Here is a 72,089-nt window from a genome sequence, read left to right as displayed (position 1 = left end):
TGCTTCTTTACTCATTTGCCTCCCCTGTAGGTGTTTGTAGCTATAAAGGGTGTGTGAATTAATATTGTGCCCGCTGCCAACATCTCATGATTGTACAAGAGGCCCAGATGACCTGTATCACTCACCTGGTTATTCAAGAAATTGCATTTTAAATGATTTAAATCAAAATTTACCTAAAGTGCATATTATCTGTGCATCTAGACCTATATTTTTGTAAGTATATTACTAAATGGACCCATTTTGGCACTGCCCTTCGGGCCCTTGGGTTGTCGACCCCATTAAATTGAATCACTCACGTAGGGATGTTATCTTTGTAACATGAGCAATTATATATGATAATCTCCATTGTCAGGAAAGTGGTATGAAATTCCTTTCCGATGAAAACACACAATCTGAAATTTACTGAAAATATCGCTATTGAGATCTTGTCGTGAGTGCTATTCCTTTAATATGATGACACAATCTAATTCAGATCCTTATTATCACTCCGTTTCCGAGTCATAAAGTTGTCTTCCTTATATACATGTATATATATATTTCTTGTGATTTCGACTTCAAATTCAAAATTCCTGCAGAGACATATTGGGAAACATATTCCAGTGATTAGTATTTCAAATGTATGATTTCTTCTTAATATAACCTGTCCATTCTGATCCCTTATTTTACTTGGCAAACAACAATAAAAATGAAAATTTCGTAGGCTTCCATTCATTTAATAATTTCGCGAATGTGAAACAGATATATCCACCTCACCAACTGATCATGATTGTCTTTTTAGTTATTTGTTGTAAATAATTAATTGTTATGTATATATCATCTCATTTTCGTCATGTATATTATGAGAGTGACGAAGTACAGATTTGGAATTAATTAGTTTTTAAGCCATATTGTTTTATCTGATAACAAACCAAACAAGTACAGCTCCAGTATCCTGGCTAGTATGTGTCTGTCAACGCTGGGGCAGAGTAAGGGGAGAGTTTGGGTCACTAGAGGTCAATTTAAACAGCCCTGGTGTGATTAAGACCCAGAGTAATCTGGCAGTTGATTTAGTTAATTTTAGATTAATAGGTTTTTAGGTGGCATGAGAGTGGGAGACAATGATGTTTTGGTCAGCTGGTGTTTCTATGTTAAGGTGTACATACATGTTATGGAGTACGAATTTTGTATGTTCTGATGTTCTGATTAGAACTTGTTGATGTACGCACTCCGGTGAATGTGGATATGACTTAATGTCTGTAAATAAACTGTTAATAGTGTATTAACAATTGTTTGTGGTTTGAACCCCGTTACGATATTTTGATGCAAATACCAACCATGTCTATCTGGTTTCGACAGATTATACTTTACATTATTGCATGATATCTGTTGATTTACACATTTAACTGATATTTCCCTTGACAACAATACTAGGAGTTGAGTAATAATTAAAGATATATATCTCCTGTTATATTTCACTAAGAACTTGTAGTAAACACGTATTATAATACAAAAATTGTATACAAATTATACTATGTTATGCTCTAAGTGTGATACAATTATTCTGATGCAAATTATATGGAATATTCGTAGTATGGAATTAAATAATGTATTGTGTGATACTGATTATATGTGAACTACATACAATAAATTTGCTATTTAAAACTTTGTGTCACATATATTATAAATTTGCTATATATAACTTTATGTCAGATATATTATATAAATTTGCTATATATAACTTTATGTATTTTATTTTCATTAATTCTTCAATTAAATCTTATCATTTGATGATATAAAGCAATGCATTTGTATGTACCAAGACAGGTATTTGTCCACAAACACATTCAGGACTTGTCCCTTCACTACACTGTAGACCACAGACACACGTTTGTGTTTCCCCTTTTGTGTAAACTATATCTTACGGAGTTAGTGGTTAAAGCCCTGCCAGGACAAAATCAGTTGATACTGTCAATGGTCCAGATAGTGTGACTACAGCTCATATTTCACCGTTGTTACTAAAAATAGACATTAAAACTCAATTTTTCTTAAATTAACAGAATTCCAGTTGATATCGAATATTGTAATTGTTTTCAACACAGCAGCTATATAATACCTATAATTTGGCATAACAACATACAGTCATGAACGCATAGTTCGGCTAAAAATCTGATTACAAGGTGCAAAGCAGCAAAATTTCGGAACCGCTGGCTATAGTTCTCGGGGCTATAAATAGCCCCAGAGAACTAAAAAAAGACATTAAAACTTAGATTTTCTTAAATTAAAAGAATTCCTGTTGATATCCAATATTGTGATTGTTATCAACACGACAACTACACAATACCTATAATAAATAGCCCCAGAGAACTAAAAATAACCCCGGTTCCATATTCAACGTTGAAAATGGACCCCACGACATACTTACCCATTTCCATATTATTTACTGAAAATGACCCCGGTTCCATATTCAACGTTAAAAATGGACCCCACGACATACTGACCCATTTCAATAGATATATTTTTAAAAATGACCCCGGTTCCATATTCAACGTTGAAAATGGACCCCACAACATACTGACCCATTTCCATATTATTTACTGAAAATGACCCCGGTTCCATATTCAACGTTGAAAATGGACCCCACAATATACTGACCCATTTCAATATCATTAGTTTAAAATGACCTCGGTTCCATATTCAACGTTGAAAATGGACCCCACGACATACTGACACATTTCCATATTATTTGCTGAAAATGACCCCGGTTCCATATTCAACGTTGAAAATGGACCCCACGACATACTGACCCATTTCAATATATATATTTTTAAAAATGAACCCGGTTCCATATTCAACGTTGAAAATGGACCCCACAACATACTGACCCATTTCCATATTATTTACTGAAAATGACCCCGGTTCCATATTCAACGTTGAAAATGGACCCCACAATATACTGACCCATTTCCATATCATTAGTTTAAAATGACCTCGGTTCCATATTCAACGTTGAAAATGGACCCCACAACATACTGGCCCATTTCCATATTATTTACTGAAAATGACCCCGGTTCCATGTTCAACGTTGAAAATGGACCCCACGACATACTGACCCATTTCAATATATATATTTTCAAAAATGACCCCGGTTCCATATTCAACGTTGAAAATGGACCCCACAATATACTGACCCATTTCCATATTATTTACTGAAAATGACCCCGGTTCCATATTCAACGTTGAAAATGGACCCCACGACATACTGACCCATTTCAATATATTTTTTTCTTAAATGACGCGGTTCCATATTCAACGTTGAAAATGGACCCCACGACATACTGACCAACTTCCAAAATATTTAAGGATAATGACCCCGGTGCCATATTCAACGTTGAAAATGGACCCCACGATATACTGACCCATTTCGATATTATTTGCTGAAAATTACCCCGGTTATGAGATTTTCAAAGTGACACCAGTTCCATATTCAAACGTTAAAGTGGATCTTGGTTAGTTAATAAATTACCGAAAACATAATTGGACAAATCTATGCCGATCAATATCGTACAATATGTCATTATATGTGTCACCAAACTTCAAAGGTCATTGTCGATTAACATCGTATACGTAAGAGTATGCATATCAAATAACAGTTTGAAGTTTATACCAAATGTCATTAAAATTGACACCAAAGGTCACAAGTCAGATTCTTCAAAAATATGGACCAACGTCGTGAACATGCCATATGCGTATATAGTTGAAAGTTACACAAAAGGTCATTATATGGGTTACCAAAGATCATAGGTCAAAATGTTTATCAATGTTGATCTATATCGTTTTCATGCTATGTGAGTGATAAGTTATACCAAAGATTATTATATGGCTTACCGAAGGTCAAAGGTCAAATTGTGTTTCAATGTTGATCAATATCATATACATTTCATATGTATAACCTATTACAGATTGAATATATACCAAAGGTCATTTTATGGGTCACCAAGGGTCAAAGGTCAAATTATTAATCAATGTCGATCAATGTCGTATGCATCCCATATACATATTATATTTCAGTTTGAATATATACCAAAGGTCATTATATGGGTCACCAAAGGTCAAAGGTCAAATTATTAATTAATGTGGACTAATGTCGTATACATTTTATATGCATAACTTATAACGGTGATGAGTTATACGAAAGGTCATTATCTGGGTCACCAAAGGTCAAAGGTTGAATTGTGTACCAATGTCGATCAATATCGTGTACATGTTAAATGAATATCTTATAACAGTAATGAGTTATAGCAAAGGTCATTATATGGGTCACAAGAGGTCACAGGTCAAATTGTTAATCAATGTCGATCAATATCGTGTTCATGTTACATGAATATCTTGTTACAGTCTTAAGTTATTTCAAAGGTCATTTTATGGGTCACCAAGGGTCAAAGGTCAAATTATTAATCAATGTCGATCAATATCGTAAAAATCGTTTCATCAGAAGCATCAGATAATATAACTGTTATTAATCAATGTTATGAACGGAACAAAATAGGGACAATATTAGAAACGGAAATTTCATGTACATGCAGATGACGAGTTTCGAACTGGGCAAAACACTTAAAAAATTATGTAAGATCTATTAATAGGATACATTGTCACGTGATACTATAGATAAATTTAAAGGGATGTGTTTGTCCTGTATAGGAGTGATAAAAACATAAAGGTACACCAGAGCTACCAGATTAACAAAAACATTCGAAAACATACGACAAGGCACGTGAGTATAACATCCAGTTAAGCTAATACTCTTGTCGCCAGTGTCTTATTAAATAGTTTTTTTCTTTTTACAGAAAGGGAATTATATTGATAATGTCTTTTAACATTTTGACCACTCTGGCAAAGTCATTATCAAATTACGTCAAAGCGAGAAGTCTGTAAAGTGTTTTGACGATGAAAATTACGATACATCCTGATCTACCGGAAATAGAAGGGACTCATTTCCCCCTTTTCATGAACACCTACAGGCCATATTCATATTGAACGACAAATAGGAAAGTACTTGATAAATCTTAAGTTCCTTTATTTTCCGTAAAAACAACCCTGTTACTTAGCATCCGTTTCTATCACTGCGTCTCAACCCTGGTTATGTATTATCGTAACCAGGAAGTTCATAAATACTAACGGATATTTCTCTTATATACATATACCATGTTACACATCAGTATATAAATTTTGTTCTTTTATCCCCTATCCACGTCACACTCAGGGAATATACATATATTTTTCTGTGTGATTTCAGAAGGCGTCTTATAGTTTATCTGCTTTTCAATCATTTTTGATAGTACCTATTCTATTAGTGGATAGTATGATGACACAGAAGTCAGATATTCAGGGACCTACTATAACGATTTCGAGGATAATTATCGCCTTTTGACGTATGTGTAAACTATTAACGTCTGTTAATGAGAAGAAGTGATGCTGACCGTAGAAAATACATTTTTGTTGTTATTTTGGTATTCAGGTTGATAGATATTCTGTGAAACACCTTCAGCTCAAGGTCATGATTAAATTACTACACTGCGGTATAACGTTAGGTAGTTCCTTGCTCATCTTGCCTTCGTTCTTACAGGTTTTCAGTGACGTCGCTACACGCATTCTTCTTTAGTAAGAAAAGCAAGTTAAAATATATTTCATTTCCAGTAAGTACATCAGTCATGAAAATAATCATTTGTTAAAAGGGCATCTTGCCCTTTATCAGATATCCCAATATGGTCTCATATTGTCCGGATTACATATAGTACTCGTCTTAAACCTGCATCACTAATGATATACGAATGTATATTCTTGATGTAGCCGATTTAGGTATCTGATAATTACATGTTTAGGACAAATCTTAAAGAAATAAAAATACGCTGTCTGATCTGACTTGATATCCCTCAACCAATTATAAACGCTGTAAAATATTGCTGTATATTCATGGCTTGTCGAAAATGTACTACACGAATTGTCACAAATGTGTCCCTCTCGACCAACCTGAATACTTTACTTTTCTTTCAAGGTTGATCCTTTGATTTGATAACCATGAAAGGCACAGACATCATGAACGAGGTAAGTACGATACGAGTTCATGAGACAATATTACAACCCTAAAACCTATATAACTAATATCATTTGTAATGTTTGAATCTTAAAATAGCATCTGCAATTTTAGATAGAGCTTTTTAAATTTGAAATTAATGTTTGCTTTTATTTTCCATATTCTATACTTTCTCTAAAGAAGTATTGGACGTAATTTTCCAACCTTCCCTTTAGTCCTTCATTTTACCAATTTAGTTTTGAGTCTGATTGGCAAAACAAAATGGGCGACAGTTAGAATTTGTTATAGCTATAACATGAGAAGTGCAAAAAGAATATTTCTATTGTTGTGTAGGTTCCACTTCATGTTATTCCAATTTAATTCTGAGTTTGCAAAATTGCTTACAGGAAACTATCTTTGATTTTGAAACTTGATTTATGTGGTCGCTATTTTTCAAAAAGCTCTTCTGGTATCTTTCCTATATTTCAAAATACACTATTACCTTTTGTCAAACTATAGACAAAGATAAATTCGAACCGATAAAGATCTTCAAAGGTGTATGCCAGTATCCCCCTTGGATATCTTGTTTGGTAGGGTATTATTGTTGGCCAAAACACGTACAAGGGATGATTGATATCTTGTTAGCCTGTATTAAGGAAATATTCTAGGATGTTCTTTTAAAATCCTATTATTTCCTGACTATATAGGGCCGTGTAACAGGGTACTGGTGTCATATGGTTAGTTTATATCGACGAGGTAGCACTCTAAAGTAAACAAGACAAGTGGCTTTTTTTCCAAATGGACAACGAGTAGTGATCCAATAGTTTCATAACAAAAAGGTTAAACACATAAAGATATCCATAATGATATGGTAACAACAATAGGGAAAGATGCACAATGATATGCTACAGTGAAAAGGTGCGGGGCGGAATTTAAGCGCGGCCAGCAGAGCCTTAAGAATGACCCCCGTCCTGGAAGGCCTGTTAATGTTGCAATTCTAGAAATAATTCTAAATAATGTTAATGATATTGTTATGACTGACAGAGGAGTCACAGACAGATATATAGGCAGTAGAGTTGGCATTTCAAAGGAAAGAGTACATTTCATTCTGACCGAAGATATTGCACTGAGAAAGCTTTCGGCCCGATTGGTACCAAGACTTCTGACAGTTGATCAGAATCACACCAGGCGCACATTATCGCGTGCTAATCCTAACTTTTTTGAGGAAGAACCTGCCAACTTTCCTCATAAATGTGTCACTATGAATATGAAACATTGGTCCATCATTTTACCCGGGGCAAAACAACAATGGGAGCACGTTGGCTCTACCCCGTCAAAGAAGGCAAAGACTGTTCCATCAACTAGGAAAGTTATGGCCTCGGTTTTCCTGGATGCAGATGGTATTCTGCTGATCGGTTACCTCCAAAAGGGAGAAACAATCAATAACACATACTATGCTTCACTTCTGAGGTTAAGCGCCGCAGAAATCTCATTCAGGTGTGTTATTCCATAAGGGCAATGCTCCTGTTCACTAGTCTGTCATTGCCATGACTGCCATTCACGACTGAGGCTTTAAATTAATTGAGTATCCGCATTATTCACCGGATCACGCTCAATCAGACTTTCATTTATTTATAAAGCCCAAAAGATATTTTTCATGCACCCTTTTTCAGACGACGATGGTGACGTCATATATGCAGTTCTATAAAAGTGGCACTGAGGCCCTTAAACACTGCTGGCAAATGAACATGGATACTGAAGGAAACTAATAAAAATAATACAATATGTCCGGCAAAATTCAAATCCTTCAATATGAGGCTCACACCATATCAATCAGCCCTCGTATTACATAGCATGGCTAAAAACTCGGCAATGAATTCCTTCACAATGAGGTCCTTTTGTAATCTTTTTAAACTTAAATACACGTCCCACTAAATATTTGCTAAAATCAAAATGCTGACAAAAACGCATATTTCTGTTGGAAGTGTGGATTGTTTTTGTTCACAGCATTCTTAGCATTGATTTAACAGGTTGTTATTTTTTCACCTCCGTTTTGAAAATCATAATTAAATCATGACAAACTATAATGAAATACCATCAGAGAAATTATTCATATTGCTAAATGAGGAAACGTGTAAATTGCTACAGTGTTAAACACGAATAGATAAGAATTGAACGATTGATTAGTTTTGGCAATTTCATATTTCTTTTCAGGCTAAATCAATAAGTAACAAGCAAACTGTCGAACGTAAGTATAGTAGCATTGAAATTACATTTTGTAAATGTCTCATCGTTGTCTCGCATACGAGTGTCACTGCTATCACTTTGAAGGTAAAATACAACATACGAAATAAGTTTCGATAATTCTTATTCGTTCTATGCCAATTTGAATTACTTGTAAGATCTTTTTGGGTGCAATGTTACGTGTGCAGTATTCTCGAAAGTCAAATCTGTTGAAATCTAGCCACACACAACCCAATATTTTGGTCATGAATATATATTTACATCTCTCCCTTCTTCAGCTTAGTAAACTCTGACTGTGTTAACTTTAACGTAAACGCAGAGGAAAAAAGGCTTAGCGCAGTAATACGTTGATATGAACGCAATGTGATACAGTCATATTCAATATATAGCGCTATGGCGCTATAAAGAAATTTGTGTATCCCTTTCCGTGCACACCACCGTAAACGCAATAAAAACCCGTTCAATCACTATATATATGTTTTGATTTTTTTTTTGAAACGTATAATTTCTTAAACTGACTACATACATTGGCTTATACATACAAATAAGTATCTATTGTTTTCAGAATTGAGAAAAGAAAATGCTGAACTACGACAGAAGCTAAATTGTTGCATTTGCCATATCCGATCCAAAGCAGTACTGTATCTGAGATGCAAGCATTTTGTTCTTTGCGAATTGTGTGATAAAGGAAAAAAGACATGTTTAACTTGCGGAAAAAAAATACGTGCTTCGTTCACGGTTGAGATATAGTGTAAAGACTTTTCAAGTGAAAATAATTCTGAACAAAAGTTCTACTTTTCAAATACAAATCCGATATAAGCATATTGGCAAAACATCCTTCACACACATTTACCTGACATATATACGTGTAATACTCCAATTTACTGTGTTATTCTTTAATCATTATATGATATAATAAAATAATATTAAATTTAAAACAAACAGGAAAGTCATTATTTCTTCTATGTGAAAAGGAAAACAAACAATTGTAACATATCGGAAAATACCTCCTTTTTTTTTTTTGATTATTGTCTAAAAAGAAAACAAGTAATATATATATATACGGCAAAGGGATTTTCTATATATATATCATTGATATCTAACACTAACGTTGCATCGATGATACATGATGTATACTTGATAAAATCATCGGTGTGATGTCATTGTATTGTTGCCAACATGTTCTTTTTGTCACACCCTAGGTGGTGACTAAAAATCATAATGCGTATTTACACATCCTTTCTAGCGTCGGCCTAATGCCGTTGCTCATTTAATGTCAAGCACGTTTTCCGGTATGTCTTTGAGTTATACATGTAACTATGTCTTGCCCGGTTCAACAAACATTTCTGATATTAGTCATATTTGATAAGTCATTTACGTTTATAAATAAATAAATTCATATAACTACGCACATACACAGGGGCTTGGCACGATTTTCCAAATGATAGTCTATATATATATGTATATAGTATCAAGGGTAGTAACTACAAAGAGGGGGAAGACCAACGTATTTAAAAAAAAAAAATTTGTCGTATTCTGCGGGTCAAAAATCTTAGTGACACATACATTACCTTAAAGAGAAATGTTTTATCTTTCCAATGAGTGTTCGATGAACAAAATTGGCCAAGTATTATCCAAGTTATGACCTGACGAATTCGGAAATAGATGCTGAAATGGCTAGGTCGGAATCTCCCTGTCCGGTTGAATAGTCGCCTCGCCTCTAATGGGTACCTCAATAACCATTCAGAAATCGAAAAATCGACGCTTGCAGCGGTATACAGTAACCATAACTATGTCAATATAGGATGTCGGTTGGTTATGTTATCCGTCATGTGCCGTAGCCAATTCCATATTACATCACCGAGCTTACCGTCTTCAAAAAGAACGGCCATCTTTCCCTTCATTCGGAACGCGTCTTGGCTGTACGACCACTGTAACGACATAAACAAAGTCACGAAAGGTTAGGGAAAGATGGCCGTTCTTTTTGAAGATGTAATCAAGTTCCTGTGACAAGATGAAGTTCCAATTTCACAATTTTGGTGTCAGTTATTGTTTCGTTATTTTTGCAGATATATTAAATTTGGTTTATATTTTGGTTTTGAAATGTTCATATCAAAAGAAAGGCGCTTGTTTTCGAACGGTTCAGAAAATAGACACACACCTTTAAATACATATTTAGATGTACACAGTACCTTGAGTTTAATATAATAATATGTAAAGGACTAAATGGTGAATATGATAAAAATTAAAATGACTGACGACTCCTGTCTTTGTGTTATGTATTAGGGGAACAAAGAGCCACATTGTTGATACTGAGATGCTGAATAAGTGTTTCTTCCAGTAGTGAAGATATATATCCCAAAATAGTTTCTTTTACTTCCGGAATAACCGCCTGTCCTTACGTGATGCGGATTTCCATTCATAACATGTACAACCACCTTACTGGCTGATTATGTGTATCTTATCTGCAGTGTTTGTCTGATTTACACCCATCAGCTTATTGAACCAATTAACAATATCGGGTGAGTATTGTTTATAATATATATACATTTTACTGCATACTATTAAATGTAACACGATTTGGATAACAGTTCAAAAATTTTAAATGACTGTAGTTTTGGTAAAGGTAACGATAAGTGTTTTATTTCTGCTCTTTACGTCTCTTGAAAATCTTCATGTCTTCCCCAAAATAGATAGCCGGCATTATTAGAGATGATATCTGCATGTAAAATTGTTTCATTCAGAAGCATCAGTTAGTGTAACTGTGATTAATCAATGATATAAACGGAACACAATAAGGATAATATTAGACACGGATATTCCATGTACATGGAGATCACGAGTTTCGTACTGGCCAAAACACAACAAAATTGCGTAAGATCTATGAATAGGGTACATTGTCACGTGATACTGTGGATGAATTCAAAGAGATGTGCTTGTCTTGTATAGGAGTGATTATCACATAAAGGTACACCAGAGCTGGTTTGGTTTATTTTGTTTAACGTCCTGTTATCAGCCAGGGTCATTTAAGGACGTGCCAGGTTTTCGAGGTGGAGGAAATCCGGAATACTAGGAGAAAAACCACCGGCCTAAAGTCAGTGCCTGGCAACTGCCTCACGTAGCTTTCGAACTCGCGACCCAGAGGTGGAGGGCTAGTGGTAGTGTCGGGACACCTTGACCACAGCAACCGCGGCCCCATACACCAGAGCTAACAGATTAATAAAAACATTCGGAAACATACGACACGTGGCACGTGAGTATAACATCATGTCAAGTAAATATTCTTGTCGCCATTGCCTCATTTAATATTTTTTTCCTTTTACAGAAAGGGAATTATATTGATCATGTCTTTTAATATTTTGACCACTCTGGCAAGGTGATTGACAAATTACGTCAGAGCAAGAAGTCTGTAAAGTGTTTTGACGATAAAACATCCTGATCAACCGGAAATAGAAGGGACTCATTTTCCTCTTTCCATGTCCACCTACAGGCCATATTCATATTGAACCACAAATAGCAAAGTACTTGATAAATCTTAAGTTCCTTTATTTTCCGTAAAAACAACCCTGTTACTTAGCATCCGTTTCTATCACTGCGTCTCAACCCTGGGCATGTACTGTAATATCGTTACCAGGAAGTTCATAAATACTAACGGATATTTCTCTTATATACATATACCATGTTATACATTAGTTTACAAATTTTGTTCTTTTATCCCCTATCCACGTTACACTCGGCGGATATACATATATTTACTGTCAGTCCTTGTTTTATTGATTGTGTTAGTTGTGTTTTCCAGTCAGCATTGTTACTGTATATTGATAAATAATGTGTCTTTAAACATATTAAGTTGGATCTGTGTGATTTCAGAAGGCATCTTACAATTTATCTGCTTGTCTAGTATTTTTGATAGTAGCATGGAGTTTTACCTATTCTATTAGTGGATAGTATGATGACAAAGAAGTCAGATATTAAGGGACCTACCCTAACGATTTCGAGGATAAGTATCGCCTTTTGACGTATGTGTCTATTTACGTCTGTTAATGAGAAGAAGTGATGCTCACCGTAGACAATACATTTTAGTTGCTTTTTTGGTATTCAGGTTGATAGATGTTCTGTGAAAAACCTTCAACTCAGGGTCATGATGAAATTACTACACTGCGGTATAACGTTCGGTAGTTCCTTGCTCATCTTGCCTTCGTTCTTACAGGTTTTTAGTGACGTCGTCACACGCATTCTTCTTGTATTCTTATTTAGTAAGAAAATAAAGTTAAAATATATTTCATTTCCAGTAAGTACATCAGTCATGAAAATTAGTATCTTTTAAAAGGGCACCTGCCCTTTATCAGATATCCCAATATGGTCTCATATTGTCCGGATTACATATTGTTCTGGCCATAAACCTGCATTACTAATGATATACGAATATATGTTCTTGATTTAGCCAATTTAGGTATCTGATAATTACATGTTTAGGACAAATCTAAAAGAAATAGAAATATGCTATCTGATCTAATTAGATATCCCTCAACCAACTAAAAACGCCGTAGTTGATTCATGATATGGCTTGTCGAAAATGTACTACACGAATTGTCACAAATGTGTCCCTCTCGACCAATCTGAATACTTTACTTTTCTTTCAAGGTTGATCCTTTGATTTGATAACCATGGAAGGCACAGACATCATGAACGAGGTAAGTACGATACGATTTCATGAGACAATATTACAGCCCTAAAACCTATATAACTAATATCATTTGTAATGTTTGAATCTTAAAATAGCATCTGCAATTTTAGATAGTGCTTTTTAAATTTGAAATTGATGTTTGCTTTTATTTTCCATATTCTATACTTTCTCCAAAGGAGTATTGGAAGTAAGTTTCCAAACTTCCCTTTCGTTTTTAATTTTACCAATTTAGTTTTGAGTCTGATTGGCAAAACAAAATGGGCGACAGTTAGAATTTATTATAGCTATTACTTGAGAAATGCAGAAAGAATATTTCTATTGTTGTGTAGATTCCACTTCATGTTGTTCCAATTTGATTAAATAATGAGTTTGCTTATGAAAACAAAATTGCTTACAGGAAGCTATCTTTGATTTTGAAACTTGATTTATGTGGTCGCTATTTTTCCAAAAGCTCTTCTTGGATCTTTCCTATATTTCAAAATGCACTATTACTTTTTGTCAAATTATAGACCAAGAGAAATGAGAGAAGGTGTATGCCAGTATCCCCTTCGTTATCTTGTTTGGTAGGGCATTATTGTTGGCCAAAACACGTACAATGATGATTGATATATCGTGAGCCTCGTATTAAAGGAAATACTCAAGGATATTCTTTTGTCTCTATTCCCTGACTATATAGGACCGTGTAACAGGCTACTGGTCTCATATGGTTTGTTTATATCGACGAGGAAGCACTCAAAATGGACAACGAGCAGTGATCCATTTGTTTCATAGCAAAAATGTTTAACACATAAAGATATCCATAATGATATGGTAACAACAGTAGGGAAAGATATGCACATTGATATGCTACAGTGAAAAGGTGCGTGGCGGAATTTAAGCGCGCCCAGCAGAGCCTTTAGAATGACCCCGGTCCTGGATGGCCTGTCAATGTTGCAATTCCAGAAATGGTCAATAATGTTTATGATATTGTTTTGACTGACAGATGAGTCACAGAAATATATGCATGTATAGGCAGTAGAGTTGGCATTTCTAAGGAAAGAGTACATTCCATTCTGACCGAAGATATTGCACTGAGAAAGCTTTCGGCCCGATGGGTACCAAGACTTCTGACAGTTGATCAGAATCACACCAGGCGAACATCATCGAGTGCTAATCCTAACCTTTTTGAGGAAGAACCTGCCAACTTTCCTCAGAAATGTGTCACTATGAATGAGACACGGGTCCATCATTTTACCCCAGAGGTATTCTGCTGATCGATTACCTCCAAAAGGGAGAAACAATCAATAACATATACTATGCTTCACTTCTGAGGCAGCTACAGGAAAATATTTAACTTAAGCGCCGCGCAAATCTCATTTAGGTGTGTTATTCCATAAGGGCAACGCTCCTGTTCACAGGACTGTCATTGCCATGTCCGGCAAAATTCAAATATTTCAATATGAGGCTCACACCATATCAATCAGCCCTCGTATTACATAGCATGGCTAAAAACTCGGCATTAAATTTCTTCACCATGAGGTCCTTTTGTAATCTTTGTTAACTTAAATACACATCCCACTAAATATTTGCTAAAATCAAAATGCTGACAAAAACGCATATTTCTGCTTAAAGTGTGGATTGTTTTTTTTACAGCATTCTTAGCATTTATTTTACATGTTGTAATTTTTTTCACCTCCGTTTTAAAAACCATAAATAAATCATGACAAAATATAATGAAATACCATCAAGGACATTTTTCATATTGCTACATGAGGAAACATGCAAATTGCTACAGTGTTAAACACCAATTGAATTAAACGATTGATTAGTTTTGGCAATTTCATATTTCTTTTCAGGCTATATCAATAAGTAGCAAGCAAACTGTCGAACGTAAGTATAGTAACATTAGAATTACATTTTGTGAGTGTCTCATCGTTATCTCGAATACGAGTGTCACTGCTATCACTTTGAAGGTAAAATACAATATACGAAATAAGTTTCGACAATTCTTATTCATTCTATGCCAGTTGGAATTACTTGTAGGATCTTTTTGGGTGCAATGTTACGTGTGCAGTATTTTGGAAACTCAAATCTGTTGAAATCTAGCCAAACACACCAATATTTTGGTCATGAATATATATTTACATCTCTCTCTTCTTCAGCTTAGTAAACTCTGACTGCGTTGACTTTAATGTAAACGCAATGGAAAAAAAAGCTAAGCGCAGTAATACGTTGATATGCACGCAATATGATACAGACATATTCAATATATAGCGCTATGACGCTATAAAGAAATTTGTGTATCCCTTTCCGTTCATACCACCGTAAACGCAATAAAAACCCGTTCAATCTCTATATACATGTTTTGATATTTTTTGAAACGTATAATTTCTTAAACTGACTACATACATTGGCTTATACATACAAATAATTTTCTATTGTTTTCAGAATTGAGAAAAGAAAATGCTGAACTACGACTGAAGCTAAATTGTTGCATTTGCCATATCCGATCCAAAGCAGTACTGTATCTGGGATGCACGCATTTTGTACTTTGCGAATTGTGTGATGAAGATAAAAAGACATGTTTAATTTGCGAAAAAAAAATACGTGCTTCTCTCACGGTTAAGATATAGTGCTAAGACTTTTCAAGTGAAAATGATTCTGAACAAAAGTTCTGCTTTTCAAATGCAAATCCGATATATGCATATTGGCAAAACATCATACGTGAAATACTCCAATTTACTGTTTTATTTTTTAATCATAATATGATATAATAAAATAATATGAAATTTAAAACAAACGTGAAATTCATTTTTTCTTCTATGTGAAAAGGAAAACAAACAATTGTAACATATCGGAAAATACCCCCTTTGCTTTGGATTATTGTCTGAAAAGAAAACAAGTAATATATCTACGACCAAGGGATTCCCTATATACGTATCATTGATATCTAGCACTAACGTTGCATCGATGATACACGATGTAGACTTGATGAAATCATCGGTGTGATGTCATTATATTGTTGCCGACATGTGCTTTCTGTCACACCCTAGGTGGTGATTTAAAATCATGATGCGCATTTACACATCCTTTCTAGCGTTGGTCCAATACCGTTGTGCATTTAATGTCAAGCACGTTTTTGCCGGTACGTCTTTGAGTTATATCTATTTCTTGCCCGGTTCAACAGACCTTTTCTGATATCAGTCATATTTGATAAGTCATTTACGATTATAAAAAATGCATTCATACAACTACGCACATATGCATAATTAAGTATAAATTTTCCATTGGGGACGAAACTGCCCATGATATCTGATGTCTCGTCATGTAAAGGAGAACTATGGTAGCGGCAATAAAGAGAAACGAAACGTGATGATCTCGCGTTTGTCTGCCATACTGCTTAAAACACAAATATTAAGCATTTCCCTTGATTCCATGCTAATATATATTTCATTTTTCCTGTAAGTATGTCTTTACTGAAACAGACAGCTAAAATTAGCATAAATGTTTAGAATGAAGCAGCATTGGGATCGGTCATAATTTGTGATTTTTTATAAGAACGATACTGTACAATGTATGTATTGTGTTCGGTTTATAATATTCAAAAAGAAAGTTGTGTGTTGTCAGTGCTATAGTTCATGTCGCAGATGATATGATTCGTACAGGACAATATACAATGATATTAGAAATATGTATTGTGCGTAATTAGAAAAAAAAAATGAGTAAGAGTATCTTTATGATAAATTTACTGGTGATACTGTAGTTGTGTGCCGATAGATCTGGTATGTCATATTATGGAAATTAACCACTGTTCTATGTCCTGGTACAGAAATGTTAATCTTACATAAGGGTTACATAGGAGTTTTAACCTTTTATACCATTAATACCTATTGTACTGTCCATAAATAGTACGCAAATTGACGACATATGATAAGTTGATACGAAGTTATGAACATAAACATCACCGACCAGCTCGAACTTTGTGTATGATATTATTAGCTTAAATCAAACATGATCATATAATAATAATGTTCACAAATTGTTACAGATATTTTTAGGAATCACTAAAATGTAACCTAGTACATAGAAATACTTCCGTCATCACCAAACATAATGCTCATTCTAAGAATGTAAAATACTTGTATTTGACCTATTTTTTTTTACACGTTGGGCTATGATGCAGTAAAACACGGTCTTATTTAACTTGTTTTTGTTAAGGCGCATCTAAACAGCAAATCCAGTCCAGACGGTGATCTTTTACAAGCCATAAATTCAAACTATGGTGGAATTTAAGAGAAATAACTTGATGAACTATTAGTATGTACATGTAGCATGGCAAACAGTGGGACTTGCTGTTGACATGCAATTTGTTAAGCTGCTTGTCAGTTTCAACAAAACATACTCAAAATGCATACTTCAGGGGACATAATTAGCTAATTTGTATCGCATATGTTGCACAAACCTGCCTGGTCATTTTGCTCACAAGTGTCTAAAGCACATTGGTTTGACCATATTTGACTTGATTATATGTTATTTTGACCTTGAAAAAGAAATGGCGGTCGTGAATGATATCAATCACACAAATAAGGCATATAAGGAGGCATTCGAAACATCAAATATGGTCTAATTAGACACTACAAATAACTCTAACTTAGAAAAAAAAATTTTCAACAGTTGAGTTTGGTGTAAAATATGCCAATTTCTGAAAAAGGCCACAAACTCACTAGTTTACCAATTTGACTTTAAAAAGTGCTTTTAACTATAAGCAGATGTCTAAAAATATGATATAGGTGATCTTTTATTGATTGAAATTGCCTCCCTATATGCCATATTTGTGTAATATTAACATCCGCAAAAAGATAAAAAGAAAATAAGCGCTTATACGTACAGAACGTCAAATCTGGTCCAACAAATGCACTGTGCTACATACACCTGTAAGCATAACAGCTTGGTTTTTTTTCAAGTTTTGTCATTTGCGTGACTTACATGTATTCCAATGCTATATTTTACCACAACCTTACTCTATAAAATAACCCCACAGCATCTACAGAAAATTATTTGTGATTGTAAGAAAGTACTTTCCCAATCAAACATTTTTGTATCGTACATGACTTTTGTTTTGTGGAAATCTTCAGATACTTGTTCGTATTTGAAATTCAACAGTATGTTGCTATATAGATGACTCCTAAGGAAGCAAATTAAAATTGGACAGAGCTGACTCTTAAAGAAGCAAAGTAAAATTGGACAGTTTTTCTTTATTCAGAATAACAAGTAGCTTTCTAACCTTTTTTATTACGGATCTAAATGTAAAAATCCAAACTTTGACACTAACTGACTCCTGTTATGGAATGAGTTGGACTTCTTGTTTTATATACAAGTCGGTATTCTCATGTTATCCTATTTCATAGCTAGTTTGGTACTTTCTTTTTTTGATAAGGAGACTGGTTGGTTCGTAATTGAATGTTTGTTAAGATAACAAATAATCAACGACTAATATCCTCAAATCAACTACATGAACTAGAAATTACAGAGAACACTATAGGTTCTCCATCTTGTCGTCCAACATCGAACGCAACAGCTTAAATTTTGTGTTAAAATAAGAGTGAGATTCTCAATTAAAGCTTCCACTGTACTCAGCTATGGCATGCCAGAGGCACGGTGGTCTAGTGGTATGACGAGTCCCAGCAGCGCCATTGTGTTGTATCCTTGGACAACTTGGATACTTTACCCCGTTGTATTCCAGTCGACTCAGCTGTAAATGATTATGTGGTAGGGTAGCAGTGCAAGAAATCCATGTATACGCTGTTAGCACCGAAATGGCAGCTCCGGCTGTACGCTACACAGTAAGTTGAGAAAGCCATAGACTGGTTGCTTTAGACCCAATAACCACGGTAAATAGATTGTGAACCGCTTTGAAGACGGCTATGTTGCTGTGATAAAAAACTTCTTTATTAATCCTCTTCCTTTCACAGTATCTTTATGATCCTCCTGTAATTTCACTCTTTTTATTCACTTATTTTAACGAATTAGACTAATCATTTCGTTATTGTGATTATCTTGTCAGTATTTACACACTTCCACGAAAAAATTGCGGAGACAAAAGAAAAATGAGTACGTCGTGTCACAAACCTTTTTGTAGTTACCATTAAAATCATAATTACATGAGGATTTTTTTCATCTGAAAATTGCGTTTTAGTTCCTGAATAATTCGTTATCTGTGTAAAATGCACCTTTAACTCTACATCTTCATCTTAGATAAAGGCACATGGATGACACATCAGCCGTTTAAGTATATGTATAGGTTTACTTCTCAGATTTTAAACGTCGTTATAAATACATCACTCGTAATCAAACTCAATGTTGACACCCACATCAGTCATCTTTTCTTTATAGACAGCATCAAACTGTTCATTCTGTGTCACTGTGAACATGTTCTTCCAGTCACCGATGATACCTTAAATGACATGAAAACATATTCAAAATGTATACAAAATGGCTCAGAGGAAAGGCCACGAATAAAGGGTTTGTAGAAATTTTGGTGTAAAGGTCACTAGCTCCGTCTTGAATAGATATAATAAAATGTGTATTCTGTACCGGTGTCAATATTTGTTTTAAAGCATTTAGCTGTGGCATTTATTGAGTAACGGCAAACAGGACGGGGCTAAAATAAGCATAATCAATATACTTTGCATAACCAAAAGACATACCACAAAAGTATGATTTTTTTAACAGAATGCACATTTTTCATATATTGATTTGGCATATAATAATAAATAATTCAGTTATAGAGATAAGTTATGTCGAACGAGGAAACATCTGTTAGATTCATTATTCAAGATAAAATGTATAAAACCAATATTTTAAAAGATAAATGATTGGTATTTACAAGTTGAATATACTAATGAAAAAAGCTGAAATAAGAATCAAGGCTACTAGAAAAATAAAGGTACGAAAATGGAGATGATAAATAACCAGAACGTATATTTGAGAATAATATATCAACAATAAAAATGAGAAATACCTTTATTTAAGTTACCGGAAAAGATAAAAACATATTTATATATATATTTGTGGCGAGTTTCAAAACAAGAAGGGTTAAAACGCCCATTCAATCAATTAAATATGATCGGATGCATTGAGGAAATAAGGAAAACAATATTTAATAAAAACTGATTACTGAAATCTAAAATATTGCTTTACTTTATTACTTGTTCTACAATATAATCCACAGAACAGAAACATATACATTTGAAATTTACACTTAAATATGACAGTGTCCTAAACTGATAACTTGATAATCAGACATTACAACCAAACATAGGATCTATATGTTGTTTCGGGACGCAATAAATTATACATTCAATTTAAAATCGAATTCAAAACCTTCAAACTATTAGAAGGTGGTAATAGCATGAACTATGTTACTTTTGCTTTTCTTTATATATATTGTATAAAACAGCCTTTTTTTTTGTTTTCAGTTGATCTTTATAACATGTATATATCCTTTTGCAGTAGATGTACCCTCTACAAAGCTATATATATATCATAAAGATATATTGTGCTGGCATCTTGTATATGGCCAAAAATTTCATTAAGTCATTGATCAACATATTCAAAATATTGTTTTAACATTACCTTTCCTGTAAATTGGAAGTCTTCCATTATCACCTTTATGCTTCCATAATTCACGTTCACCGAGAACTGTTGCATGTTCATTCTTCAAGTGTTCAAATGATACGGCCTCTTCCACCTTCTTCAAAAATGAAACCTCGTGGTCAACTTCCATAAACTCGGCTATTCGCACAATATTCTGATATATGTCCTGAAAAAATGGTCTTAGTATCATTATCGTTCTTAAAGAGAAACTTAGCATAACAGACAAAAATGACTTATTGTATATAGTATTGGTTGCTAATTGTATTATTGGTATCAAACATGTAAATCAAATTAACGCCACTAAGGCTCTCACTGGTATACACATATAATTTAATGATTGTTTTCAGCTACTCGTGGTTAAGGCGTATACAAATGTTTTATATTTATATATGTCCCCTCAAAACATTGTGTCTAATAACAACGCTGTTATTTCTACCTTTTTCAAATTCTCATATCGGAGACACAGTATTTTTAAATCTGGATTCGTCAGCATCGCAGTGTTCCATTCCCTAGTGTGAGTAAACCACGACCCTCCAGATCCTATGACTTAAAAACAATGGTACAAGATGTTAAATCCTGAACAGTACATACCTTACAAAGATATAAGTTGGTATTTTTTGGGGATTGAATGAAGTTAATTTACATATGTAACATTGGATATATACCTGATGGTATATTTACGCTTTATGAAAACCTTGTTGATGTTCTCTATGTTTTTTAAATAAGAAAATTCCCATTTTAATTATTATACGGAACATGTTTAGTTTATAAATGTTTGATGTGGTATGTTGGGGTGTACCTATATTGTCTTTTAAAAAAAAATAGTAAAATATTTACATTCTTCACTAAGGAAGTGCTGAAGAAATCCATCAAAGCTTCCATCATATTCTTTTGTTTTTACGTTACACAAAAACTTGTAGTACGAGCAAGCAACATCTTTTGGGTTCCGCAGAACGTAGATCACCTTCATTTTGCCCTCTGCTGCCGCCTTAGGTATAAATGGATAGGTCATATGTGTATGGAACAGCCTAGGAGAGGCCATCTTATTAAATGTACCAATATCCAGATAATCCAGCATCTTTGGCGTGCCAGAGTATTGAAGGCTCTTGGTTTGTATCATTTTGGCCATGTTGAAAACCCAGTGTGTGCCTATCAAACCACCACATGTTAGTATAGAAAAAAGTTCACCATCAGATTGATAAGATTATCAATTATACTTTTTTGAATATTAGGTTCATATTATTTTTCGTTAATTGATATTACAGACAATCAAATAACCATTGATAGAGGTGGACGCCTGTTTTGATTACTGAAAGTTCATATTTACATGAAATTACATTCAAAAAGATATATTAACGAATTCCGGAATGACTATCAATATTATTACTAGTTACATATTCACTCTGTATCTCACAAGCCGGAATATCAAAACAACAGAGAATTTCTTCATTAAGATATAAAAATAATAGGCCAATATTTTATTTTGCAGAATCTGCGATGCTCGATTTCAGTTATATTCATTTAAAAAAAAAGATAAAGATCAAGATAAAGATGAAATAGTTTACGATGAAACACAGTACATTTTCATTATTCTGTATAAAGTTCTGTTATCCAGATTTCTATAAAGCACCACTAAAATCAGCAATTTTCTTATCTCCAATTTGACATGATCAGAATATTAAAATATCAAATATTTTTTGCATTGGTTCAACTTCCTATGCATGTTATACCACATACCAGATTTTGCAAATGTGCACAGCAAGACATCCTCTGGCCTACTTGGCAGAGAGGTTATGTCATCCAAATGTTCACCGACATTACCAGGTGTATCTGGATGGAATGTCCGTCCCCTGTATCTCTTGAATGTAATGGCGTTTCCAGAATAATTCGTCTTGGTAATGCATTCCATTTTTAAAAAAATCGTTCGGGTAGGTCTTTCAAAAAATTTAGAAAGAAGCATTGAGAGATGGCACTGTTGCAGAACCAGTGCTCAATGAATATAAATAAATATACCTTATTCACATACTGTTACGTTTATGGTTATATTTCAGGAAGGATAGGACAATAAAGTATACATGGTATACTAATTTAAATATATTCCTACGAACTATCTCGTCATATTCTACCTTTAAAAATATTTCTTCTATCAAATTAAGTAAATAAAAACAGCAATATTAGTATTATATCAGAAACGCCTTATTTTATTTTAAGTCCATTGTATACATGTAAGGATGTGATATAAACGTAAGTCGTCTAAATTGATATAATGCAAACAAATGTTTTAAATAATGTTGTGCTAAGTTTACATATAAAGTATCACAATAATTGAAACATGTCTTAAAAGTAGCTATTCTGACACATAAAGCATCTTCATGACTCCAGCATCGTTACCGCCTATTGACACAGATATTAGAAAAAATAACTGATACAGATGACAGGCAAACTAACAAAAAAGTTCGTACACTTAGGTGCACACCTAAACGCTCGATGTGAGATGTTTACTATGAAAGTTTTTCTGTAAAAATAATACATTTCTTCATTTACGACCTACCTGGCGATATATCAACACTGGTAGGTATCCTGCTAGCTTTAGGAACCGGCCAAGCTTCTCTCTCTTGATGTCACTAAACACTCCTACCGCCGACCACCATCACTCGGTAATATATATATGTATGCAGCAAAACGCTTACACAGTTTCCTGTGAATCCCAGCTTTCGTATTTATCATAGATAAGTTGTTAATCATTAAAACGCCAGATGTACATTTATGAGTTATTAATTCAAAGTTGTGAGTAATGTTATATGTTTTTTTAAGTACTTGTCGTATCAATCACTTCACTAACAGCATTGTGTGCTTACAGTACTTTGCCATGTATGAAATACAATATATCGATATATGCATGCACGAAATCACGAATTGATAACATGTATAAGGACATAACTTGCCTGTTCAACAATGCCATATACAAAAAGAAATCATAAGACATGTACAATAACACTATATATGACCATACGAAGAACATATCGTCCGAGTCGAAATCTTTTTTATTCTCAGAAATATCAGTTACGTGAAGAACAAGAACTTACATTTGCGTCTATGGCATTTGGCATATAATGGACTCGTTACATAATTGTATATCCACTCGTAGAGTATGAATGTGTTTATGAATGCCTGAGCCTCTCGTGTACAATCATCGATTATCAGTCAGGACTTCTTTAAGTTTCAGGAGCAAATTAAACCATTAACTACTTAATACTGTGTGGATCTATATGTGGCAGCATCATTACATATTATGTAATCGATATGATATATATATTAGTTTTATCACTTGTTCTGTTCTATTATGTAATACAGCAATGTCATAAATATCGTGTACATGTGTATCGTATATTGCGTGAATGGAATATTCATACAGAACGTAATTAATTAGACATACTTAATTGTCCTTCAGAAGGGGGAATGGCGATAACCATTCAATTGTTTTCTCTGCAGGATCGTTCTCATATGATTCTATAACATATATTACAAAGTCGCGTGTAATATCATCTTTATATATACGCAATGTACGACATATCCATTTTTAAACAGAAATGCAAATGATATATGTTGTATCACTAAGAAAGTATTAAACAATGTGAATGTATACACACATATATCAAGTTTATATAGACTTTTTTCTGTCTGGATTTTCGCAGTTATACATATATGTATATATTAAATGTATGAAAATTCAGACAGAAGAGGCAGGCAACATTCAAGGAAAAAGGCATACAAAATAGTGATGGTTAAATTATCACTGACGTCCATAGGATATAATTTTGATCACAGGGGATCTTACTATCAACTCCATATAATATAATATCAATATGTACTCGTTAATTAGGCGTGATATGCTTTAGCTAGGTACCTGAACGTATTTATAGTTTTACTCAACTAAGCATGGGCGCAGCTGGAGTACTGCAAGCTGTCAACATCATGAGTCCTGATGACCTGGTGGTGTGATAAAAAAGGTTTTGTTTCAGGAATACCCGGTTAATGATTACAACGCACATCGATTATTCGTATATTCCTTTCCTAACACTAATGTTCCAAGCAAAATTGGTGTCTTTCCCTACGAGTAATGTAAAATTTTCAAATTTATTTATTAGTTTAAAAAAAAGATTTTATTGATTTAGCTATTTACCGACTGCAGAGATCTAAAGCCAAAACTTATCCGAAAAATGAATATATTGTCCTTTTCTTGAAATGATTGTATCAATCAACACAAATCGTGCTAAATATATATGTCATGATTGTACATTTCTGGTCCAGAGAAATCAACATGAGTAATACGTGGTGTCACCGAATAAATAAAATGTGTTTTGTCACTTACTCTGTCGGATATTATCTATATCAACAAGAATCGGAAGTAGGCTGTTAAATACCATCAAGGTCCTCGACATCAACTTATGAATAGATATAACTCTTCCTGTTGTACGGTGACACATTGACAAGTTATACCAACAGTCAGGTGTGAGGTCAGCTGTGTCATGTAGGATAGCTTAAGGTGTCGAGTACTTTATGACAACCAATAGGTAGTTCACGTACTACCATAAAACCAAACAAGATTATAGTTATTCATAGTATACAAATATGTTTATATTTAATATATAACGTACCTTTAATGCATGTTGTTTATGAGCTACCTTGAGTCAACGTAAAGGTATTATGGGATAATTCTGGACCCCATCTCTCCGTACAAGTGTGGTTATCATATAACGCCATAGAAACAGCAAAAATACCAGTAAAATTGAATCGAGATGACAATATATATATAGACATGCTTAGATCACACACACATATATTGATATATTTTGTATGATCATGACAGGCATACAGTTACATATTTTGATTCGTGAATAATCAACCATAATTCCTATTTGGAGGAAATCAAGGATTCACTTTAAACTGAGGTTTTTAACCAGCACTATGTACACTACTACTTTTACCTTAGATGGCACCCAGAGGGGAAACACTATACTGTTCAAAAACACGCCTTATTTAAGGATTAAAACTTAACTTAAAGGTTATCGAGAGAAAACTACAATTGAACTCCAGTAAATCGAACACAAACAGGCTATTATTTCATTCTGTCTGATATCATAGTAACAAAACGAACAACAAACTTTGAAATAGTTAATATATCTTAAATATCTTTGATTAAACACATAATTCGAAACTTCAGTAATTGAGATGTATTGAAATAAATAAATCAATATTTTGGTGAATCAAGATATCGAATGACTTTAACAAGGACATCAGATAGCTTTGTATATTCTGAATAAGTGTCACTCTTCTTAAAAATAAAGCGTGACATTCCTTGTTTTACCATGATAATACAATGTCATTTAAGATAAAGTTAATCAAGAACCAGCCATTTCTAAGAGTAATATCTTACATTGTATAATTACTTTTAAATAACATAAAATGTTTATAATAAAGTAGAATATGTATGTTCTTAACATCTATAAGTCTGTTACAAAGTAGCTAAATGTGAGGTTAAATAATAACTGGAATTGATAGATATATATAGTTACCTATGTTCAATATGTAAACTTTGTGAATGGGGTATTGTAGTGTGATGTCGGAGGCCAGCTACATGTACTTGTTGTCAAATACACAATCATCAGTCATCTGTATTAAATATCCTGATAAATATAATTTATAATGTTAATACGTGGTATGGTGTACATTTTGAGTAGATGAGTAGATTTTCCTTTACTGTTCTGTTAAGACTATTAATAAAAGAACATGCATGTGTAGCATCAATTGTAACACTGCTCACTACAAGGAACACCTTACCAAAACAGGTACAGAATTCAGTGTAGTGATATAAAGCGTAGCAACGAATTTTAAATCTCAGCTGAAATAAGCTCTTTTTCTAAGTTTTACATTCTAACAATAATATAACGGGTACAGTAAGTGACTTGGTTAGACCGTCATATAACTAAGGTAGGGATTGTTTGAATTAAAGTGGCCAATTACTCCTTTTTACTAATTTACTTAGAGTTTAGAGTTAAGTAGGGTTTACTAATAAGTCGCTACTTTAACGAAAGAGTGGGCATGTAGTTATACTAATTTATGAGTAGCAGACCTTGAGCAGCAATACAAACACTTAAATACTTTATACAAAGTGAACGTTATCACTTCAACTATCTTCAAACACCTTATATTTTAGTAGATTAAGTTGAAGATAGAATGAACTTTATCTACTTCGATATGAACATGTTTAAGTACGTAGAGCAAGGGTACGTATTTTTGCGCAGTACGTAAATTCGCACACCTGACGATTTTTTGCGTTTTCCCTCCAAGTGGTCGAGGACTGTGCTTTTTTGTTTATATGTTGACTAATGCCAAACTTTTGTGGAACTTTTGCCGTTTTAAATACTTCTTTTCAGATTAGGTTCGTTTTGAAAACAAAATTTAACTGATACGATTCTCCTCCGATAAAATGGATACCAGATCATTAAATATCTTATTAAAAACAATCCCAGTTGTTGATTGGGATGTGAATATGCAAATATTTACGGAAAATATCATTTGATCAGATAATAGTCAAAACTGAAAACAAACCCACTCAAGTTTAACTAATAACAGCGTTGACCTGCAGACACCCCGTCATTTTCGCCGCCTTGTTTACATTACCTCCGTAGGGAGCGGTCATTATTCAAAGCAAAAATGGTAGTAAACTGACACTTCCCAATTTTACATTATTTTGAATTTAAAGATGATCTTAATCACGGCATTGGGCTTAATCTTAGTTAGGAGGTTGTTTGTTTACAAAATGGCTGAAAACTATTTTTATCAACAAAATTAAAGAAGTTAGATGGGTGTGCCAAATTACGTTCCCGATCGTCTTCAAACCCAGCAATAAACACAAGTTAACAACAGCTCCCATGCGCAGTGATACATGTGTGCACATCAGGTTACACACTTGTATGTTTCGAAGCATTTTTACATCTAAACATGTCAGGTATTCTTTCTCGATTTGAAATTAATTTGATGCAAATGTATTTAGATACATACCGAAAGTGTTCGAAATTACGTACCCCACTCTATATGTCTTGTAGGTATCATCCTTATTTGTTTGTATCAGATTATTTTTTTCCATTTAAAACCGCACAGCTGAAATGCTTGCATTTACATTAGTAATCACTCATTAAAATAATATAAGTTGAATCAAATCAGAAAAAAAGACTTCTGCAAGTCTACCCGTAGTCAATCGGAGAAAGGACAGATACGATGGCGGGTAAGGCTACCACCAGGTGATACAGGAAGTTACGAATCCGCCATCCAAACGAATCGTTGATTACTAATAGTTTATTGTAGTCAATGTTTAATGCCAAAACTCTGTCCATCGTGTTTTAATCGCGATTATTGGGTATTTTTGACAAAAATCATAGCAAATTCGTCTTTTGACAGTAGGGCAGCCGGATAATATTGAGCATCAATCAAACACGGCAAGTTTATAAGATTAACGAATTACTGATATGTATAAAGGAAATAGCGTAGAATTCCGTGGGTATCATCATATTTCCAATAGTATGTTAAAATGCCATGTATCACTATAAAACATATCCCAGCCATGTCCTTACGCCCTTCGGGTAGATACTCCCTGTCGGTTTGTATATACTCCCGTCGGATTCGTAACTTCCGGTATCACCCCGTGGTAGGCTTCGTCCACGTTGGCTTCATGTTGCAGCCTGTTGTACGGTAAACCGAACATTTTTACTACGGTTATGGGATTGTTTATACGTAAATGCATAAAATAATCAAATGGAAATGTGTTTAAATGTACAGGTAGATGAAATATTCGGGATATCCTATCTGTATTCAATGTCCTATATAGTCTATTTCTAGGTACGGTTATTTCCGTGTTACTATGTATGAAAACATGAGGCTATTTATAGATATATGGTGTACTTGGATTCCCGCGTTAGTATTTATAAATGTCGACATCCGTTTTATTGAGACATATGATTATATAGCGCAAAGTAATATTTCTTTAGGAAATATTTATTTGAAAAGAAAATTTTACCTTGAGTGGCTGCCAGCATTTCATTTTTTTGTCGTGTACGATACTACAACTAACTTGCACACTTGCATGTTCACTGAAAAAGTAAATTTTGTTGATCTTCTATCGTTTGGATAGTATGATTGACTTGTCGACTGTGTAGAGATTTAATGTCATTTCCATCGGAAAATACGCTTTTTTTTTTTTGCAAAAACAGCCGAGAAAATTGACTGTGTTGCACGACTGACTACTATAGCTACTCAGCACTTATCTATTGAAACCTATTTAAAATTAAATATCTCTATCCCAAAGACAGAATTAATCTTGTTTGGACATATGTTGTAAATTAAGTTTTTCCGCTATCTTACCTTTTCTGTGGGCTTCCATTTTGCGCTGTAGGCCAAACTAAATTTCCTGTGTAAACACACGTTCGGAAAATCCGGATATTTAAAATCCGGAACCAATTTATTGATTTTTGTTTTAATAAATGTGAAGCCTGTATGTACTACTTCATACTGGATATACCAATTATAGTGTACATTTATTTTTTCATTTTTTATACATATCATAATACAGGAGTTATTTGCTTAACAAAAAAATTGCCCATGGCCAGGCTGTCTTACTGTGGTGTGCTACCTTATACATCACTTTTGTTAATTCTAATTTTACTAAAAAGCCCATGAATGTCTAGAATATGTTCCGACGAACAAAATGACATATCGGGTTACTGTGTATCTTTAATAGTCACCGAGCATTGCTGATTTCCCTGAGAGGTGTATTTTGACAACTTTTTCTCCCAATCCAGTAATAAGGGGAGGTAATTTTAAAGATGAAAACTCCCATAATTCTGTATATCTCTTGAATAAAGTTGTGTTTTGAGTTGAATGTGGTACTTTGAGTCTCTGTGCATGTAATCAAGCAAAAAATACTATACAACTATCAAATTTAGCCTTGTAATATGACGTCATAGTTACCATGACGTCATCAGTAACTATGATGTCATCAGATGGTATCCATGACGTCATAAATACTCAATGGTGTCATAATAAATAACCAAATTCCTTTCCAAACCTCAGCTTAGCAACACATGCAATATTCTAACTGATAAATCATGACATGACATCCAAGATTTCAAAATGTCATGCCTATGACATCACAGTCATCTGTTTCCACCCCGGTAATTCAGATATGTACCAATGATCATATGAAAGTGTCCGCTGATCCCATTTTATGCGGAAAATGCTATTTTTTCTGCTTTACCGAAGGAAGTGACAATAATTGACAATATTGTATCAACCGTACACTCCATCAATTGAAATTACATGCTTACCAATGTATAAATAAATTGAAAATAATGGTTTCACCAAATATTTAAAAAAATAACACTTACTGTAATAGTTTCCATGGATACGGGGTAATAAATCAGGTAAAACAAACCAGAATTCAGTCTATATGGTTTGTTAGATACCCAATAAGTTATTTTGGGTTTGTTATAAAACATAGAATATCTTTTCAATTTACACTGACTCATTAACATTATGCTTAATTAACCCACCCTTAAAATGGGTAAATATGCGAGTTACCTCCCTTGATTCCTCTAATATGACAAGCCTGATAATAAACAAGTTTTAAATTGTTTTTATGCATTTTTGAGCAATAATGAACTAAAATGAAGCTTAATCAAGCATAATTAAGCATAATTTCCAAAAAATAACATTTTTCAGCCCCTATAAGGTAGCAGTGTACAGTAAAAATGCCAAATTCTGAAAAATATGGCACATGCTTTAGATATGTAAACATTGCCAGTTAACCTTACATATAACCTCTAATAAAGTATATATATTTGAAATCTGTACAACATTTGCAATTTTAATAGAGCTCTGAAGGATAAGTAAACTGATATTTTCTGTGATTTTTAGAGCTGTGAATACCATGGTAACAGCTTAAAAAATTCTCAAAAATTGCAAAATATTATGATATTTGACCCAAAATGGCACAATTCTCTACACAATTTTTTTTCTGAAACCTATTTAAAATTAAATATCTCTATCCCAAAGACAGAATTAATCTTGTTTGGACATATGTTGTAAATTAAGTTTTTCCGCTATCTTACCTTTTCTGTGGGCTTCCATTTTGCGCTGTAGGCCAAACTAAATTTCCTGTGTAAACACACGTTCGGAAAATCCGGATATTTAAAATCCGGAACCAATTTATTGATTTTTGTTTTAATAAATGTGAAGCCTGTATGTACTACTTCATACTGGATATACCAATTATAGTGTACATTTATTTTTCATTTTTTATACATATCATAATACAGGAGTTATTTGCTTAACAAAAAAATTGCCCATGGCCAGGCTGTCTTACTGTGGTGTGCTACCTATAAGCCGACGGCCTTATGGACTATTATATCCGAGTGATTTCATCATGTTTGCCGGTGCTAAATAAGTGGTATTGGTATCAGAAGATCAACGGATGAGAGACATGACGAGATTTATGAAATCCTGAAGTATCTGATTACCGATTCTTGATCAAAAGCTGTAGTAAATAATAATTTTATAGGATATCTGTGTATTTTAGACATTGCTTGTTACAAGTAGTGCCAAGCAGTGTGTGTGCATAAACAGCTGATCTTTGTTTACGTTTGTATCGGAACGGCTAGTATTTTAATATAAATACCAGGAATTATGCCGTAAATTACACACGAAAATATTAGAATTATATAGCAAGTCATAGAATGTAAAATAAGTGTAATTGGTTCACCTTTGGATTTTCATGGGTTTTATCCGGGTCATTTGCCGCAGGTCAAAGTACAAGCGGTCAAACTTGTCCCAGCAACAACACTGGCACACTACGGCGATCATAGTTTTAGTAGTGTTTTCTCTGTTAAGAAAATATGGCACTAAGTTTTACATGCCTATTTCTTGCTGTTTGCCATTAGAGATACACATACTAACATCTTTTTACAATGTCACCGTTTATTTCGTATTTAAGAATACAAAAACGAATGTAAACAGGTAAACAGGCTGACATGCAGCATGTATAGAATCTTCAGCTGGCCTTAATAATTCAATTTCATGTCTAATTGAAATTAATACAAAATTATTTATACCGTTGTTACATAAACATTTATCAGTTGACCACCTGATTATCAACACATGGTTTTTACTGCTGTATTATTTAAATTTAGCACTTTATGTTTAAATATATATATAGTTAACCTATGTATATATTATTTTTGTTATTTCTGTTGTTCATGATTCACCATCAAATTACACTTGTAATTATGATAGTGCTAATAAAGTTGAATTCGAAAACAGAGTCATTTATATTGATACATAGTTTGTCCTTTTAAAGCATGTCATTATCATACCATATTCAATTTTTCAATCTATTTTTTAGCTTGAAAAACACCCTCAAATAAAATTAAAGAGATGGCAAAAATATTTTTAAAATCTTGTATATCAAGTTTAACATGACAAAGGGATGGTATAGAATGTCAATGCTTTATCCCTTCAATGTATTCTGAGGTATTAACATGCAACGAATATCATTATTTATTTATTCATTTGTAAGCTTAAATCAATATGCCAAATTCGACAATATCGTACATTCCAAATTATCCTGTACATTATCTTAGTAGTATAAAATTAAAATGTCTTATTTCTTTGTGTAATGTTCATTTTCTAGGTTTGAAGAAAAAAGATCAGATCAATTTTGAATCCTTCATGTAAAATTATATATTGCTGTTATTGTGTTCCAGACTGTTGTAAAATTTGCTGAATACCGGTTTATGTGACCTCTTGTTACACACGTCTGAATAATCAATATGACCTTGAAATCTTGTACAGATGCCTCATTTGCAACACTAGAATATGTGTTCCCTGTCTCTTCTATACTGTTTTCCTTTTCTTATGATTATGTTAGATATTGATAAATATAGATTTTCTAAATTTTAATTTGTTGTTATCATGGGGAACATATCCATATACCAGCCATGAATATGTTAAGCTTGATGATACATCCCTATGCTTGAAGTCTGGATGTTGCTTTAAGTCTTGATATTGAAAAATGGTAACTGTATTTCTGTTACAACAATTGCAAAACAAGATATACAAACTTATATTAATCTCTCCTGTTGGGAAAACCCCATGTGGTAGGGCAGGCGATCCCACACATTTTCACACCCAAAGCTTTTTAGTTCAATATATCAGTTGTAAATGATATTCATCACTGACATCAACTTTATTATCATGTATTTATAAAAGTATTATATGCTATCACATTATTATTTGATATGAAATATAAACAATGACTTTAATGTTACATAATATGCGACAAAAATCATGTAGCTGTAAGTTCTGGAAGCTGTGGATCATGAGATTGGTTGGCAATGGATGAGAAGTAAATACAATGTCCAATGCGCCATAAATTCCCCATTGGCGACTGCATGGCCACTAAACAATTGTGTAAATTTGCGATTTGGTTAATCTTTCAAAGGCTGCAATCAATGCTAAAATGACGTTCACATTAGAAAAAGTTACAGAGATGTTATACTGATCTAAAAAATTAAAAGCATTTTTATATATACAAAAATTCAAGACAACTAGGCCAGGCGACTAACTTTTCTTATTGGTGCCTAGATTTTATAGCTTTTATATCTAGTAAAAATATCCACTTTGAGCCCTGCTCAATGAAAATATATGAATAACTGTTGGTCAAATTTTAATTTGTTGACAATAGATTATAATTGTATTACAGAGAAACAATATGCAATTTGTTAATCAAAGTATTTAAAAGCTAAGCTTATAACTGTGCCGGTGGGATTAATCAACTGCACACGAATCACCATCCTCCGATTATAGCTATACTGTACTGCTGTTTGAATTTTAGCATAATTGCTAAATTTGCTACCAATAATCATTATCTGGATATTATCCCTTTGTATTCTTTACAACGATATAAGCATGTATATATATCATATAATTTCCACAAAAGTGATGCTGATGATATGAATAAATAACCGGGAACGTTCAGTTCGTTGACGTTTCGTTAGCATTTCCCGTGTGCGCTTGAAAAACATTTCGCGAAATTGGAATTGCCGCGGTATTCAAATTGGATGTTACTAGTGATAAGAATGTAGTATTTCAAATGAAAACGACACAATATGTAGAACATGTCTGATTAGCTTCCCAATTAATAACAACGTTCGATGTTCACAAAAATGTCCTGAAAATGACGACGTTCAACGACTGAAAGCTGTTAGGGATGTAGGCGCCGCCATGTTTTGTTTACAAAAGATTAACCGCTTGACCTCTGACCCAAAATGGCAGCGTGATATGCAAAACGTCTATGCAGACGTCATGTAGAATCCCGGATGTGTACTGTGTTAATCGCACACTCCTGTTATTACTTATTTAAAGTGAACCTTGGCTTGTAGTTAGGAAGGTTGTTATAAATTTTTAGATATACAGTAATTATTCAAAACCTGTATTTTTGCTAATTATTTCCTGCACTATTTTGCAGTAGGAATCGTCTAGCCGTAGCGATTTGGTTGTAGTAAATATGAGTGTTGACCCTGAACATTGGGGTCACGTTTTCCACATGAATGGTGATTTTCCTTATAATATGAGGAATTGTCCTCATCTGATGAGGAAGTCCACATGAGATGAGGACCGAAGTCTATAAAAGGGCGGCTAACCACGCATTTCGTCAGTTCTGGTCCATTTACATTGGATGAACATCGATTCATACTCGTATCGCAATTAGAATAGATGCAATGCTAGTATAAATAGGGGTGATGACTCGTGCGTGCTTAACATACAGCGGGCTATTTGTGTTACAGTAAGATTATACAGATGTATTTGTGAGTAGTAGTATTTAAGGCTATATTCAAATTGTAGAGTATATACTCTATAAAATATCAATAGTATATTCTTTGCGATACTCTGTGGATCTTTATACTTGTACATAAACCTAGAAGCTAGTTACCGTGTTACAAGAGCGAAATATACAATAGTTTTTAATTTGATTTGATTAATATGTCTGTTAAATCTATTTCCATTCTATTATCCCTTGGACGACATAAGAATGACGTTCTACATATGAGGAACGAGTGTGTTTGTGTACTGTATTCTGAGGTGAGTGTAATTGATAACATGAATAAGGGCAGTCATGATATTAATTAATATTGTTTATATTACAGGATTCAAGTACAGAATCTAGTGATAATTCATTCAATACATTTGCGGCGGCGCTGTCCAATGAATTGTAGCTGACACAAGATACAGTTTTTAGTGAGTAAATTTGTAAATGAGTAGTAGCAAGTTAACTAAATTCATTGCTCAGCCAATTGTATGTACAGGTCAGAGACCAGATAAAAAGTTATCTTAGCCAGTAGTAAAGGCTTCTACCTAAAGAGAAATTTGGACTTGGTTAGACCATTTCATATTAATATAGAGATTGTTTGTAAGGCAGGGGCTCAGTTTCCTAATTTCCTTTCATGGTTGACCAAAATTTTGGCTGCAAAAATGAAAGTTCACAGTTATGTTTGGAACATGTGATTTAATCGTTAAAGAGGGGGGGGGGGGGGGGGGGGGGGGGGGGGTCATTTTTGTCTCTGCGTCATTATACTAATGAGCTAGCAAATGAATATTACATGTTACATCAATAAGAATTTTCATTTTAGAGAAAATTGTCAGGCGGTCAAGTTAATGTTTGCTACAACACTCGTGAAAACAAGGGCCGGTGTTAAATTCCCTTGTTTTCAAGTGGATGTACTAAGATATAGAAAATATAAATCTCAAAAAGGCCAGATATTCTGGACAGTTGTTAGCAAAGTGTAGGATGAAGAAATACTTAATTGTGTATCCTAGAACTGTACTAGATACATTGAGAGTCCTTGTTGTGTATTTCACTTGTAGTAACTGAATATTTTGCATGCATATATAGTTATGGTGAAAGAGTATAGACAACTTAGACTGGCATTTCGGCTCGGGCTTCCCTATCATACGTGTTGAGCTGTTACTCTGTTGCTCTCATTCAGATATATATACGTATAGCCGTCATGTGTCTTACTAACGAGGAAATGAAATGATCAGAAAGCTTACAGCTACTGGTTAGTTTAAAATCACACCCCTCAAGGAACGTGGGGAGAATTTTAAGGAGGTAGGAACTAGCTTTAAATTGGAAACAAGCAATCCTAAGCCATAGTTTGGTATTGATGACACTCTATCGAGACCCCTTAGTCATAATAACAGTAGCACCACTAAGATTTCCCAGTTTTCGGGGGAACAACAATCTAATAAGAATTAAGTTATCTATAATGAATGGACGTATGAAGTCCAGTATTTAGCTGATGACGCGGGCATTTCTGAGGGTATGATAGGTTAAACTATACGTAGGTCCCTTAGGGGAAATGCTAGACTAGACCTGGTGGCAGTTGGCCACCGGCACAGTGTCAATGAAATTTTGAGCAAGTTTGATATATTTGGTTCGTGATGTACCCACGAAGTATATGATAATTCAAGAATTCTTCAACGCCTTTCAAAAGCCAGGGGATACAGCTAGTTATGTCTGTTATCGTTTAGATTGCTTGTTACAAGTGGCTGTAGAGCATGGACATTTAGACAGCTACTCCAAAAATGATTTTGCGAAGAAAGTTCTGGTCAGTCAAGCCCGGCATAGACTTGATACAATACTAGACCATGACCAATTACTTAAATATGTTCGTATTGTTGAGAGTGAGATAAATGTCAGTAGTGGAAACAAAACTTCGACAAGTTCTGGGAAAAGAGCTCAACAGCATTCAGTTCCCAGAAATAGATCAGATCAGCTATATCAGTTTTCCAAGGTACTAGATAAGTTGAACAGTTTGAATGTGAATAAGACCGGTTACCTTAATAGAGTTTCGGGGTTATGGAAGTTATAATCAGAGATGTCACTCGGGTTAAGATCAGAAAGGTCAATGTCAGAAAAGAAGAGGCCGAGGAAATAGAGGTCAGCAGAGAGGCGGTGATCACAGTGACCCAAACGCCTGAATGTCTCTGCTGCTGGCCGTGCAGAGACCAATTCTCAATCCAACGGCCAGCAAGTGTTTTAGAGGATGGTTGGAGAGAAGAATCAGAGCAAGGTAGCTCTTCATAGTGAAAAAATGATAGCTGTGATTGATAGTGGCCCAATGGTTACAACTTTGTTAGAGAAAAGATAATCCCAGTTGAAGGATAGACCCGTGCTGCAGGATTTAAGTATGCTAGGTTTATAAGTGTCAATAGCTGATGGTTCAAAATTGAAATATCATTTTTTAAATGGTCTCGAGATCCCAGTTCAAGTCTTAATTGTGCCAGACACTGAGCACAATGAGAGGTGTCCTGTCATTGTTGGTACTAATATTATCAGACCATGTAAGGAAGTTATATCCGGTATGGAAGGCGCAGCAGATGCACCAGAAGAATAGGGAGTGACTATGAATAGTATCCATTGTGAGAAGTTCCATGTTAAGTGACTTAGTGAAAAGCAAGTCATGGTAGAGCCTTATGGTTTATGTATGGTAGATGGAATTGTAAGAGGCCTTTGATATAATATCATCAATGCTGTCACCGAGAAATTTTGTTTGTTTGCAGGTTGTCCTAGAGTGTTTAAATGTAGCCAGCAATCTGAGAAAGTGAGACTGTCTGTCAAGATTTGTTATTTGACTGCCAAACGCATATCATAAAACCAAAGACATATTTGGCTTCGTGTATAGTAACCATACCAACAAAGTATGCTCCTGAAGAATTAGGTGTTCACGTTGATACCAGTAGTCGGACTGATGAATATTTATAGACGATTTCTTCAGGTATCTTCGAAGAGGTAAGGCAGCATATTAATGATATGCTTGATATTTGGTTTAACAGGGAATCCAATTCCCAATAATCGTCAAACATCCTGCTTGTTAGAAAGAAAGATGGCTACTTGAGTTTCTGTATCGATTATAGAATGCTCAATAACAAAACTCAGAAGGTTTGTCTTCACTATACCCTGATATACTCGATATCATTCGATCTAGCATATCGTTGGGCCGGCGATGGCGCTGGTGGCAACCCAAATGATATCCGTTGTGTAGACTGGGTTTTAGAACAAAGTAAGGATCAAGTTATTGGTAGACTTGTACACCTTTATAGTAGGAAACCTTTTCCAGTGGATGAGGGACTGAAGGATGAGAGTCCCGATGTGCGAAGGTTTCTTAGGGAAGAGGGGCGTATATCCTTTAGTAATGGAGTCCTTTGCAGAACTGCTACTTTAGATGATGAACAGGTCAAACAATTGCTGTTGCCTAAGCATACAGAACCCAGGCATTGAAGGGTGTACATAACGATTTTGGATACCAAAGTGAAGAGAAAACTTTGTGGCTAGTTCGGCGGAGATTTTATTGGCCATGACTGGAGAATGATGTTTGTTATAGGTAGAACAATGTAGACGATATATTAGGAGGAAAACTTCTATGAGCCAGTGGCTGGGTTGGTTCCCATCGAAACCACTAATCCATTAGAGTTGATCTGTGTTGTCGTTTTGATTTTGGAAAAGTTATGAAGATATCTTTTTTACCCCAACTGGCCTCCACAACAGCAAAAGCCTTATATGGACACTTCATTGTCCATATACTTTCCCTGAGAAAGTGTCGTCTAACCAGGACAGAAATTTCTGTAGTAAAATCATAATGGAACTGTGTAAGGTTGCTGCGGTTAAGAAGGTTAGAACAGTTCCATATCATCCAATGGGAAATAGTTCTATGGAGCAATTTAACCAAACTCTCCTTAAAATGTTAGCTACCTTGGAGGATGAGCACAAGTCTGATTGGAAGAGCTATACTTCACCACTGGTTCAGCCTTACAATGACACCAAAAGTGATGCAACCAGTTACTCTCCCTCTATTTTATTTTTTTGGTTGGCATCCGAGGTTGTCCATTGATACTTCTCTGGGAATCGGAGACCTGCATAGGAATACATCTAAAAACCATGAGACACATGCCCAACGGCTGAATCAGAGACTGGAGTATTCTTATAAGACACCTCGGACGTTAATGCTTATTTTAAGTTAAGTTTTGTCTCGCGACATATCATGTGGTATATAAAATGGCTGTCATGCCACAGAAGACGATACGCTAAAATATTGTTGTTTTTGCAGTGATGTCATAAATTAATGCAATGATTACAAATCGAAGAAAGAACAATTATTCAATTACATAATTGATCTCGGCATTGACATTGACCAAGAATTAGGTAAATTAGGTACAGTAATAACCATCAACGGTGTTTCACTTATGAATTTCGCTGCATCATCAATGGAATCAAACGAAATATAAGGCTTTTACCGTAATCTGTTGGCAGGACAGCGATACAGTCGTTCCCATTAAACACATGTTGTAGCACTTCTTCTTTCTTCTTTTTATTTCGAATTTAGATATTTATATGCTGACATCCATTGAGAAGTATCTGGCCGCAGCCATGCTTGTTTATAACGCCACTTGCACAACAAGTAAATATTATGAAATATCTTTGAAAATTCCAATTCTAAAGAAGTGAACTGTCCATTTTAAACCTTAAAGCCATTATCTACCTAAAACCATGCAGAAAAACAAATATTTACTTCAATTTTGCACGAACTCAATTGCCAGTAATTTTGCTTAATCACTATTACGCGAAACCACACTTCTCCAAGATCCGGGTAGATTACTATGCCAAGTAGACGTGGCTTGACGTTAGCTTTCGAGGTGTATTCCGAGGTGGAAAAAAAACCCCGAGGAGTTCCGGATGGATCCCTGCATTGTTGTCATAGCAGATGTAGATGGTGGGGGTACCATGCGGATACTCCATAGGAAATGGGGTCAGTAGAGTCGAATACAAAGTGGAACTGAGTTCCAGCTCCGACATGGAGACAGTTGATTCGAGTTCAGTTAGTGATAGGTATATCATTCCTCAGAGGAGGAAGTCAAATGGAATGGGATCCTTTATCTGGACTAAAATAACCCTTGGACCGGTAAGGAGTTCCAATCCGCTCCGAGAGACCAGAGAAAACATACCATCCTCATCATAGTTATCTCCCCCTGTACGTCATAGGGTACCAGACCGGGTGAGTAGTTCAAATTCACCAGGGGTTTCCATAAAAAAAAGAACATCTGACCTCGGGTTCCTTGGAAAACCCTGATGAAGATGAGACGAGACTTACTCCATCAACTGGAAATAGGGAGGATTCTGTATCCGATATGGAAGCTGTTTGTCCAGCAGCAGTCCGTCGGAGGAATTTTATAAAGCTAATTTTAGTTATTTTATGCTGTAGTTATGTACTATTACACAATCGGCATATTGATTTTAAGAGTTACCTAGTAAGATTTGTTTAAATGAGCACCTAACAACTGTTTTCTGACCCTTATGAAACGGTCAATGTAGACAATGTAGACAGGTTGTTGTAAAGTAGAGGTGACTGTATCGCAGGAATGTGCATTATCCTTAAGTGATATACTCCATGCACAGCAGTTCACTTCATCTTATAGAGATGGGTAGCTTAATAATTGACCACACACATCTTGTTAATTCTCGTCTCAGTTATACAGGAATTTTTTTTGATACCCGTACTGCGGTATAAGTATGATATGGCTCTCTGAAAATTTATTAATTGTGACTTTTGATTGTTCCACAGGTTCAGAAGATGAATTTCCGGAACAATTGGAACATATTTCAATTCATATATATATATATGTGTGTGTGTGTGTGTGCGTGTGTGCGTGTGTGTGTGTGTGTGTGTGTGTGTGTGAAATACATAGTATGTGTGTTAAATCTAGGACACTATCGCAATTTATACCTTATAAATACACATAATTATTATGAACGATATGTATTAGCATTCCACTCATTTCAGGAATTAATCTATCTTTGTGAAAACATGGCAGAAACTAAAACCCACGTTGAAGAGCGACAGGTCACGATGAAGTCGACCAATACAGACGCAATAGGTAATCAAATATATCTATATTGTCACAAAAACAAGATTTTTAATAAGTGCAAAGGGAATCTATTATTTACAGGAACATACAAAGCATACATTATATGAACCTATACATTCTATATGAATTGTACTGGATTAATGATTCATTGCCAATGACGACAATTTGAACATTTTGTTGTACATATGAATTTATACTGACACAGACAACTTTGTGTATTATCAACGGAATATGATATGTATTACTGCTGGTGATGTTCAAAATACAATTATTTCATTGTATTAATGTGCAGTATACTTCAATTTATGTTCATATTTTATTTACAATGTCCAATTGCCAACCATCTTCAATAATGGGCTGAATGAGGCGAATCAGTAACAAAAACATTGTTTTGGATAGAAAACCACCCGTTCTGTTAACATACGAGCGGATCCTGGAACAAAACTGCGATTAGCATACTGGGTGGGATGGAGCTTGTTAAGACAATCACAAATGCATCTGCACATAAAATATGTCTTTAACATGTGCATATTTGTATATTGAGTTGGTCAATGAAAGTAAAGCTCTAATTTTTATAGTATATATTCATCGCAACTCCCGAGAATTTCATTTATTACATAGAAAATGTCAATTTGATATTCAGTATTCCTTTGGTGCCATAGAATATTACTATGTTAACTCTGAACTCATCTTTCTACTTTAAATATATTTTTTTTGCATTCTAGTCATGTTATATGTACAATATTCTGCACCCTCAAGTTAGTTTTTGTTCGACTTTTTCAACAAGTATTGGCGGTATGTTCCTGTATTTTAGTGACAATTGAACACGTGTGTCTTCTTGCCTATTCCCCTTTAACAACCTAACTTCACAATGAATGAATTAAAACAATACTTTTACTATTACCATTATAATCAAAACAATGCTTTTACTATTAGCATTGAAATTAAAACAGTACTTTTACTATTGACATTATAAATAAAACAGTGTTTTTACTATTGACATTATAATTAAAACAATGCTTGTACTATTGACATTATAATTAAAACAGTGTTTTTACTATTGACATTATAATCAAAACAATGCTTTTACTATTGACATTATTATTATATAACTAGGCGAGTTAATTAAACATTATTATCAAAATATGCATTCAGTTACCAAGTATGTCAACAAACATCTGTCTCATAATATGAGTCTCAGAAATATGTACACATTTATATCATACTTTATGTTTCTTCAATGCTGCCTTACTCTAACGTGATATACAAAAAAAAGTGTATAACGCAGTCAAACAATATAAACGAGATACTTTTACAAGAAAAACAATGTGTTCACCAATACATGAAGATAACGTCTATTTGAGAAAAAAATGAATACGTTGAATGGCATTTGTTTTTCAGTAACAACTCTAGTGAGACAACTGTTAAATGAACTGGAATTAAGAACTGACACGATCAAAGAAGCAACCTTAGCGGAGTTAAAATTGAGATTGATTAAATCAACACAAAGGAAAGTAAGATCTTTTAAAAACGCGCTAGATCTGAAAGACGTCTTCAAAGCTTTGGCGGAGAATCACGATGACATCTTAAAAGCATTGGAATGCTTTTGTATCAATTTTATTCAAATTCACCGCCAATCTACCAATATCATTTTGAGGTATTGTGAAAATATCAAGACGGTTGTTAACGGACACGAAAACGTTACCAGTAACAAGGGAGATGTGTTTTCGACAATATCACATATTTCTGGTGGGTTTTCGTTATATTTGAGGTAGGCTTACGCCGATCCCAATTGTTTTCATAATCATGTTGAGAGTTACTGCCATGATCAATTCATTTATCGCAATACTTAACATTGTGTCAAATGTTTCGCTTTCTTAAGTTCAAATAATATTTCCTTTGGGTGCACGTGTCGGAATAGTGTATAAAATTACAAAAACGAAAAAAAAGGTTTGTGCTGGTAATCAATTTTTGATTAATCAATTAATAATAAATAAAATTTGATTAATGTAATACCATTTTCAGAAAAAACAAATTGAAGACATAGTTGATACAATTTGCATTGCATTTCTTTATACGTATTTATATTATAGAATAAACCTAACTTCGTTTTGAATATTCTCTTCTTATTGCAGACACAACTGATAAGAACTACCAATCTAGCTACCAGACATTCAGAAACTATCAAGCAAGAATCGACAGTTTTCTGATCTATGTATCAACGAAAGGGCAAGACATCGATTCAATGACTGCGGCGGGGTTTTACACTACCAGTTTGTATTTGTGAAATACATATTCCGTTTGAAACCTATATAATGTCTAATTTAATGTATATGCAATATTCTTAGCTGAAATGTTTTTTCTGTGTTTAACTCACAGGCAATGACAATGAAATACAATGCATCCATTGTGATGAATTCAACATCACCTGGGAACCTAGCGATAATCCTTTGACCATTCATGGACCCGGAGATGCATCTTGTCCTAATATAAAGATACAAAACACACAGGATTCAATCACAGGTGTAAGCATGTTGTCCATATTGTCCCTAAATCAAACCATGTATATTTATCAGTCTGACACTACCCCGAACCTGCAGCATATTTACTGCTGCCATACTATACATCTAACTGAAAAAAAAACAAAAAAACAATAAGGACCGATGTTAAAATAATCATTTATTAATGACATCGGAATTTTAACTCTGATGCATGTTCACTTGTGTTGACATACAATGTCTCATGGCCTTTCAATGGATGCCCATCTTTAATATTGCAACATAATAAAGACAGAGTAAATAACCGGCACTGATGACGTGACTGGGTTCAATATTAGTCGTGCGAAAAACACCTTTATTCTTTGTTCAGTATTTTCAAATTTATACGCCCCCTTTGCATGTTGCGTTTCAAGTATCTGTCGCATCACATGTACGTATCAAGCAATTTAGTTATATATTTTTATTTCCATGTGTTACCAGACTGAACAATTCTTAAACAGCTGTGCATTTTGATATCAACATATTATATGTCCAAATATATGCAATCATGAGGCTATGGGGTTGTCGTAAATACAGCTGAAAACCGAATTTTTGGTTCCTCAAAAGAAACCTGTCTTTGTCTTAATTTGTTTCTTATATTTCAAAGGCTGCTGCATTGTCTAGACCTACTGCAAAGCGCAAAATTAAAATGGACAATTCAAGAACGAAAACCATACAAACGCCATTGAAACAATCACTTGTCACCAATTTTTCTGCCAGAGGTAAATGTTTCTGGGCATTGATGTATGAATTAATTCTATGTGTATAACTATTGTTAATAATCGGCAATTTGTTCTTGCTTGATCATGTTCTTATTTAGTTGCTTGTAGAAATGTTACATGTTATCAAACACCTAACTAAAATAACATTTAACGTAAAGTTAACCAATCATAGTTTTACACGTTAATGGTCATGTGAAATCAATCAACGTCATCAATCAAGATTAAAAATCAGCCTTAATAAGCAGACCATGGTTTTATAAATCATTCTTTTTCTTTAATACAGTTAAGAGAGCAGGGCCGATAGCTGCCAAACCAAACCACTCCAAACAATTCTTATTCTTGAGGAAGAGAAACTGGACCCACAGAAGCAGCACCACAAGTCTAAATATCTCGACGTTTGAAACGAAACATGCCAAACAAGGTGGGTGCTACATTTGTATTTTCACTCATCTGAAAAATAACAGGTTTTGGAATGATCAAATATCTACCTTTATACATATTTACGTTAATATGTGTTTGGGTGACTTTCGTATGAATGTTAAATCTGCATGTATCGCTAAAGTTATATAAATGCTTTCGTAAAACAATATAGATGTTAACGCAATATCTCCATAAAGTTGTGGAATAGGATGACCGTCAGCAGCCGTCATGGCAACTGCTTTAATAAATAGCACTTGCCAAGATAAAATGTCATTTTGCTTCCCTGGAAACTGTATGGCCCATATCAGTAGTTTTGACTGACGTCTTGCTATTGAAACAATTAATATTCCATAACCGTTAACACGTCTTACAGGTGTGCTCGAAAAGTATAACATTTATAACTGTTCCAATGTCTCTGGGTAAAATACTAGGATACTTGAGTGGTAAGTGTTGAATGTTGTGCAAATATTGATAAGGCAACCAGAAATCTTGATTTGAAATATTAAAATGCTATTTCCGCAGTTACTATCAAAATCTCAAATTCTTAATTTATACCACAGACTGTTGGATAGGTTGCCTTGTTAGCTTGGTAAACTTCAGTCAAATTCACGTGACCTTATTAAGCTACGCCGGATTGTAATCAACCAAACATTCCAACAGAGACTTGTTACCTACCTCACTTTTCCCCCATGAACATTTTAATTTCATTGTCTAAGACGCCAAGCTAGATACAAACTCTAAAGCTAATGGTTGGTCATAACCAAGCTACTGTCTCATGGCAGTTTGGTGCTTCCTAGTTTACAAATAATCGTCTCTATACACGTTTGCTGGGTCAGTTTCTGATCCTCTCAGAAGCGGTTGTCTACGGGTAACGACCACACGACGGCAGGACAGGGCATTCGATTGTTGCACTTACAGATTTAATAATGCGGCAGAGACCGCAAAATATACCTGCATTGACAGAATAATGGAACAACATTCCATTGAGGCCAATTAATGTTCTAATGAATTCCAAGCATAAAACAACCAGTGCAGGAATCGTGCAAGAGGTACCAGTATCAGGTAATGAAGTGTTATCATTCCTTGTGGAGGTATACACCACTCGGGTCGATTACTGACATCCTACGTAACGTCACACAGACTTTTCTTTTACTGTACTGTATCTATAATTGATGGGTTTTTTTCTATGTATTTCATGTACTTGTAATATGCAAAAGGATGAATAAAAAGATTTTAAAACTGAAAAAAAACCCACTTTGGAATCTCAATGTATTTTTATTGCTTGTAGTTTCTGCATGCTATAAGCTCTGATTTATAACCTTGATACTATACCGTGTCATTATAGATAACATAGATTGAATCATTTTAATTTGTTTCAATATATATACGATTTAAAGGAAGCATTGGATACTTTTATATAGGCGGCAATGTAAAGAATATGCTACATGTACTCTGTTTTTCATGCTTGGCCTTATCGGGGAGAGATACATGGTGCTTCACTCTGAAATTCCCAAGTTAATGGTATTTATACCCCTCCACATATAACAAGAATAACTCAAAAAACTATATGAAATTGAAATTGCCACCCACCAGGGTGATATTTAAATTTATTACTGAGAAAGCCACCTAGTGGCTTCTAACATGAAAGAATTGTTATTATTGCCAAGTAGTTGCATCCATAATAATAATGGCAACTACAATCAATATCAAAACTTTTCCATTATGTATGTGCGTGTCTACAAAATTCAATATGGCTGCTGATTGAGAATAGGGGTGCGTCCCTTCAGGCCATTTCAATAAATCAAAAGCCTGATATTCAATTCCGTCATCAGCAGCCAATGAAAATATAGTAACCAGCACTATTAAGTAAACACGTTCCCATACATATTAGCCTAAAAATTAAATTAAAAATAAATTTAAAAAAAATTAAAAGAGTCACGTCCCATAAAAATTATACAAAATAATGACATAGAATTAAAGGCAATATTATAAAGAAAGTCTTGATATGAATTACGAGCATAAAATATAATAATTGTTTATCTAGCATTTATCTTAGTTATAAGACACAATTTACAGTTAATTCAACTGACATGAAATCGTTCATCCACAGCCGACGTGAAATATATAGTCGCTAAGACCTCTGATCTAATGATCAAATGCCAAAGACAATTATATAACTCATGTCTAACTAGACAGAGGTCCATGTATATGACATTGTTTACCCACAAGGCAGTCCGTCCCTGTCAAATGATTAGTGACCGGGTATATATATACTGTCCTTTTGATACAAATATCTAGGGTTCGAGTTCATCCGATTGTAAATTTCCATTACTTTAATCATTTTGATTGATTTTAAATTGAACCATTATGCTTCAAAAACAAAGAAACTATTAAAATATAAATTTTCCATCATCATATTTATACGGCGGTTTCATTAAGATTTGTTTGTTTAGGTTTTCAGGCTAGTTCAGAAGGAGATGAATTCGGGGACGAAATGATGTCTTCCCCAGCAAAGGATATAGGCTCAATCCTTGGCCGAACCCGTGACTTGGAAGACAGAACAAGAGAAGATATGATGGGTCTGAATAACTAACACAAATAATATACTACTTATCATGATTAAACCAGTTGGGGAAATTCTTAACATTATATGTAATGTTGATAAAATGAATAAACACAGTTCAAATATAATAACAATATACAAATGAAGTGTCAATTGCAAATAGTAGATACAAATAGTAGATACAAAAGAGAACAGCTGTTTTGTGACCCTTTTTCGAATTTATGTAAAATATCAGGAACACTATAACACGTGTTTGTTTTGGAAATTATAATTTAGTTTGACATTGACATACAATGTACACATGTTCTACACATGAACTTGTGATATCAAAACTTCTACAGACACCCCCACAAATTTCATGGATGACAATGACGAGAAGGCTGATTCATCCATCCATCAATCAAGTTTAAAAACCTGATTTCAACATTCCCCAAGGAAAGATCTTCCCATACAAATTTTATATATTTTACAAAGATAAGCATTCTTCATGTAATTATTCCTTTTGATGTAAGAGTATAGGTATATAACACTTTTCAAGCACGGCCAGTGTACGTAACGACAGTCTCCCCAGCTTGCAAGATACATGTTCTTTTGTTGATGCTGGATATGTTTGGGTTTATATCCCTGTGATAAAGGGAAGTTGATGTTGACTCTATAGTGCTTCATGCAGAACCATACTGCCGAAGACATCAAGTATGATTAGTTTAATTTGGTTGAGTTAATTTTGTTTCACGTCCTATTAACAGCCAGGGTGACTTAAGAACGTGCCAGTGTTTAAGGCTGGAGGAAAGCCGCAGTACCCAGATTAAAACAACCGACCTACGGCTAGTACCAGGCAACTGTGACGTTAGAAACATGGGTTTCAAACTCGCAACCCAGAAGTGGAGGGCTAATGATAAAGTGTCAGGCCACCTGAACCACTCTGCCACCGCGGCACCAAATCGAGTACGACTACCCGCCCGGTCACATTATGCTTTTAGCGAGCTTACCAGTCGTTCAATCATATCACGTTAATAGTGACTATCCAGTTGTCAAATTCGATCACATTCATACTGACAACTGGTTAACCAGTCGTCCCACCCGATCACATTAATACTGACAACAGGCTAACCAGTCGTCCCGCAAGATCACATGAATGCTTACAACGGGCTTACCGGCTGTCCCATCATATCACATCAATACCAACAACGGGATAACTAGTTGTCCCACCAGATCAAATAAACACTTGCAACGGGCTTATCATATCACATAAATACTTACAATGGGCTAACTAGCCGTCCAACTCGGTCCCATTAATACTGACAACAAACTAACAAGTTGTCCCATCCGATCACATTGATACTGACAACGGGCTAACCAGTCGTCCCACAGGTTCACATAAATACTAACAATTGACTAACGATCACATAAATACTAACAACAGACTTACCAGGCGTCCCAGCTGATCATCATCATCATCATTATCATCATCATCATCATTATCATCATCAATTAAACTCACAATTTTCCATCATCATCATGAGCAGCAGCAGCAACAACAACAACAATATTCACATCCAAGGTACAAATCATAATCAATGACATGTGTAACGTATTTTTCTTTCTTTCACACACACACCCAGTCCCAGAAATATACAGACCTCTGCACTTTCAAATACGCACATCAACACACACACACACACACACACACACACACACACACACACATCATCACACATCATCATCATCATCACACACACACACATACACAAGCAGTTTAATTGTTAGCATAATCAACTTAACAATGTTATCAGCAATATGAAAAGCAATGTCAATAAGGAAGGTTAACAGTTATAGAACAACATCTAACGGTAGTATCTGTTAACATTGAATTGTTATATCATGCTGATATACCTAACTGGTCTCTGTCAATGAAAAAAAACCTAACAAAGGGTATCAAAATACCGTAATTTACATTAAATAATGTGTTTGCAGTAAATTATGTGATAATCGATACTAGTAGGTTGGAATACACCAATCAATAAACTTGAAACAATATCATAAACATGCCATGTGACATCACACATAGGAAATATTTAGCTGAAAATCAAATAATGATGCGCTTCTGAATTTAATAATTTCATTATCATATATTTCAGTGACAAAAGAATCTACAGATACAGAAATGCCAGTCTTGATAGATAATCAGGACGTTGGTGACGAAAACAAAGAGAACCTACATAGTAAGTAATCTAGATTGATAAAAGTTAATGCAGATCATGTTTTAGTATGTAAAAAAAAGAAGAAAGACAAAAGAATCTGTTGAAGTTGCACAATCTGATACATAAAAAATGCATGTCGAACGCAATGAGTTATTTCATGTTCAATTTGTCTACTATATAATATTGAATAAGGGACATACTTTTGTACTACCAGGTAAATATATGTGTAATCTAATAATATACAAGAATTAAACTAAAATTGCGCAATTATGTAGAAGCAAAAAAAACAGTTAAAAAAACCCAACTAAAAACAGTGCTTTGTAAGTAAAAAAAATATAAGGATAAAAAACAAAAACTTACAGTAGTATATTCATTAATTTTCTCCCATTGTTATTGGAACTGTCATATTATATTTCAAAATCAAAGATATACAACCGGCATCAATGACAAAGTTTTGTGAACAAAAACAAGTGTATATATAGTGTACTGTTATGCATGGAAGGAGACAAAATATGCTATATAATTATATAAACATGCATAAGGCATTAAACTGAGTGTATTGATTATATGTATCATATGATAAATATATAAGTATATGTAAGTACATGTATTAGATACAACTGTGTATATTGCATCCTGTTTTCAATTACATCTAAATATGAACCCAATTCGGTTCCTGCATGAAATAAACTAATAAAGTAATTATTGATATTATTAGTGACATATTTATTGCATCAACTTTTTTGTGTTTTTCAATCCATGAACCTTTTTTTTCTTTCAAGTTCTGGGTACTTTACAATGCGAGAATGTACGTCTGAAAGAAAGGTTGAGGTGCAAGATTTGTTTTGAAGAGGAGGTGTATTCAGTATTTCTTCCCTGTGGGCACATCGTTGCCTGTCGTCAATGTGGAGACAAAGTTACTGAATGTACGTTCTGTAACGTGACTATTAATGGCCGATCGAAAATCCGTTTGTGACATTAAATGATGTCGTCACGAGTCATAGACAATATCAAAGTGCATTTCATTGTTTTAAACAATACCGAGCTTCGGCATGTCGTTAATATCTTGCCAATGAAATAAAATCTGGAACAATAAAAAGAACACCAAGGAAAGAGCTACACATACTGTTCTGAAGAGATTATGCGCAACAACGAAGGCATTTAAAAGAATATATTGTTGTTATTATAATATATCAAATTTGTGTCCTGTAGCATATTTTGCATTTGTTTGCATTACAAATACATCGTTCGACAGTAAAGGTAGGTTCCCACTACAGTCCATGTACTGTACATTTGAGCACTAGTATTCCGTAACAAACATAATTAAATTTAAATAATGTGATTTATTTATCGAGAAAGGGATAACAGTATTTTCTAGGATTATATCTGTGAGAAAAAGAAATTGAACAAGATTTCAACACCACATCTAAAATTGTTTTATGAAAGATATCACATATAAAAGCTTTTCGTAGGAAATGTGCTTACATGTCATCCAGTTGCTAATATTGGTAACGTTTTCCAATGTTTAGCATAAAATATGTATTCATTCACATTGTCCCTTAGTGGTCAAATAAGTGTACTTGTTCGGCAGATAAAGATGACTACATTTAAGATCACAGATAATAGTACACACATAACAATGGATGACATAACAGCAATGTTTTAACTTCTGATATGGTAAGAAAGGATGCTATGTTAGCTTTATTTTATTCTTTAATAGCTAGTTTAATGTAAACAGCTATGTACGATACCTACATGTTATTATGTAATGCAATATAATCTGTATGCTCAAAACATTATGTGATTTCTTCCATATTGAATATCAAAACATTAAGGAATCATAATAAATTGCAGTCTTATTTTCAATACGATTTATTTTGTTGATGTTGCTTCTTTTTTACCGATTTTAGCGAACACACAATTACTAAGCTGCTCTGGCAAGACAATCTAACATAAGGCATAATAATGATGAACTTGGAACCTCTAATAAAACATAACTGAATGTCTTTAAATAAGCATCATGTATACAATGGTTGCAGGAAAGTGGGGACTATATAGTTATCGGGTATGTAGTGTAAATATGTCCTTGTATTAAATATTTATAACGTTTGGCTTCCTGCAGATTATGATATTAAATAAACATTTTCGTTGCGAGTGGTACTTTCCCGTAGGTTTTGGCATTGGTTTGTTTTGCTGAGAGATATCGACAGTAGATCTTCTTAGCTATTGTCGATATAGAAATAACATAACCAAACAATGATCTGGGACTTTTAGACATTACGTCTTGAATTTGATAATTCATACAAATGACAGTGGACGACAATATAGAACTTTTTAGTAGTAGTTTCATTTCGATATATGTGCACGATCCTTGAACATATGTAGAAACAAAGCATGTAGATATCTGACTTCAATACAAAATTATATACGAATATATACTTGCTATTGTTTCAAGACTATTTGTTTCGATATATGGACCGCATCATTAGCTCACCTGTCCGAAGGGCAAGTTAGCTTATGCCGTGGCGCGGCGTTCTTCGTCCGTCCGTCGTAAAATTTTCCATTTAAATAACAACTTCTCAATAACAAAGAGGCACAGATACCTAGTATTTTGCCTATAGCATGCTGTGATAAAGGGCTACCAAGTTTGTTCAAGTGAATGAAGTTGACCTACATTCAAGGTCACAGGAGTTGAATAGGTTAAAATCTTTAAAGGACTTCTCAATAACCAGTAGGCCCAAGGACTTTATGTTCGATCTGTACCATGCTGGGGTAAAGGGCTACTTAGTGTGTTCGATTGAATGACCTTGATCTACATTCAAGGTCACAGGGGCCAAATAAGCTAAAATCTTTAAACGACTGATCAATAACTTAGATTACAAGGTAGTTGATACCGGGAGTGTAGCATACTGGGGTAAAGGGCTTCCAGGTTTGTTAACATTATTGACCTTGACCTATATTCATGGTTACAGGGGTCACTAAGGCTATTTTTTTTAAGCGATGTCTTCTAAATAACCAAGAGGCACAGGGACTTGATATTGTATTATGCTTGGATAAAGGGCTACCAATTTTGTGCAAATGAATAACATTGACCTTCATGCAATGTCACATGGGTCAAATAGACTAAACTATTTCCATGACTTCTTTTCAATAACCAAAAGGCTGGACCTGATATTTTACTTACAGCATGCTTGGGTGAAGGCTAGGAAGTTTGTTCAAATGAATGACATTAATCATGATTTAAGTTTATAGGTTAAATTGACAAATATATTTTAAAGACACTTTTTCAAATAACCGCGAGGCCCTGAGATCTTATATATGGTCTTTGTTACACTGTTCTTAATCGTGTTTATGTATAAAAGACTCATCGGATAGCAGGTGAGCATCGAAATCAATACAAACGAATTTCTGTATACATTACAAAGTAGAGCTGGAATGCTAATATTGTGAGAAAATAGAATATTTGAAAAAAAAAATACTAGGATTTTTCTTCAATTGAATCGTTTGGGGTTTCTCAAGGGTAATCCCATGAATTTTCCCATCAGGAAATACCTTATATTCCGCTGGTCTGGTTTGGTTCGGCTTACCAGGTGAGTGTCAAATCATGCGAAACAAGTCGACTGTATTACCTAGATTGCACACCAATCCGAAAAATAATGCAGCCCCTAGACGTCTGATATTTTCACTCTCAACACTATAATGTTTTGCTTATAGGTATACCAGAATAATATAACGGACATTACCTAACTTTTTATATACACATGCGTTATTTCCCCGGAAGTGTTTTAGTTTATTTATCTGCGCATGTCAGGAACCGGTTTGTATTGATTTCTTGTTTAGCCTTGACAGTTGGTCGTTGGAACTCATGTGAGTATGGTGGAAATTTTACGTCTTCATGTTTAGTTTTACGACAAAAGTAACATTTAAATGAAGGTTATAAAGCATTTGCCTACGATATATGCTTAGCAAAATGGCTGTTACTTTTTAGCTGATTCTGTTAGTTATTCTGACAAAGTATGGTACCTTGGCACTCTACTATGCTTCTATGGATATAAAGATATATATGGTTGATGAAAGGCTGTGCGATGTATGAAGTTAATATATAGACGCTGTTTAAGGTTTGCTTTAATTTTTATCACGTAAACATTCATATCATATCGCTTCACAATCTGAAACACTTCATTGTTGATATCGTCACTGTTTACCGACTAGACGACAAGGTGTGTACTAATTCGGTTTTGCTTCATCGTGAATTGTATTTAACAACTGAATCAATGTGTAATAATTATGAGTTTAACATTAGACATTCGGTTCTTTATAATTTGTCATTTGATAAATTAACAATGGAAATCACGACCACTTGCTTATTAATTTCAGAGATAATAGCACGATTGATGATTACTTATATGCCTAATCATATAATACAAAATGTACATGAAGATGAATCTATTATAATCATGATTTTGCGAATAATCAAACATTTTGAGATAAACTAACAAATTTGTGCTAAATTTAGACATGGTGATTTCCATTGTTACTTTATATAGAAACAGTCATTTATAGACACATAGAGCAAGGGTACGTAATTTCGCACAGTACGTAAATTCGCACACCTGTCGAATTTTGCATTTTTCCTCCAAGTGGTCGAGGACTGTGGTTTTTTGTCATATCATTTGATCAGATTATAAACAAAACTTATTACAAATCCACCAAGTATAACTAATAACAGCGCTGACCTGCAGACACCCTGTCATTTTCACCGCCTTGTTTACATTACCTCCGTAGGGAGCGGTCATTATTTAAAACAAAAATGGCGGTAAATTGACACTTTCCAATTTTACATTATTTTGATTTTAAAGATTTTTTTAATCATGGCTTTGGACTTTATCTGAGTTTAAGATGTTGTTTGTTTACAAAATGGCTGGAAACTATTGTTACCAACAAATTAAAGAAGTTAGATGGGTGTGCGAAATTACGTACCCGATCGTCTTCAAACCCAGCAATAAACACAAGTTAACAATAGCTCCCTTGCACAGTGATACGTGTGCACATATCAGGTTGAACACTTGTTTGTTACGAAGCATTTGTACATCTAACAATGTGAGGTATTCTTTCTTGATTTGTAATTGATTTGACGGAAATGTATTTAAAAACATACCGAAAGTGTGCGAAATTACGTACCCCCACTCTATGCAATAGGAAAATATGACATGATCTCAAATTGTGGTCGAAATGTATGGTCTCATTGGTTTTGGTCTGTCCTCAAAATTAAATAATATTTTCTTGGTGATTTTGATGCATTGATATTTACTTATTAAAATGATATCCGTGGAAATGGAAAAAAAAAGAAAGAAAAGAAACAAAAACCCTAGATATCCATTGATAGTGTAAACATGATATTGATGCCTTGAAATCGGTCCATCATTATATTCATCAATAAATATGATATATCCAGAGGGGAAAAAATCAAATTATGAGACCAAACCAGACAAATCGGGTTGAACAGACCAATCAGACCAGACCAGATCAGACTAGACAAGATCAAAAGATCAGAACAATGATAACCAGGCCAGACTATGTTTCATAGTATGCCGCACAAAAAAGAACTAAATTCATTTACATATAGGGTAATTAATATTCATTTAGCTAATAGACCGTAATTGCATATTCTGATAACATAAACAACACACAAACGAAAAACAACTACTTCTACTGTAAAGGGAAAACAAAGCTCTCGGGGATTTGAACTAGTGGCAATTATACTTCTACTCATATTGACGACTGATTTGTCATTGTAAAGGGTCACGGGTATAATTAAACTGCCGCATATTGTATGATAAACACAGAAATCTGCACGTGAATAAAAGATGAACTCGAAAGACTACTATGGTGGGATTTAACATTATTAGGATACTATTATCATTTTTTCAGTTTTTTGTGCTATAAGATATTTTTTTTATACCATGATAGATTTGTATGCATGTTTGTGATAACATGTTAAATGCTATCCACTCTGTATGTAGCATCTTTATGTTTATTATTTTGAAAAGTAATAGTATATTCACTTAGTATGATGTGTGGCAACAAATTCGGGCACCAATTAATGTATCCTATGACAGACCTAGTAACAAAAAGGTTACTGTATATGCGACTATTTTAAGTCTTGCTTAAGTTCAAAAGATAAGGGTGTGGAAAAAAATGATTAAAACATTTTTCCTTTCAAGTCTGCCTTTAAAAAATTCTAGTTTGTAAAAGGCCGATAAAACATCAGAAATATTTGTATTAGGATAAAAAGGAGGATTATATATGTGGCTGATTCCCTGAACGCCTACATTTTGAAATAACACCCTACTGAGTATGTTTGTACAGTAATTATAGTCTGTTCTGGTGAAGTCACTTAAGTCACCTGTATTTTAACTGTGTGCGTTACCTGTAGATTTTATATCATTTCTCATCAAAATCAAATGTCAATATTCAATGAATAAATACTGCACAAAAATATGATATTTTAGAATTACCTATATGCACATGATAATTGTCAATATTTATTTAAACAAATAAGAAATTATCAAATTAATAAATATCAATAATTATCAAATTAATATTAATTAATAATTCATTGCATTAAATATTAATTAATAATTCATTGAAATTAATATTGTAAAATATTCATTAATAATTCTTTAATTATCAATTTCATCAAACCAAAATGTAAGTCAAATACTTTGTTTTTAATTACAAGTTATACTCAAACGGCTCTCTTTTCTCATTTGAACACCTCTCTGATATCACAAAGACTGAAGATAATGATGTTGATAAGTAAAAATCGCTCACTTTACTGGTCGAGATAAGTAAAAACGATGAGCTGTGATGTAGCCTTGGCTACGGGATGGCATAACACTTGAAGATGAATACCGGAGCTACATGTATGTATCTATATACTACACCAATGAAAAGACGTAAGGTTCCGAGCACAAAAGGATAGAGGGAGACAGAACCGTTGAAACCACTACGACAACGACCAAGGACGGCCAATCACTAAGATGCCTGGCACAGGAAATCCAAAAAGATTGTACACCATGCACATCCCAATATGTTCACCATTATACGGACATCAAAAGACATACAGGCTACTAATGATATGACAAGAATCCAACGTCGCGCTGAAGGTACAGAAACATCGACACTCGCCTTGTCCTTAAACAGAGACTGGATAACCAAACTTATTGATATCATATCTTACGCCGATGCAGCCTCCGAACTTCTCCATTTAAGTAAAATGTGTGTAGTGATGTAACATATGGACATTGCTTTATCGTGTATGTATCAAAGAGGCTGTCAACAATATGCGATTTTCATGCACGTCGAGTCTCTGCAAGTAAATTATGCGATTGGTACAATGTGTTTTGTATCTATATCTTAATGTATTTTATTACACTGTGAAAATATATTTGTTAATTTGTTCCAACTGCGTACATGTATATTTACATGTCTGTTACAGTTTTCTGTGTCTATTTGTTGATTTTAATTTTGTCCGTCCTGTAACGTTACATTATGTTTCTAATAGTGTTATTCTTATCAAAAAATGTTATAGTATAAAAAATGTAACATTCTAAGATTATGATTGTGATATTCCAAAATGCATTAGCATATGTGTACATGTACATTTCAAGTGCTCACTATATTATTAAGATTATCATAGTGTTGTTTTCAAAATAAGATATAAAAATATATTAACTTGCAGAATTATAATGCTCTTATAACTTATATATCAATGTGATTAATATTATACTATAAATTTCACAATTCTATTTAGATAAAATGTTGAAATGTATATGCTAGTGTCTTGGTTTTCTTTAGTTGTCAAATGATTTCTACAGGTAAAATACAGGTAAAATATCTCGGGTAAATACAGAACATGTATGAAACAGGCTATAATTACCCTTCCTTTTATGTCTCTGTCTATTGTTCTAAATATGTAGGCGTTCGAGGAACACACCATATATGTAAACCAAAGTACTGATTGTGCGAAAGGCTAAACGTTTTGATAGAAACAAGTATAAAATGCAGTGTCGGTCTGATGCACGCTACAACAAATTATTTTAACAGAACACTGACAAGGCCAATTTCGAGAGTAATCTTTATCAATTCCTTTACCATCATAACTCAATTCTATTCCAGGAATCACTACCGGTGATAAGAACAAAAATGGTCTCACCCCATAATCCGGATCAGGCGTCATTTTTTCGGGTCATGGTATTATGGACACAGTTAAATAATTATTTGAATGTGACGTAAATGTAAAACAATGCGGAAATCAAACTTCACTCTTTAGGGGTGGAATTTGAAAAACCTTTGAAAACAAGAATAATTTTTACTTTTTCTAGAAATATTACAAATGCTTTTGAGGTTTGGTTGGTCACTATTTAAGGTTTCTATTATAATATTATTGCTATTTTCAATGTAACATTCGGGGTTGGTTTTTCATTTAATGAAAAAAATATGTATCAAAGAAAAATCATTAAACAATTATCAAAGACTTACTGAATTTTTGAAATAATTAAGCAGTTTCTTCGGACCCACTTGCTTCAGAGTTTCTTCGGGAGGTTTTTGACGGGACTATGCAGAGGATACCAAACAATAGTGATGTCACTGCAAGAGAGGAAACTGTAAGAATGAGCGAAAACATCATAGTCGGTGTTGAAAGCGGTCATCCTCCATATCCGATACGTAATGCACAGTACAGAGAAGAGAGAATCCGCCGTGAATCATACATATATTGGCCACAAACAACAGCAATTGACATAGATAGTTTAGTGAGTGCTGGCTTCTTTTACACAGGTAGGTAGAAATAATTATCATGGGGGAATCTAGCCAGACATACCAACTGATTTGTACTGACTGCAAAGTACATACTTTTTTGTATGTGCTCCGTGTGATTGAATATGCTTACGTAATTACATACTCTTTCAAGTCAGTGCTTTTCATTTGTACACAAGAATCTGATTTCAATGTTCTTTCTAAAAAAATCGAATGGTATCATTAGAACAATTTCATGAAATAAATGTCGTTTGCAGAAATTTTAATCGTTTGTTTACTTCTGGAAAAGCGATATATAAGCTTGATTGATGCTGATAGAAAGAATGATGATTGACTTAATACCATCATAGAGGAAAAAGTCACCGAATTGCACCAATGGCAGTCTAGAATGATTTCAATTACTTCATATTCCTTGCAAGGGTAGGCTTATGTTCGAATAATGGTAGGTGTGCCCAGGACTCTTAGGTGGGCCAAAATAAGGAAGGATTAAAAATTCGATTCAAACTACTATTTATATAGACTATATATATACTCCAGAGAAATATATTGCAAAAATAGCAGATACTCTCAGTTGCTTGTTTGTAAACGATTCATTTGTTCAACATAGAATGGCAAATATGTTAAGTTCTTAGTTCCGTTACTGTGGATACACGATATTGATGATGACCGTCATCAAATAGTCGAGATCATCCGTAATTTATTTCGGAAGCATCCCACAATAATGACTGCTATATACAGATATTAAACCGACAAGCCAGTCTGCCATAGAGGACCAGCGGTAGCAACAATAATCTTTTTAAACAAACAATTTATTCCAAATTAAGTCCAAATATTGGTGCTTTTCGCATAGATGAAGTTGTCCTAACTAGGCTTCACATCGGGCATTCTTTTATTAATTCATACATTTTAAAATGATATCAACTTGTATGCAATGCCTAAGATTCTCCATACACCGATACACATTTTATGATTGAGTGTTCAGATATCAGATTTATAGTACGACATTGGATCTAATAATTGACTTTTTGACAGAGACATCGATAATTTTATCGAATACATAACTCTATATTTTTCATTACATTTTTACACACAACTTTGGGCAACTTTCGCTTGTTTTTGTTTTATCCTGGAGGATATTCGAGAGTGTAGTGAATCACTGCTTTACGTCGGAGTTTGTTCATTGGCGTTTCATGTACGTGACAAGTACCTTGACCATGATAACGTGGTTGGATATACCACTTGTAATTAAAGTTGAAATTGTTTCATAGTACCGTTTGGTAACACTTAATGCCGAAAAAAATAAGGTAGTGTCTACATACATATGTATATGTTTTAGGTGAGTACGATATTGTGCGATGTTTCCATTGCGATATTGGTATTGGCTATTGGAACCCTACATGTGATCCTTATGTAGAGCATGCTCGTTACCGCCCCGACTGTCCTCTACTTAAACACGAGAAGGGTCAGGAATGGATCGACAATATCCAGACTAAAGGGGCCCAGGTATAATCACAAAAAATATGATAATCAAAATACGATATTGACATGTTGGAATTTAATTAAAAAAAGGAGAATTATATGATTCAAAAAGTCTTTTGTTATCGAAATGTTAAACAAATGTTTTTACTTATTTAGAAATACACACCAAAAAACTCTCGGTATCAAAGGAAAGATGACAGACAAAGATCATTCCAAAATGAGGACTGGCAACGAAATAATCCCTCACAGTGTCCGGAACATCTAGCAGCTGCTGGTTATTTTCTTGAAGGTACTTACATACAGTGCTTTTGAACCAGATGTATTGAATGGATATTTCTGTGTGTTTTTTATTTAACAGACTTTTTTATGGCTTCGGGGTTATGCCGAAGGCTCCTGGTGCCCTATTGCAATGCAATTTCGTCCGTTTTCTTAGAACACAATAACCCGAGTAAGTGTGAACACATCTTCATTAAAATTGGTGTTCAGCAATATACTAATATGATATTGGATGGGGTTTAACAATAGGACCGATTCAACTAAATTGCAAAGCTATGGCCTTATGTTGTGTTAGTATCATGACCCTTTGAACCCGATAAAACAGAGAAAATTTGAACGGATTCATGAAATTTACTTGCTAGGCAGGCTATTATTAGTCTGATTCAGCTATAACATACAAAGGTATTGCCCTAGGTATTTTTATCACCATTAGACATTGCGAACCCGAAAAATATTAACAGATTTCATGAAGTTTGGTATGTAGCTTTATATTGTTAAGATATATGCTGGGCCTACCAAGTAAACTTTTCATATGAATTGCCTCAGTATACTGTCTATGTCACAGCTGTTGTATCAGAGATCATGTGAGGAAGTAGGCCAATGGCCTCTTGTTGAGAATTAATTATAACTGCAACTATTATAATAATGATATATATAAAAAATATTTAAAAAAAAGATCAGCAAATTAATAATTACCCATTCTTGAAGAATGTGCTTCCGTTACGCGAAAGATTTTCCGATTGTTTGTTGCAATGTGTTTAATACATAGACAACTTTTGTAGGTGATATTGTAAGATGTCATTACTGTGACGTGATCTGGAGAGGGAATTGGCACAAAGATGAACCCTGGATGGAACATGCACAAACCTTTCCCTTTTGTAAATTTTTGCAAAAACAAAAACGGCTGGAGTCAAATAAGATTTTTAAAATTAACAGTGTAAGTAGCATGAATTATCAGCACTTAGCCTTTTTTTGTAAAATAATATACATATTCACAGAAGTTTTCTTGTGATTTGATTGGTACGTAATTGTATTAACAATCTTTTTAAAAGTCTATATTCTTTTCATGATTTACAGTGATGCATTTTGTTTACTTAGCAGAATAAAATTTTAGCGTACATATTGATACATAATTTTCGACATTAACCTGTTTTTATTCAATCAAAGTACGCGAAGAAAATCTATTCAGTTTATACTTCTATATATATACTTTATATCTAATGCAGTTGACCATGGTTAGACCAGACCATTATCTACCAGTAGCGACAGGACCAGAAGGATACGGTTAGTATAATTTTATTCTGTTATAACGAGAAAAATGAAATTGACCAATTTCGATTTTTTTTTTTTTTTTTTTTGCAAAAACCTCGAATGAGTAAAAGACGAAACAGCAATGCGATTCATTTTAAGGCATTGTTTGTATTTGGTGTCAAATGAATATTAAAAGACGTTATTCACATCTCTGTATCTTGTTGAAATTCGTAATAAAATATTGTGATGAATTTAATACAGACTTATACATGTATATATATTTGTTTGGTTTCCCTTATTTGATCTGTTATATTTATATATCTAGTAATGCATACGTTTAATCTTTGTTATTGCAGCATTTAGACTATCATGTATGCAGGAGTTCCGCATTAGAGTAGAACGCGATCCCATGTGGTCTGCAGCGGCTCAGAGCTTACTAAGCCTTGGCTATAGCAAGGAATCCGTCTCTAGAGCAATTCATTTATTCTTAAATGAAAATCCTGGTAAGATTAAGTTTCCGCTGGTCAGTATGCACTGTAGCTTTATTGTTTAAAACAAATACACTATTTCTTTTACCAATATGATTTCCTAACTGTGTGGTTAGAAAACACTATAGATATCGCTAGCGAATATTAACTTAAAATCGATAACACGAGAGCAAATAAGAACAGAAAGGAAATGTTTACAAAGAAACCCTTGCAAGGACACACGAAGGTTAAGACCAAATGTTCATATATTTCAATAGCCTTTTGTCTGTTTCCGTCCGTCGTGTGCCGTCCGTTGCGCTTCGTGAGTAACACATTTTTATAGTATCTTCTTCTCAGAAAACCCTGGATGAATTTCAATCATTTTTGTAGGACCAATATCCACTGTTACCAAAAATCGTCATCTATATGGTCACCAGTCTCAGGGACAAAAAGAAGGCCATTGACTAAATTCCAAAAACCCTCTTTCCATGACCTGTATCTAGTTTATTTCATTAAAGGAAGGGTATGAAGTTTCTTTACCAAAATTATGAATTTCAGTAAAATGAGTTTCATACATCCCCTTGAGATAACGCTGGGTAAATAAAATACCACAAAGTTTAGCGGCACACAGCTCTATTGAGCGCATGACTTAATAAAAGATATCAGTATAGGATAACTTACTTTTGTTTATATTTCAAAAAAATGATAAGTTAGTTTACTATAACAAACTCTCTGGGCTGAGGGAGCAAGGCACGAAGTTGTCAATTATGTTAAAACTTCAGCAATTTCCTTTGTGTAGTCGAAGAATTTTGTGTTAGCCTGGATCATGTACAGAGACTGAAGCTTGTTTGTTGCATAAAGTTGACTCGCAAAGACAACCAAAACTATGTTGTTAAAAGGTCGTTTATTGAATGACTGATGAACTCTTACGAGTCCACAATATATCATTATTCAATATGAATAATGTTTGATGTTATGGGAAAAAAATGTATTTACTGAATATAATGATGTAGCAACAAAGATGAGGTACAAATGATGGCACCAATTATGAGTATTATATACATGCAATGGATATACATCACATATAGCTCAATGTTCATCATCCCCCCATCCAACATGCTACGGTAGTATTTCCGCATTCCTACCTCGTTGAGGTGAACCATATCCCTTGCATATAGAGGGCGAGGATTCGCCCAAAAACCGCGATGATGCCAGAATAAAAGGAAATCCAGTTCGCTGGCCATTGCCTCTAGAGCTAATTTCAATTTAACACGTCTTCGTTATAGCTGTGGCGAAGACGCTGGGAAAATCTTGGTAGTAGTTGTCCAATAACCACACGCTGCACCGAGGGTGCGTTCATAACGAGGGATGCAAAATTTATAATCTCGCGGTCGAGTTCGTTACCGTCACACTCTCTAGACAAAACGTTGCCCCCACACTGCAAAATCACTATTTTGGGTTGAATATCCCTTAGCAAAGTCAGTTTATTCTGAAGCGATTTTGGTCCGGGACATACCGTTCCCCCGCCAAGCCCGTAACAGTAAACCTGCACCTGTGTTCCATCTTAACCGAAATTGATACAATCGAGGCGAAAATCATTAGTCATCTGATCCAGTCTACGTATATAAGAATTGCCAAGTATTAAAACAGGCATCGCCATTATGAAAAAGAATGGATATATAGGCCTACAAGCTGGATAAAAACACCTGTGTATAGGTCCAATCACAAAAGATATCGCCAGTCTCCACAAAAAATCCTCTTCGCAAAGTAACACTAGATGCAGAATTCTCTAAAAACGAAGTATTTCTCAAAACCACAGCACTGCAGATATATATGTTCTGTTTTTCAAGCACAAAATGTCCACAGCATGTGAATAGCTGAAAAACACGTGGGGACGCACGGAAATATTTAACTAATGTAAGATGGCGGTGCGTGTTCAGAATCCGAGACGGGCAGTGAGCATTTCGGATTGGTCCATAGAATACACGCCCTATATGATTGGTCAATCAGGGCTATAACGGTAAGGGTCATGCTGTCATTCTGACCCCCATGCACTGATCACGCGTGATGACTCCCTAAGGGATAAGGCATGCACGTGCAGAAACACGTGATAGCTATAATTAGCCACAGCTGGTCAGCAACTGGGAGATGACCACGGACAGATAATAGTAACCTCTTATTCCCATAAACTAGAGCCAGACTTATATTAGTTAATCATACATATAGATTCACACAATTGTATTAAAACAATTGAAATGTTAAAGTACAAAAAAAGAGAAAAACAGCTGTGTTTATTTCAATGAAATAAATTATATATAATAATAATCTTCTGGTTTTAATCTGTTGTTGGATTGTTTTTTGCAGTTTTGATGATTCTTGTTCATATATCAAGACTCAGTTAACAGTTAAATTGAGTTAGTAAATTATGACATTACCACTTAACCTTGCTATCTTATATCTGAACGGTAGGATGATAGTGGACATACATAAACACGTGAATGTTTTTCTTTCAGAAAGAAGAGAGTTTGACGCAGGGAGCTTGTTTGACAACATTCAAAGTAAGTAACGATATGTCAAATTTTAATATTGAAATATTTGTGACTGAGTTTTTTTGGTTGAGTTATATATATTGTGACAAAAAGGTGCTTTCTTCTAATACTGACCGATATCGTTTACTCTCTAAAGAAACACATCCTTTTGCTGCTGAGAGCAGGCAAATCATTTGTTGTGGCAGCTGTAGAGAGAGTCAGACTTGAGTTTCATATTTTTCATATTTCTGTACTTTCGATTCAATTCCAAAGCAGCAGACACTATTAAGATCATACATGTACATAGAACAGCTATCAAAGTTATATTCGCATTGTCAGCTCAAGCTCCTCTATTGAGATATATTTACATTTTACTTCACTCCGCTTAAATGACACTAGTAATCTCATATCATTTCATTTCCCGATGAAAATGCTGGGTCGCGCACTTCTGTTCTGTCACGCAAATCACTTTTCCGGTGTGTTAACACATTCATTGTATTTATTGTAGGCGGCATTTATTTGCAAATAAAATATACCAGTATAGTACACGTAGTTCAGAAACACAGGATCTGACAGAACACTGACACTCCCTATAGCACCGAGCTCATGGCATATAACTCATGATCAGTAGCTTATCGAATACGATACTGGATATCGTATGAGGGGTCACGGAAACGAAAAATTACAATAAACACACTGGTGCAATGTATTAGTAATATACTATATCAAACATATGAACATTACGTATGGCTCCCTGTCACTCATAATCTGTGACATCGGAAGACACAAGCACTGAGCCATCGAATTTCGCCAATTTTCAAATAAGTGTTTCTAAACTTTTTCAGATATCAATTTCATCCTCAACTAAAATATAATGTTATAAGGATAGTGTATCTAATATAATCGATCTGAAATATCTAGTTCTAGATCTCTGCATATCCGAGCTATTTGACTGCATCCCGTGCACTGCAATTCGAATAACAGGGGTAATATAACGTGTGAAAAAGACTAGAAATGCAGCCTTCATCTTTACTCTAAAACCTTATGAAATGGAGAAATATTTTTTCACTTAGTAGAACAATTGCGCAATTTGTCGAAACTGAGCACCCGGGTCTGGATTAAGAAAATCCCACATTTACTGTATTTTTAACACTGCACATCAAATTAGTGTTTATGTGAATATGGTAATGTTTTTATTAAATATATTATGACTGTCGTTGCAAAAAGTTTAATTTTTCTACGAAATTTATGTATATCAGTATCCTAATAATTTTAGAGCTATAAGTTTGTTGCCCACGCGATGGGGGTACTGATTGACTGTTGTTCCACTAAAATGTACGCATTACAACACGTAAATAATGTTACAGAGAGACTCATTACCATGGCCACTGAATTTTGAACCGTTTAACGTTAATATAAGGATTGATTGTCAATTGTGCTGCTTGCATGTAAAGACAAAAGAAAGTGAACCTCGTACAAAAGTGAACTGCGAATCCTGAGAAAGCCCCGACCAGTTGCTGTTATCATTCCTGTTGGTCCGAAAACCAGATTGGGATCTATAGGCGCCATGTTGAAACAAACTTATTTTTTTAACTGGTACATTGGGCTAAACTTGTTTTAAATAAAAAGAGTATTCTATAGAATACCAGCAAATTCCATCTATTTCCAGGTTTATTATTTTCCCGGGTGTATAGAATTCGTTATGTTTTTTTCATGTATTTTTTCTGCTATTTGAGACAAACGGTTATCTTTATAAGTAGTTTGAGCTAGTTACCGGATTCACGTTACCCACGGAAATCCTAAATTGTAATCTATAGAAGCCTACAACTCACAGTTACGAAAGCTATAATGACACATTTTTTAACTCTTGTTTATTAAGAGATTTCCTTCAATATTCGAGAATATAACCCGCTACATCATAACACTTTAATTACATAACAGAAAAAGTATATATTTGTTTATGAGAATGTCAGTGTAAATTCCTATTAAATAACACCGGTTTGAGAGATAGATATTGATGTATGTATTTTGTCTCAATTTTGATTAGAATACGCTGGAAACATTTCAAACTTTAATAATTAGGTTTAAAATATAAAGAACAGTACATGTTCTTTCATCGAGTGTCAAACATAACTATTATTCAGAGCCTATTGTACATCAAATTCTAAAAGTTACCTTTACATTTTAAATGCTATTTACTATCAGCTTAATGTGAATAGTTAAAGTCCTGTATTTGTCAGTATAAAATGTATGCATTTGTACGATGAAAGTTACAAGCAAGTAAATGGAACTTTGAGATTAGATGAAAACGAACAGAAATATGATTGGAAATTATGAATCTGATATGTCTTTGGATAAACCATAAAATTGGTACATGTATTTTGGAATTGTAGTGTTCCATGAACAAAGTTAAACATTATCTAATTCACGTGTTGGTTGGTGCAATAAAATAATTTGGCGTTTCCGGGTAATAGGCGATTCTGCGACCAAACAATGTCTATTTTGATGTTTACCACGCTGCTGTAGGTATCCTATATGTTGAGTCAGAATTCAGAATCCTGACTGCTTGGTCCGCATCATATTCTTGCTAGACACTGAATGTTTGACACTCGAACATCTATGCTGCGAATCATCAAATTGTTTATAGAATTACTGTCTATATGGCAATCTCAATCAGCTTATCATTAGGTATAAAACATGAGTCTTATTACATTATCTGCAATTTTCGTGACGACAGAGTTTGATAAAGTACAGATAAACATCGCTAATATATGCACAATACATATGTTATTCAAAAGCACCTACATGTATTCTTGAAATAGAAATGTTAAAAAATCCCAATCGCATGAATTTTGTTTTTTTTAATATGTTGTTCATTGTCTGTTAATGTCTTACCCTTATGATTTAGGATATGAAGATGCACTATCGGAGAACCGGCAACTAAGACAACGATTCCAATGTAAACTTTGCCACGAAAGGAATTTCAGTGGGATAGCCGTGCCTTGTGGTCACCTTGGATGTCAGCATTGTTTAGCAGGCCTCACTACGTGTACCATATGCCACAGCGAAATCAGGGAGAACGTTCGGATCTACATTTGTTAGGATTTATTTCTAATGGCTGCTGTACAACAGGGTAGTTCTTCTTAACTGGTTTGCTATTCGCTATTAGACCGTCGGCCATCTCGGATTTAGTCGGGTCAAACTTGTCATTGCTATTTCTAAAGAATAATTGGTGGTCTACTTTTCGAATCCGTATAGAAGTTCCCCTCAGTCCCTGGATGTCAATTTTTAGTCTGATACCAGTAGTTCATTCCCGAGTTCCATACGTAACGATCCACCTATCATATAGCTTTCGAGGAAAAGGGAAAAATGTCATTAATAAGGATAATGTCCGTTTTAAATAGATCGTTTAAAGATAATTCAATTGTGGTAAAAAAATATTTACACTTACATAATCAAAGAATTAGTCATCGTTCCAAACACGATCATCTATACTGATGTTTTAATTTTTACAACCGTTGTTATTGTTTTATATATGTTGATCGATAACGTTATCTCGTTTTTACGACCTAGTAGGGACTCAGTATTTCGGAATTATGGCATAGATATTTCGTTTACGTAATTACGACATATTTTGTAACAATTACGAGATTGTACGTATTCCTTTTTACAAGACAGCCATATCATCATTACAACGCACAAAAAAATGCATTTATCATATGTTCGTTATCGCATTACTATGTATGGCTCTAGCCTGTGCGATTGCGATGGACAATTTATAATTGTTGAATATTTACAAATTGTTATTTATTTATTTATTATATTATACAATTTTACAACTTTATTTTTACCAAATTATCTATATACATCGTATACATATTTTTACCTGTGCTATAATGCCAATATATTAATGTGGACAGTATTTTATTTTTACAATTATTGTGATTGTTGTTGAAACAAAATAAATAGTAAAAAGGAACGACACATCCATACCCCAACCCACGCGCACACACACGTATTATTTCACTTAAGTGAAACTATATTTTTAATTCTCATTATATGCAATTTCATTTAATGTAAAAATATTTGTTATTTCACTTAAGTGACAAAATCTGTTTTATTTCTATTATGTGTTATTTCTGTTATGTAATGTCCTTTCCCAGCCACCGTAGGGATGCTATTTTCCCTATGATAAAAAGATCTTATTATATGTTTGACTCGCTATTAGTAAGGTGGTCGAAATATTAATTTTATTAACAACAAATGGAGTAGAGAAAAGGGCTCGATTTGGTCGGAAATTAAACACACAATGATTGGTCAATATATGGACTAGTCCATATCCGACTAGTCCATATCCGATATAGGATAGTTGTTGTATTATCTACTCAACTGCAACACTTCCATTCACTTTTACCTCACTTAAGTGAAAAAGATTTTCTCTTAGAATTAATAAAAACATATTTCTTGCAAGTGATTTTTTTTTTCAATTAAGTGACATAAAACATAGTGTAAAAACAATGATATTATCCTTTATTAAGTAAAATACCACGCTTAACAAAAACAAATTCAAAGCATATTTTACCTTAAGAAGGAATAAGGTTAAATAGTGTAATACTGGCAACGATAACAACAGTGTTGAAACAGCAAATTTGTATTAGAACCAAAATCGTTCTAAAACATTCTTTATGCTTTTGGAAAGCTGTAAATATTTAATTGAATTAGTTATGATCCATTGCATTCGTGAATCAGCGTTTGCTTGTTTCTTTGCCGACTTAGTGATACTAAAGACGAAGAGTTGCAATATCAAAGCATGATCATTATCACTCTATAAAAGATCATAGCGTATTCCATTACCCAAATTCAAAATGTCAAATATTTATGAAAAATATACTGCCGATACTGTCAAATGTACTTAAATGACATATATACATTTCTGATATATTTTAATTGCTTTCATGTCTACTATTTACCCGTGTACTTGCTTAAGAGAAATGATCAGTTGTCAACCATACCTTGGATGAAACGCGTTTCCTTCAATTCAATGTTGGGAGTACCTGATTTTCATGCAGCTGCACCAATGCCCCAAAGAATTGGACACCCATGAAGTTGACATATTGAATACAATATGAATTAATGCATTCTTGATTAAATCGAAATCTCATGCGAATTCCATCCCTTGTCAATTCGCATGGACAATCTTATTGAAATTGTCCAGAAATCTTTTGTGCTGAAGTTTGAAAGTGAAAACGTTCAGTTTTTAATCATTTTTTAATTTAAAAAAAGTCGTTCTTATGTCGATTTCCATGCAAACATTCCGTTTGAAACGGGGTTTGTTGGTAATTCTGCCGAGGGAGGAAACATAGCATCCTCTGTCGTGGTTTTTTGACACTTTGTACTGTAGAAGATGTCATTCGATTAGTTAATGAGAGCTTTCGCTGTCCGGCTCGCCAAACAATGCAGTACAAGCTGATTTTCAAGCTTGTGCGAAATGATTTCTTTTAACTGTATTGAATTGTTGTTATATTTGAACATTATTGATATACAGAACCAGTTATTCAGGTACTGTGTTTGAGTACGAAACCTGTATATTTAGATTAGTAACTTTATTTAAATAGCAATAAATCCATATTTTTTATTCAATGAGTCGTGGTTTTTTTTAGATAAGGAATCGAAATCCCAAACAGGATTCTGTTTCACGATGAAAGATTTACAAAAGTCTCTCAAGTGAAGAACAATAATAAAGCTGAACCCAGCAACAGACATTTACTGGATAACAAAGTTCAACAAGAACATACAGAAGAGACCTAGAAGCTTAGTTTAGTTATCAGAGCAAACCAAAACATCCTACGTTTAAAATTATCACATATATCATTCGTACGTTAACATGAACAAACCTAACTCTAACAAGACAAAGAAATCAAAAAGTTAAAGCGGCTAGCCATCATATGTGTCTATAGAAATGCCCTTTTCGACGTTGGAAACGTCTAAAAAATTTCGATACGTGAAATTGACTCATCAGAATTTACACTGTTTCATTTATAGGTTACTTTAACTAAAACACACATCATTTTGAAAGGCGCTACAGTAAAATATGGATCATGAATAATACTGACATTTGCTACAGACAACTGCTTTAAAAACAGTTTATGCTTTGTAGTCCTGGTAATTGTAATGTCATATCTGACAGCATATCAGACACCTTTATGGTACTACGAAGGACTATACTGCCGGACAGAAAACATTAAAACACTTCTTAAAATAACTGAAAGGAAAAAGAAACGCAATTTGAAATTACCTGGTATAGGGAAAGTATAAATATTGTTTGAAATTTTATTTTATATCAATTAACTTTCTTGGATGGAATTTCACACAGAGATGTCCGCTTTACACCATTATTACATTAAGCAACAGTTTTTTTTATTCCTCGTAGTTAAGCGGGCAATTTATCTTTTCGGTATGTACATTCTTGATGACACTAAGCATTACTGCCGTTTGGTCGCCTAAGGTCAAGGGTCAAATAAGTGCAAGTGTCATTATTTAGATATTTTGATGACAGTTTGAGTATATTTCCACCATCTAAAGCCGGTGTGTCAACGAACTTTGACTTCATTGTCAAATATCAAATGAGTCAAATATCACAATTATTTCTTTTTCGGTTGTAAAAGAGAACAGAACGAAAATCGTGATGAAAATAACAAGCCCTTGATCAATGAGTCAGCTCTGACATGAGATGTCAGGGATGCTACTATCATAAGTTGAACATGTATAGCTGAGGAATTGAATTGAATGCGTTGATATTACAAATCAGATGTCAAGAAGGCGACTGATGTTAACGAGTCTGTAGTATGCTTGATTTCACATTATAGGTGCCATCCGGCCAACATAGTCGGTAAAACTTTGTTACGACTCATCATCAACATAACTATAGGTGAAATCGGAAGACATTACAAAGGCTATGCTACCTACTCTGACGAGCTCTTCATCATAACCAACCCGATCCTCTAACATTGTTCCAGCAATTAATACATATAATGTATATATCACCAACTGTTATAGAACAATCTTATAATCGAAATGGAATATATAAAAATGATATATTTACCCTACGTAGCACAATTTTATGAACATACCAACAATGATGGCACCAACCGAGCACAACCTATACTTATTATCGATAGAAACATTCGGAAAGACGCCAATTGTAAAACGGATATACGTTTGGTCTTGGTATTCAGTCTACAAATGCGGGCAAATCATGTATGCAGAAATGGAGTATTTTCGCAAAAGATCTTTTTTTTTTAATAAATTTAATTACGTTTACAATGAGGTGAAACTATTGTTGTTTCGGTATATGTAGATCCGTCAATATGCCGCTTGAATGGCCATTTTCAGAAATGATGTTTATAAGATTAACAGACAAAAATGGAAAGATACCGAGCGTATGTCTTACTATTGTAAATTCAGTCTTGGTTATAAGTCTACAAGGAAACAGAGAAATTTAAAAAAAAAAATGGTATCAGAAAGTTTCCAATTGATCAGTTCACGGTGAGAATATTTGTAATATGATTTAAATGTTTCTTTTTTATACATATTGGTGTTATTCAAAACGGACTGTAGAGAACGAATCATTCTATCGGGTTCTTATATCGCATTCCTGTTCGTGTTAGGTGATGTTTGAAACATCATATAAATGTTTTCACTGGTCGTTGTTTAGCCATATTTCAAGATCGCATCACCAATGTATAAAAATGTACATTAATTTTGGTTACCACCAGTTGCATACATCCAAGATAATTGACCAGGATATGGATACGAATCAGGTGTCACCATTCCCTCGTCTGCGCCTACTCGTCCGTGTGATGGTGTGATTGTGTGATTGGTAGAGTTAACAATAAACTACTAAGATCCAGTAGAATCAAGTCAATCTGACACTGACCTAGAGATCCTTTGATGGGTTCCCATGATACTTTGTTATTATATCGTTAATCAGCTCTCGTCAGGTTGAAATATATAAGGTCATGCGTCCATCGACTTGTTTTCTTTATTCAACATTATTTGTCTGGCAAGTGTAAAAACAGTCCTTTTTCTGAGCCGGTTGGTAAGCGAAAACAAATGTTATAGTTTTTCTCCTGAAATGTTACTTTGCCTTTATCCATGCAAGTGATATATGCTGTTT

At 34.1% G+C, this 72,089-nt stretch overlaps 3 protein-coding genes across 7 annotated transcripts; 2 read left to right on the top strand and 1 right to left on the bottom strand.

The window, feature by feature from the left end:
• Positions 1 to 18,194: 18,194 nt before the first annotated feature.
• Positions 18,195 to 22,813, bottom strand: LOC117328531 (sulfotransferase 1A2-like). Its single transcript, XM_033886064.1, has 5 exons — positions 22,353 to 22,813; positions 21,453 to 21,764; positions 21,052 to 21,161; positions 20,595 to 20,781; positions 18,195 to 19,413 (listed from the first exon to the last, which is right to left on the bottom strand). Exons 1-5 carry the CDS (start codon positions 22,573 to 22,575, stop codon positions 19,298 to 19,300), a joined length of 948 nt encoding a protein of 315 aa, XP_033741955.1. The 5' UTR covers positions 22,576 to 22,813; the 3' UTR covers positions 18,195 to 19,297.
• A 5,076-nt stretch (positions 22,814 to 27,889) lies between these two features.
• On the top strand, positions 27,890 to 50,963 carry LOC117326855 (baculoviral IAP repeat-containing protein 8-like). 4 transcript variants are annotated; one of them, XM_033883638.1, is made up of 12 exons: positions 27,890 to 28,367; positions 34,874 to 34,964; positions 37,290 to 37,518; positions 40,565 to 40,658; positions 42,051 to 42,398; positions 42,785 to 42,922; positions 43,029 to 43,174; positions 43,794 to 43,908; positions 44,192 to 44,329; positions 46,782 to 46,907; positions 49,030 to 49,113; positions 49,875 to 50,963. In XM_033883638.1, the coding sequence occupies exons 4-12, from the start codon at positions 40,589 to 40,591 to the stop codon at positions 50,066 to 50,068; spliced, it is 1,359 nt and encodes a 452-aa protein (XP_033739529.1). In that variant the 5' UTR covers positions 27,890 to 28,367; positions 34,874 to 34,964; positions 37,290 to 37,518; positions 40,565 to 40,588; the 3' UTR covers positions 50,069 to 50,963. The 4 variants fall into 4 exon arrangements, with proteins under 4 accessions (XP_033739529.1, XP_033739528.1, XP_033739531.1 ...); XM_033883637.1 differs by lacking the exon at positions 37,290 to 37,518; XM_033883640.1 differs by lacking the exons at positions 37,290 to 37,518; positions 49,875 to 50,963 and adding an exon at positions 47,206 to 47,326 and having other exon boundaries at positions 49,030 to 49,114.
• Positions 50,964 to 52,880: 1,917 nt separating this feature from the next.
• LOC117326854 (baculoviral IAP repeat-containing protein 7-like) lies at positions 52,881 to 69,548 on the top strand. Of its 2 annotated transcripts, XM_033883635.1 has the most exons (9): positions 52,881 to 52,959; positions 57,274 to 57,933; positions 59,249 to 59,415; positions 59,548 to 59,680; positions 60,450 to 60,604; positions 60,894 to 60,951; positions 61,275 to 61,421; positions 63,899 to 63,943; positions 66,822 to 69,548. In XM_033883635.1, the coding sequence occupies exons 2-9, from the start codon at positions 57,714 to 57,716 to the stop codon at positions 67,013 to 67,015; spliced, it is 1,119 nt and encodes a 372-aa protein (XP_033739526.1). In that variant the 5' UTR covers positions 52,881 to 52,959; positions 57,274 to 57,713; the 3' UTR covers positions 67,016 to 69,548. The 2 variants fall into 2 exon arrangements, with proteins under 2 accessions (XP_033739526.1, XP_033739527.1); XM_033883636.1 differs by lacking the exon at positions 52,881 to 52,959 and having other exon boundaries at positions 56,901 to 57,933.
• Positions 69,549 to 72,089: the final 2,541 nt, after the last annotated feature.

This window comes from Pecten maximus, chromosome 5 (assembly GCF_902652985.1).
Source record: "Pecten maximus chromosome 5, xPecMax1.1, whole genome shotgun sequence".
Lineage (NCBI taxonomy): Eukaryota > Metazoa > Mollusca > Bivalvia > Pectinida > Pectinidae > Pecten > Pecten maximus.
Note: the sequence above shows the minus strand (reverse complement) of the source record. Positions and strands in the feature narration are given on the sequence as shown.

Bases quoted from the DNA above. Each gene is read 5' to 3' on its own strand.
- LOC117326855 (XM_033883637.1), top strand. From the start codon at position 40,589: ATGGCAGAAACTAAAACCCACGTTGAAGAGCGACAGGTCACGATGAAG. The intron at 42,923-43,028 runs GTTTGTATTTGT...TTTAACTCACAG, and splicing joins GGCGGGGTTTTACACTACCA to GCAATGACAATGAAATACAA. The intron at 46,908-49,029 runs GTCTGAATAACT...CATATATTTCAG, and splicing joins AACAAGAGAAGATATGATGG to TGACAAAAGAATCTACAGAT.
- LOC117326854 (XM_033883635.1), top strand. From the start codon at position 57,714: ATGCAGAGGATACCAAACAATAGTGATGTCACTGCAAGAGAGGAAACT. The intron at 59,416-59,547 runs GTATAATCACAA...TTACTTATTTAG, and splicing joins TCCAGACTAAAGGGGCCCAG to AAATACACACCAAAAAACTC. The intron at 61,422-63,898 runs GTAAGATTAAGT...TTTTTCTTTCAG, and splicing joins ATTCTTAAATGAAAATCCTG to AAAGAAGAGAGTTTGACGCA.
- LOC117328531 (XM_033886064.1), bottom strand. From the start codon at position 22,575: ATGCTTCTTTCTAAATTTTTTGAAAGACCTACCCGAACGATTTTTTTA. The intron at 21,765-22,352 runs GTATGTGGTATA...GTGGTTTGATAG, and splicing joins GTGCACATTTGCAAAATCTG to GCACACACTGGGTTTTCAAC. The intron at 19,414-20,594 runs GTAATGTTAAAA...ATGTCATTTAAG, and splicing joins ACTTCCAATTTACAGGAAAG to GTATCATCGGTGACTGGAAG.